Source organism: Trachemys scripta, chromosome 3 (assembly GCF_013100865.1).
Source record: "Trachemys scripta elegans isolate TJP31775 chromosome 3, CAS_Tse_1.0, whole genome shotgun sequence".
Taxonomy (NCBI): Eukaryota; Metazoa; Chordata; order Testudines; family Emydidae; genus Trachemys; species Trachemys scripta.
The window spans coordinates 9,630,995-9,703,083 of NC_048300.1; the positions used below are offsets into that span (position 1 = coordinate 9,630,995).

At 44.1% G+C, this 72,089-nt stretch overlaps 2 protein-coding genes across 3 annotated transcripts in view; both read right to left on the reverse strand.

Annotated features, from left to right (window-relative positions):
- Nucleotides 1-1,529: 1,529 nt before the first annotated feature.
- On the reverse strand, nucleotides 1,530-55,680 carry HAO1 (hydroxyacid oxidase 1). The gene is made up of 8 exons (XM_034764103.1): nucleotides 55,463-55,680; nucleotides 39,502-39,653; nucleotides 21,658-21,913; nucleotides 16,374-16,549; nucleotides 12,688-12,779; nucleotides 7,407-7,565; nucleotides 7,119-7,188; nucleotides 1,530-3,223 (listed from the first exon to the last, which is right to left on the reverse strand). The coding sequence occupies exons 1-8, from the start codon at nucleotides 55,597-55,599 to the stop codon at nucleotides 3,153-3,155; spliced, it is 1,113 nt and encodes a 370-aa protein (XP_034619994.1). The 5' UTR covers nucleotides 55,600-55,680; the 3' UTR covers nucleotides 1,530-3,152.
- Nucleotides 55,681-67,759: 12,079 nt separating this feature from the next.
- TMX4 (thioredoxin related transmembrane protein 4) overlaps nucleotides 67,760-72,089 on the reverse strand; it is a 57,260-nt gene continuing 52,930 nt past the window's right edge. For both annotated transcript variants that reach the window (XM_034764105.1, XM_034764104.1), the window contains exon 8: nucleotides 67,760-72,089. This exon is cut by the window's right edge. The gene's annotated coding sequence lies outside the window, so the exon portion shown is untranslated.

Genomic DNA, 72,089 nt, shown 5'->3' on the forward strand with positions numbered 1-72,089 from the left:
AGTAAGAATTTTACAACTGAAGGGTAGCGTGTGGCCTTTTGTTTCCTCCCTTCCCCCACCCTTTGAGTTCAAGTCCCAACTTATGTTCATGCTGTAATATTCCATCATTTTATTCTAAAACTTTTTGCAAACTCAAGCTTTCGGCAAAAAATGACCCAATGAGTGAAGCTCAATCCAGGGTATTTCAAATAGTGCATAAGGGAAGTTGGGGAAGGAGGATCAGGGGGATGAAGATGCATCATTCCTATGTGATTGATGGGAGATAAATGGCTATGGGTCTGAGCCTACACCCATTTATATCAATGGCAAAATGCCCCAGGACTTCAATGAATGCAGAACAATGGGATAGAGCCCTACCTCCTGTTTAAAAAAAAAAAAAAAGTATCACTAGATTTCTAGGGCAGGCTTTTCCAAAGCATTCTGCACTGATTTACCTTCGCTCCAACTGACGGTACCATTGACTTCAAAGGGAGTGGAGTTAGGTCAACAGCGATCACTTTACAAAACTCTAGTCCTGGTATTTCGTGTTCACTTGAGAGGTGAGATATCAAGAGCCGACTTGGTTTTAGGCTGAAAGAGACTACTAGATTCTTAACTTGACTGCCTGTATGGATTGGGGGAGATCACTTAACACTGCTGTGCCAATTCCCATATTTTGTACCCAGGCAAGATTTCCATTCCCGTCTCCTGAGAAGTCTAGTTTGCTCAAGGCATACAGGACCAAGTTCCTTGTCTTAGTTTCCTCATACCAAATAGTGTCAATAATACTTATGGCCCTGCCTCAGACCGTGTTAGATCTAAGGGCTATCAATCCTTCAAGTACACAAGTAGTTCTTATTTGATTGAAATACACACGTAAGTAAAGCTTTGGAAGGTCAAGCCATAGAATCATAGAATATCAGGGTTGGAAGGGACCTCAGGAGGTCATCTAGTCCAACTCCCTACTCAAAGCAGGACCAATCCCCAACTAAATCATCCCAGCGAGGGCTTTGTCAAGCCTGACCTTAAAAACCTCTAAGGAAGGAGATTCCACCACCTCCCTAGGTAACCCATTCCAGTGCTTCACCACCCTCCTAGTGAAAAAGTTTTTCCTAATATCCAGCCTAAACCTCCCCAACTGCAACTAGAGACCATTACTCCTTGTTCTGTTATCTGCTACCACTGAGAACAATCTAGATCCATCCTCTTTGGAATCCCCTTTCAGGTAGTTGAAAGCAGCTATCAAATCCCCCCCTCATTCTTCTCTTCTGCAGACTAAATAATCCCAGTGCCCTCAGCCTCTCCTCATAAGTCATTTGCTCCAGCCCCCTAATCATTTTTGTTGCTCTCTGCTGGACTCTTTCCAATTTTTCCACATCCTTCTTGTAGTGTGGGGCCCAAAACTGAACACACTAGTCCAGATGAGGCCTCACCAATACTGAATAGAGGGGAATGATCACATCCCTCGATCTGCTGGCAATGCTCCTATTTATACAGCCCAAAATGCTGTTAGGCTTCTTGGCAACAAGGGCATACTGTTGACTTATATCCAGCTTCTCGTCCACTGTAACCCCTAGGTCCTTTTCTGCAGAACTGCTGCCTACCCACTTGGTCCCTAGTCTGTGGCGGTGCATGGGAATCTTCCGTCCTAAGTACAGGACTCTGCACTTGTCCATAAATAGCTATGGCCCTCACGTGAACAATGGGACTAGTCATTTGAAAAAGGACTACTTATGTAAGCAAGGGTTGGAAGAATTAGCCTCTTGGGGACCCAATCCAAAGGCCATTAAAGTCAACAGGAGTATTTTCATTTACTTCAATAAAGTCCTTGATAAGTCAAATCCTGCTCTCCTTACTTGCGCAAGGAGCCACATTGAGCTTAATGGGACTTGGGTCAATGGAACGTGATTTGTTGAGTGCCATTTATATGCCTATATGAAATATCAGCCAATTTATGACTGCTAGGCTGGAGCACTGGCATATTATCTAAGCACTCTCCTCCTGCTTTCTCTGAGGTGTAAAAATTCCCAGTACACAACCTTGAGGACCTCCAGCAAAATGAATACTTGTCAGCGCTAATATTCCTAAATTAAATATCAAGCCAAAAAAACAGAAACGCATGTCCAGGCCTTCTTTATACATCATCAATGGAAATAAGAGACACACATTCAATTTTACTTACTTTCTTAGCAGTTTACATATTACCTTTCTGCATGTCAGTTTCCCCATCTGTAGAATAATGGATAGATACCCTCCTCGTGTGAAATGCTTTAAGATGTGTGGCTGACATCATACTCAGCACTTACTGCATCATTACTATTATTTCGTATTTATACTTCAGGGAAGTGAAATTTGTCCAAGAAATCATCTAAACCAATGTTAATTTTTTTAAAGTAAAAATATAGCAGAACTCCAGCTGGTGTTCAAGTCACTCGGACTACATGGATTTCTACCAGCTGAGGATCTGGCTTATGGTCGGTATTCTTATATTATTATAATTTAAGTGCAAAGAGATTTGTGTCAGTTAAGACTGTGAACCTCCAAACTCCGGATTGGCTGTACAATCCCTTGCATCTCAAAAGCCGCCAAGATACTTACACAGCTCCCAGCCTACGCTGTTTACACAGTCATGTAGTTGCTAGGGGAAACAATGCCATGTTGATACGAAAGGAATATTTAATCTGGACAATCTGAAGTGTAGCTTCTATAAACAGTGAACAAGAGGTATCCTTTAAACTTTGATATTTTGGTAGTTGTTTGCTATCAAAACATTTCTGTTTATAGCTTCGTTTTAACAGCTAAGCTACTTCCAGACATGCATGTTAACATCTGAGAAAAGTTCTTCGCATCTGTACACATATTGAAAAATCAGCAGTTTCTGGTTAGCTGGACAACAACTACAATTGCGTGCACCGGGAGAGAATTAGGGCCCACTCTTGCCATCCTTATTCGCACCAGGGGCCAGATTTTCACAAGTGCTCTGCTCCTTTTAAGGGGCTAGTGTGGGCTACTGAGCACTCAGGAAAACCTGGCCCATGTACTTCTTTCAGAAGTAGCCCCCTATAAACCAATCGGGCTACTCTCCTAAGTAAGGGTTTCATGACGGGGCCCAAACAGAACAATCTGGCCACAGTGAATAGGGTGGCTTTGTCCAGAGCCACACCTTTTTTGTGCTAAATCTTGGACACAGCAGAGGAAGTTCTTCGTACCAATGTCGTGTCAATCTCTTTCACACTCCGGCATCCTGGGAGAGAAATTACATACGTATAATGTGAATATACTTCGAAGAATAATCAGCATTATTCAGGAACTGGTCTTCCAGCGAAAGATGACCCTTGACCCCCACTTCCCCCGGGCGGCCCTGGCAAGTAGTGAGCTTGCTTTCACAGTCCACGTGAAGGAGGAATTTGGGAGAACAAAGCTGTCGGCCACCCCTGAAGATGTAGAGTGGGAAAAGGGTCCAACCTTCTTCCCGCTGATCATGCTCGAGTTGGAGGAGCCTCCAGGCCAGAAGGAGCCCCCAAAGAAAGCATCTACAAAGGAACAGAGCAGGGGCCTACTGGGAGGAGAGCGTGTTCTGAAGAAGGGGGGGCCCTGCATATGGTTTCAAGCAGAAAATTTGGGAGATGTAGCATTTTCTGCCAAGTTCCCCTTTGAACCTGAAACTCGGGGTGAAAATGCATCAGCCCAAACCAAAGCCCTGGAACTAACCACCACAGAACTGGGAGCCAGCTCTGAGTTTCATCAGGGCCCCCTATCTCGATACTGGGCCAAACTGGTCCCCCACACTAACCCCCTCTGCACTAGGGGGAGGGAGGGATTTCAAAATGTAGATCAGGATCCAAATGTTGCAGCTCAAGCCCATCACTGGGGGGGGGGGGGGGGAAGAGACCCACATTTGCTGATGGCTCCTGCAAACTGAACTTGGCGACTGTCAGATGGCTCTACTCCTCACTAGCACTAGAAGCATTAGAGATCACTTGGTGCTTTTTGCAAGTACAGAGGCATGAACCCCAATATTCTGGCCAAATTCCCATTTCCACTTCCAATATTCATTCTACTTCAGTCTCCCTTTGCTGTTCCAATAGGATATGGGATGCTGCTTCCTATCCTATCCCCAACTGTTGTGTAGTGTTAAACATTGTATCTTCCATCTTAGAAGGAGCTGGGTGGAGGGGAGGCGTGTAAGTAATACCATAGAACGTAATTGTCCCCATTCCTCTTATAAAAATGTCTTAGAGAAATTAAACATTCTCTATGGTTTTTTAACCATTTTATATCAATTAATAGAAAATGTATCTGTGTTATAGAATCATAGAAGTGTAGGACTGGAAGGGACCTCAATAGGTCAGCTTGTCCAGTCCCCTGCACTCAAGGCAGGACTACATAATAACTAGACCATTCTTGACAGGTGTTTGTCTAACCTCCTCTTAAAAACCTCCAATGATGGAGATTCCACAACTGCCGTAGGCAATTTATTCCAGTGCTTAACCACCCTGACAGTTAGGAAGTTTTTCCGAATGTCCAACCTAAACCGTCCTTCCTTCAATTTAAGCCCATTGCTTCTCGTGCTAGACTCAAAGGTTAACAAGAACAATTTTTCTCCCTCCTCCTTGTACCAACCTTTCAACCTACTTGAAAATTGTTATCATGTCCCCACTCAGTCTTCACTTTCCAGACTAAACAAACCCATTTTTTTCAATTTTCCCTCAGAGGTCACGTTTTCTAGACCTTTAGTCATTTTTGTTGCTCATCTCTGGACTTTTTCCAATTTGTCCTCATCTTTCCTGAAATGTGGTGCCCAGAACTGGACATAATACTCCAGCTGAAGCCTACTCAACATGGAGTAGAGTGGAAGAATTACTTCTCATGTCTTGCTTGCAACACTCCTGCTAGTACATCCCAGAATGATGTTTGCTTTTTTTGCAACAGTGTTACACTGTTCACTCATATGTAGTTTGTGATCCACTATGATCCCCAGATCCCTTTCCACAGTGCTCCTTCCTAGGCAGTCATTTCCCATTTTGTATGTGTCCCAATTGATTGTTCCTTCCAAAGTGGCATACTTCGCATTTGTCCTCATTGAATTTCCCCCTGTTTACTTCAGACCATTTCTCTAGTTTGTCCAGATCATTTTGAATGTTATGCCTATCCTCAAAAGCACTTGCAACCCCTCCCAGCTTGGTATCGTCCGCAATCTTTATAAGTGTGTACTCTATGCCATTATCTAAATCAATTATGAAGATATTGAACAGAACTGGTCCTAGGATTGATACCTGTGGGACCCCACTCGATATGCCCTTCTAGCTTGACTGTGAACCGGTGATGACTACTCTCTGGGAACAGTTTTCCAACCAGTTATGCACCCACCTTATGGTACTTCCACCTCGGCTGTATTTCCCTAGTTTGTTTATGAGAAGGTCATGCGAGACAGTATCAAAAAAGCCTTACTAAAGTCAAGATATATCACAATTACTGCTTACCCCCTATCCACAAGGTTTGTTACCCTTTCAAAGGGTACGTCTTCACTACCCGCCGGATCGGGTAGAAAGCTATTAGGCTGGTTTAATGGGATTTGTTCTTGACAAATCCATGCTGATTGTTACTTATCACCTTATTATCTTCTAGGTGTTTGCAAATTCATTGCTTGATTATTTGCTCCATTATCTTACCGGATGCTGAAGTTAAGCTGACTGGTCTGTAATTCCCTGGGTTGTACTTATTCCCCTTTTTATAGATGGGCACTATATTAGCCCTCTTCCAGTCCTCTGGAATCTCTCCCGTCTTCCACAAGTTTTCGAAAATAATTGCTAATGGCTCAGATATCTCTTGAGTCAGCTCCTTGAGTATTCTAGGATATATTTCATCAGGCCCTGCCGAGTTGAAGACATCTAACTAAGTTGTTCTTTCCCTATTTCAGCTTCAGATCCTACTTCATGTTCACTGATATTCCCTGTGTTAGATGCCCAATCACTACTAACCTTTTCGGTGAAAACTGAAACAAAGAAGTCACTTACCACTTCTGCCATTTCCAAATTTTCTGTTATTGTCTTCCCCTGTTGTCTAGATTCTAATGTATTTGTAGAATGTTTTCTTGTTACCCCTTATGTCTCTAGCTAATTTCATCTTGGTTTGTGCGTTGGCCTTTATAATTTTGTCCCTACACGCTTGTGTTGTTTGTTTATATTCAGCCTTTATAATTCGACCTAGTTTCCACTTTTTCTAGGACTCTTTTTTTGAGTTTTGGATCATTGAAGATCTTCAGGTTAAGCCAGAGTGATCTCTTGCCAAACTTCCTACCTTTCCTTTCTTATGGAGGATGGCTTGAGGAACCTTTAGAAAGATCATTCTCAATCGAAGAGCCATTTCTGAAGAACCCTGTTCAGTTTCTATAACCTTGGGTTTTTTTTCAATCTTATAAGACTTTTCCATAAGGGCAATCTCAGCACAGCCATGCATATGGGTGGCGAAGGAGGCAGAAAGAGTACCGACTGTCCCAGAGCAATTCTGCTTGCTGAGACCAGATGACTTAGGGCAGCCAGAGGGGCTTTAAAAAGAGGTACTCTGAATCTTTAACTGCTGCACATGCAGAGAATAGCCATGGGTCTGACCATGCCCCCAAACCAGCAGGTGCTGTCCACTTCCTGGGGCCCATGATGCCCGAACTGGGCCAGGTATGGAATACCTGCCATGTTACAGCACTGAGAACAACAGAGTCTGCGTATCGTTTCCCTCCACTGTCTCTCACATGGAAACAAAGGGACGGATTTCGTCCACAGCTGGGGATCCTTTGAGATGAAAGGTGTTATACCAATGTGAGACAGCGGCTGGGTCTATGCTGCAGTCAGCAAGGTGAGCGCAGCATATCCATGCTAGCTTTAATCTAGCTAGTGCCGCTAAAAACAGCCGTGAAGACAGGGTGCCACGGATCCCCAGCACAGGTTACCTCCCTGACTGGGTACCCAAGCAGGCTTGTACAGCCTGCACTGAAGACTGCGCTGCTACATCTTCAGAGCTATTTTAGCCTCACTCGCTAGATTAAATCTAGCGCAGGTTGGTCTAGCTGGGCTGCCAATAATACTTTCAATTGCAGCATACAGGGAAGGATTGTGACTATGGAAAGGAAGCTGGTGTCTCACCAGAAAGTGCCATTGCTATCTGGAATTCTTCCTTCAGCATCTGGAGAACTTCTTTTGCCCCTTCTTCACCCTAATAGATTGGAAGACAATATAGTGTACTACAACGTATATATGCACCCGGGGGCTGAATTAAGGTTTTATGGACAATCTTAATTGTGGCATTTCATAAATTTCACAGGCTTGAGTTTGCACCCATAACAGTCCCTGGTCATATTTTCTGAATGTTAGTGTATGTCTAAAAGGCTAGTCTAATAGTCAAAATTTGGACTGCAGCCTTTGATGAATTACCTGATAAGCCAACCCCCAGACGATAGGTCTTCCAATGAACACTGCTCTGGCACCAAGAGCTAATGCCTTGAGAACATCCGTGCCTTTTCTCACTCCGCCATCCAGGAACACCTCTACCTTCCCTTCCACAGCCTCAACAATTTCCGGCAAGACATCAATCTAGGAAAGCAAGAACAGGACAGTAGCAATTCAGTCACTTGTGACACTACTGAATTTTTAAGCCAACTGCCACGTGTAGGAACCAGTCTTTAACTAAGATAAGCATGAATTGTGTGCCTAATGAATGTGCACAAATAATGCAGTTGTGTGTACAAATATGGATGTGACTAATCATACTAGTAAGCAGAGGTTAGTATTGATCCAGTGCAATGCTAGGGGACACTTTGTTGGAGATGCTGTCTTTCTCGTGACATATAAAAGCAAGGTCCTTGTTAGGGCTGTATATGCACCTTTCATGAAACCTAGAACCAAATTAAACTCGTTTTTCTCTTAGCACAGTGCAGTATGGGATGTACCAAGTCCAGTGACCAGTCACAATGAACCTGATACACCAGACCTGAAGAAGAGCTCTGTGCAAGTTTGAAAGCTTGTCTTTCTCACCAACAGAAGATGGTCCAATAAAAGATATTATCTCCCCCACCTTGTCTCTCTAATTGTGGTAGTAGACATGCATAAAGATCCTGTTTTACATGCACAATCACAATGGCTACATACACAAGTTTCCTGTGCATGATATCATTTGTGTGTGTTATGGCCCATCAGAGATTGGGAGCCCATTGTGCCAGGCTCTGTACATACACATAGCAAGAGACAGCCCTTGCCCTGAAGAATTTACTATTAAAGTTGGTAGAAAATTTTCCATCAAAGCATTTTTTCCAGTGAAAATGGCTTTTTCAGTGAGCATATTTTTGTGATTGATTTTCAATTTTGGAAGGAAAATGTCGGCATTCACTGACAACCAAAACATTTTCAGTATTTCAACTAAAACCTGAAATAATACAATTTTTTAAAATGGTTTTGTCTAATTTTTTTTTTTGCGGGGGTGGTGGAGAGAGAGAGAGAGAATCATTCACTTTCCAGCCAACTCAACCTACTATCGAACTAGCCACGGGAAAGGATGGAAAAAAGAAAGGGGGATTATTCCTATTTTACAAACAGGGAACCGAGGCAGAGCCCGATTAAGTATTTTGCCCATGATCACACAAGATGCCTCGAGTCCCAGACTACTACCGTAACTACAGGACCACTCTTCCTGTCATGCCTAACTTTTTACTATGTCAGCAGAGCAGGAGAGACATTAGATTAGAAGCAAAATGCTAAAGAGGCTGACAACATCATGCTCTAGGAAGGCAAGCTGGGCTCCAAATTCATCCCTTTTCAAACAGGGATGTAATTAATTTCCCTTTTAAAGAATCAAAATAACACCCTCTTTCTACATCCAAGCAAACTGCACCACCATACAAGGGCTGTAATTACTAAAGTAAAATGTTTTAATTATGGTTTGCATCAATTTCCCCAATGTGTAATTAGGCATTAGAAAATATTAACCAGTTTGGGTTCAACTCAGATTTCAAAAACCCATCAAATTAAAACATGTGATTATGATGCAGAAATAGAAACATTTTATGATCTGGTACAAATATATATTATGAAAAATGTATTATAAAATATACCCCACTGTTGCAATATGAAATCCAGTGAACAGACCAGAATATTCAAACTACATAACTTAACGGTTTCTTCTCCTTCAAGCTAACATTACAAGCAAATAATTTGTAACAAGTACATTTTTCAGTTCAATTTTTCCTCTATTTCAGTTGGCAAAATGTGAGTAGACGTCAACATTCTTGAATTTCCTTATTATTCAAAATCATTTGTTAATTTCTTCATGAATGGTTCATTTCAGAATAGCTCTCACATACAGTGTAAAATTTTCAGAAATGCCCAAGTGACTTAGGAGTCCTATTTTCAGAAGTGAGCAAGCAGATTTTCAGATGTGCCTCATTTTGTGGGTGCTCAGCTTCAGCCACCTAAAAAAAGACCTCATTTTCAGAAACAGCTGAGCACTTATCCTCTGAAAATCAGGCCTTTTTTTGGTGTCTTAAATTGGGTACCTGAAAATTGAGGCTACAAAAAATCACTGGACATGTTTAAAATCTTGATCTAGGTCACTTTTGAAAATGGAACTTTGACTTAAAAGTCTATGAGGCACTCTTGAAGATTTTAATGATAGTTCACTGCAAATCCTCTTTTACGTTTAAACTTCAGAATCCGTGCAGCATTGGTTAGTAAACACAAGTCACATGGTCTTGGTTAGTTCCCCAGTTGAGGGTCTTAAGTGCTGCCTGACGCCATGTAGATTTGGAATTTTACAATCACGTATAGCATCTGACATTTGCTTTCTGCAACCATTCAAGTTGGTAAAGCCAGACCGAGTGAATGTTTGCAGAAAGCAAATATTAAAAAGTCATGATCACAGTTAAATTTCATTTTGAATGCAAACAAACGTTCGTACAAACACTTTCCTGTTGTTGACTCTGATCTAATTACAGAAGTTAGCTGGAAGGAACAAGTACTAAATTCTGTTCATGTGACTTATTGCAATGCATGTTCTTGTCTCCCTATAGGAGTAAGTCTCCTAGTGACGTAATGGGAGAACCATACTAGTATTCAGAGAACATCTGAGAACTGAAAGACCCAAGAGTAGAATTTTGACCCCTACCTTACATGTCAAAACTGAGCCAAGTTGCTAGCTGACATATCCACATTCTCCCAGGATGAGTATCACTGCACAGCTGCCTTCCCCCATCCTCCTCCTCCCACCCCGCAATCATCTGTAGTCCTTGGTCTGCCTGAGACACATGGCAAGCTAGGGCCAATCAGAGGCTGGCTCCTTGCTTTGTGTAACATTTAGGAAATACGTGTGATCATAGCTAGAATAGAAAGCTACGATAAGGTTTCTTCTGAAAAACTAGAAAAAGGTCATTTGTGTAACACCAGCAGGATCTGGGGAGGAGGGTTAATGGTGGGAATTGGCAGGTCCCCCAGAGAGGAAGGAAGAAAGAGATCAAAGGGTTCTAAGGGAAGGAAGGGATGTTCTAACACAAATCCTGGACATTTTTCATTCATAATGTTTTTCAGTGAAAAACAGCGTGTGCTTCAGAACTGAGAGCTACTGTGAAAACATTTTTATCAAGCTTTCCAGTTTTTCAGCAAAAGCAACAATTTCCCCAATTACTCTTCTCTGCCACTGAATGCAAAAGCATGGCTGAATACTGGTTGTATGGTTATTCACCCCAGGTAAATGTCTTTTCTTTTCTACTCTACTCACTATCTTTTCAAAGTTACAAAGTTACAGAGCAGCAAAAGGAAAAATGAAACACGAAGGGCTAGTCTACACTAGAAGCGCTACATCAGCGCAGCTAATGCAGCTGCACCGTTGTAGCGTGTCTGGTGAAGACGCTCTATGCCGACAGGAGAGAGCTCTCCCATTGGCACAATAAATACACCTCCGCGAGAGGCGGGAGGAGCAGGAGAAGCTCTCTCACTGACATAGCACTGTCCATACCAGTGCTTAGGTAGGCATAACTACGTCACTCAAAGGGGTGGCTTATTCACACTCCTGAGCAACGCAAGTTACACCGAAGTAAGTGGTAGGGTAGACCCAGCCTCAACAACTCTGCAAGGTTTCCAAAGTTGGAGAAGTAGTGAAAAGTCAAAGTGTCAGACTTTGGCATTTTCATTTCTCCTTTTGCTGCCTCGTAGTTTTTCGGTAGGTTTTGAAAAGTTTTAGCACATCAAAAGGAAAAGCGGGGGGACAAGTCTGGACATGATTCAGTTTATTGCACTAGGTGGTAAAAAAGAGGCGTAGGGAGGAAAATGGAAACAAATACTAAGAATTTCTAAATTTTTAAAATGCAGAAAACTTTGAAAGAATATTCCGTACATTTTGGGGAGGAGGGGGAGGAGAGCTGGAGCAAGTGTTGTTTTATTGATCCAATCCTGTACAACAACTTTGAATTTTTTTTGCAAATTCTTTTTCATGTTTTCATCCAGTTCTATTAAAACTCCTGGTTTCCTGTAAGACTTTTGATTTTGGGCAACCTCTCCCACCCACCTGAGCTTCCATCTGAATCTCCTGCTTGTCACGCAGTCTCTCAGGAGTTCAGGAATCTCAAGCAGCAAGGAGCCAGAGACAGGGTGAATGGGGGAAACTAGAAAGGAAGGGGGAAATGGTAGAGAAACTCCAGGGAGAGGAAAGCTAGGTGTGGTGAGCAGGAGACCTTTGATAGATTTTATAGTAGGAAGGTTTATTCAAATGAGGAAATGCATATTCAAATCTGCACGTTAGAATATTGTCTAATTAGCCTAAAATCCCCAGAATTCCAGGTATGCTTAACTGGTATGGTTAGGAGAAGGTAACAGTACAGAAGTTGCTGGGCCCTATCATTCTTAGTGGAAGTGGAAGATCACCAAAGCCTGGGGGCTCATGGACATCAGAGGGAACAGACAGATGGGCGTGGGAAGGAGTTCACTAAGGCTCAACCCCCAAACAAATGCAGACTTTCTGCTTACAGTAAAATGGAGATATCGGAGTTAATTCAGCTATAGTTGGCTTCTCACCCTGGCTAATCCAGTCAACCAATTCTTTAGATGTGACCTCTGGCCTCCTGCTACATTATTTATTCCACATTGCATTGGGTTGTATTGCCACCAGGTAGCATGAGGTAAGACATTGTTTCAACGTGTCAGAAGACACGTACCCACTTGCGCCTCCTAGTGCAGTTAAAGTTTTGAATGATCCACGGCATGCCAAGCATCAAGGACTACTTTTCTCCTTTTATTGGGCTCTTAAATGAGCTAACCTGAAACCACTCCTTTGGCTTGCTTTCCTGAGCCCTGCAGCCAGGGCAGGCTGCCCAGGTTCCCAGCGGCAACAGCCCACATGTTAATCCTTCTGTGGCTTTTGGTTTGATTTCTTAGAAGAAAGAAATCCACAGGCTGCCCTCAGACACACCAGTAAGAGGCTACGAGTGCCTACATGCACGTTGTGAAATTCTAAGGGGCCTTGAAAGAAACAGCCCATTGGAGCTTAAAAAATATAACACACGTTTACATGGTTCCTCTCCAGTAACCACATGTGCAACTTAAAAGGGGCAGGGCAGGAGCGGGGTGGGGGGACAGAGGGAGAAAGAACAAGTTAGCAAGCAGCTGTAGATGCAATTAAAGTTACTAAATAGATTCTCAAGTGCCATTCCTAAGTGGTTTCACCAATACTCACAGTTGCTGGCACACCATCCAGTTGGCGTGCACCATGGTTGGACACCAGGATTCCATTTAGACCGTGCTTCACAGCTTCTCTAGCATCATCAGCTGCAAGAAACAAAAGTCGGCCCTTCAGACATTGCACTTAATTAGGGCTGTCCATGTAGCAATGACAGCGTCATTCTGTTAATGAGAATCTACCCAGGGCTCTGGCTTCTAATAGCTGGGCCTGGCACCAGCCTGCGGACAGTTGTGTCCATAAATTGTGGCCTGACCAGAATTAAAGTTAGCTTTTTTATCACCCGGAACATTGGAGGAGATAAGTAGCTCTGAGTAGGCAGTTCTACATCTCTTCTGGTGGCTGGCATGTACTTTCATCACACTGATCTGCAGTTCATCATCCTTAAGACAATCCTGCTGCTGTGTGTTTTACTGTAGTCTGAAATTATTAACATCATTACAGTGTGTAATCACTTCACTATGTTCAGTTGGCTTTTGATTGATTACAGAAGCTTCGGAAAGAAACAAAAAAAGTCCCATTCTCACTTCTACACATGCAGCGTGTAACTCAGAGCTGTACGTGCCATGGGTAGAATACATCCATTTGTTCCCGTTTCCTGTCATAGCAGATTTCAGATTCACCCTAAATTAATGCCAACATATGAATGCTTATACGATTAGGGAAAATGGATTTTATTGATTTGGGAATATCAGTTAAAATGGAAAATGAGGGTCTTCTAGAACTTAGACAGAGGGAGGATGGTGTAATGGTTAGGGCCCTAGTCTAAGACTTAGAATTCCAGTCTTTGTTCTGGCTCAGACTGAGTGACCTTGGTCAAGTCATTCTGGCGTTTTTGAAAATATGACCCTAAATGACTAAGCCTTCTAAGTGCCTAAGTCATTTTTGAAAATGGGATTTAGGAGCCTAAGTCTCATCAGAAGTCAATAGGACTTAGTACCTAAGTGACACAGGCACTTAGGTGTCTAAGTTACATAAATACTTCCGACCATTTTACCCAACGCTTCTTTGTGCCTCGCTCCCCCTATCTGTACAATGGGGATAATAGCACTTCCCTACCCCAGAGGGCTGTTGTGAGCATAAATATAGTAAAGACTCAGCTCCTATGGCACTGAGGGCCATTATAAGTACTATAGATAGACTCATACTGAGTTTGACGTATTAAAGTAGGTAAACATGTAAAACTATTTATAGTACTTACATGGTGCCCACTACCATAGTATCTAAGCATTCACGCACATACACAAACTAAAAAACCTTTTAATGGGATCTCAAAGTCCTTTCCACATGCTAATTATGTCCCGCAGCATCCTCGTGACGTACAAAACATTACTGTTCACATTTTATAGATGGGTTGACCGCATGAGCGGTCAAACAACTTACCCATACACCAAGACAGGGGCTGAGTCAGGAACTGAAGCCAACTATCCTGACTCCAAGTGCACGGGACAATGACCCTTCCCTTATGCATGTAAATGAGCTGTGAGAATCTCTGACATTAGGCAGAACTGTGTTGCAATAATACATGGTGTACTGTACAGGATATGCACAAAGCAATACAAACTTGATTTCCACAGAAAACAACCTTCAGGGTGGGTGTGCAGCACCTACCACAACGGGATTCTGCCCCATGAATGGCGTTCCTAAGTGCCACTGCAATAGTTAATAACTCAAAGCTGTGACAGACCCAGACCAGTGGGGTACAGGAGTCGGGTAGAGGACAAATATACTGGTCACTGGATGAGTAGTTTTCTGCTCCTTGAGTGACCAGAGCAGGGGCTGCACTAGAGTAATCAGGAACCTGCTAGAACCTGTTAAGGCAGGCAGGCTAATTAGGACACCTGGAGCCAATTAAGAAGAAGCTGCTAGAATCAATTAAGGCAGGCTAATCAGGGCACCTGGGTTTTAAAAAGGAGCTCACTTCAGTTTGTGGTGCGAGTGTGAGGAGCTGGGAGCAAGAGGCGCAAGGAGCTGAGAGTGAGAGGGTGAGGGTGTGCTGCTGGAGGACTGAGGAGCACAAGCATTATTAGACACCAGGAGGAAGGTCCTGTGGTGAGAATAAGGAAGGTGTTTGGAGGAAGCCATGGGGAAGTAGCCCAGGGAGTTGTAGCTGTCATGCAGCTGTTACAGGAAGCACTATAGACAGCTGCAGTCCACAGGGCCCTGGGCTGGAACCCGGAGTAGAGGGCGGGCCTGGGTTCCCCCCAAACCTCCCAATTGACCTGGATTGTGGGTTCTTCCAGAGGGGAAGGTCTCTGGGCTGCTCCCCAACCCACATGGTGAATCTCTGAGGCAAGAAAATCCGCCAATAAGCGCAGGACCCACCAAGATAGAGGAGGAACTTTGTCACAAAGCCCACTTTTGGCTGTCCAGTCTGCAGAGCAGTATGTGAAGAGAGCTGAGATGAAGGGTCCCATATACATCACTGATTTGTTTGCAGGTGGTGGAGATCTCTCGGGAAGGCAGTGTGATTTAGAGCACCCGGGACAGCACTCGGAATAGGGAAGTACTGAATGCTAATTCCTGGTTCTGTGACTGGCTTGCCATGAGACCTTGGGCTAGCCACAATATCTCCATGCTTGATTCAATTACTTACTTAATCAGGAGTTACTACAATGATGTCAGCAGAGTTACGGTGATCGGAAACCTGAGCGAGCAAAAACACACCCAGCCCTCTTCATCTCATTGCAAGAGTAATGTGAGGAGTAGCTACCTAAGGTCCTGGTTCTGACGTCACTGACATTGGTCTAATTCCATTGGTTTCCAGGGAGCTACACCCATTTTACACCAGCATAGGTGAGATCAGAATTAGGTCCATAAAATTCTATACCATGTAAATGCTTAATAATAGTGGTGAGATGGTCTGTAACTATGCAAGGCAGCCAGGCCTGGTGCGAATTCTCTGCCATTACCCAGGTTACACCTCTGTAACTGCAATTAATATCAGAAGCCCATAAAAACCATGCATCACTGCTTTGTGTGATGGAGAAGCAGGATATAATTTTTGTTAGCTCACACTCTCCTAGGGCCCAATCATTGAAGGCGATGAGCGTTTCCTGGCCAGGATGACCACAGATCTCCAATAATGCCTACTACAAAACCCACATCTTTGCCCTAGCCTTCCCACAACCGGAAAAATAATGATGTCCAGCCCCTGCTGACCAGGAGGAAGAGATACATCTACGCATATGCTTCATAACATTGGAAGAGACTCCCATAGCACAATGAGGCACGCCGTAGAAGAGTTTACATGAGAAAGAAAGGCAGAGAGAATGCCCTTCAACTCCCATTGAACTCGGTTGGCACGGAAAGACAGTTAGCACTTCCCAAGCCAGCCCCCAGTTAGGAAGAAGAAACCGTTTGTTTCAGCTGGTTTAGGCTCCAGTTGGGCAACTCCTCCTTATTCAGCACATCATTGAAGCATTCATGTAATCCCCATTAGAATCCATGAGAGTTCAGCATTTGCTTAAAGTTATGGTGGCCTATGTTAGAAGAAGATTTTTTAAAAGATAAAGGAGAATCATGCGCTCCCTATGTCTATTCTATGAACAAATTTTTGCCTTTAATCCTACAGAAAAATCTGTGCCAATAAAGCAACGTAAAAGTGTTTATTACGATCAGTAGCTGATTTAAATAAAGGTAGCCTTATGAAAGCCTGTTGCTGAACCTTCACTGCTACAAACCTCGGAGAATTCCTTTAGCGACGATCGGCAGAGATGTTAGTCCTCTGAGCCATTTAATATCCTCCCACTTGATGGACGGATCAATCGCTTGGGCTACATAAACAGCCAGTCCACTATTTTCACCGTAGCCTTTCTCGGAGGAAAATGCCAAAGTGTCGGTGTTGAAATTTTTCATTCTAACGTTACACAGAGACAAAAGAAAATTACACTGAAAAAAGAAATATTTAAAAACCCGCATTCACCCTGCAATGAGTTCCATGCCAGCGGATCCCTTCGCTGGTACACATCTTATGGCAAGATCGGGGGCTCATATTGCACAGTGCGATGGGGCCGGTCACCTCCCGTGAGCGCCTCCTATCGGGCGGGTGTGTGCCTGCACTCTCTCTCTCTAGCTGCGTCACTTGTGGTGACCCCTTTAGGCTGTTAACTTCTCAAGCAGGTTTTCAGCGACTCAGCCCTCCGGCCGAGTCACACACCGTCTGTGGGTGTGTAACACAAGCCAACCCCTTCTGGGGTACACAGTCCAACAGGGCCTCTCACGGTGCCATTAGCTATGTCTCTATCGCTAGCCCTGTCCCTGGGCTCAGTCCTTAATCAGTCCAACAGGGCCTATCCCAGTACCCTCAACTGGTCTCTTTAGCCCTACCTCCGGGCTCGGTTCTCAACTGTCTCTCAGCCGCTTCTGGGCTAGCTTTCAATACTCCCTGCTCTGTTATAGAGCAGTGCCCCCAGGACTCCCTCCCTAGAGACACTTCACTCAGTAGCAAGGCTCACTGGCCCCAGCTCTTCAGCTAAAGCACTAGTTCAGTCCCCTTCTGGGGGGTTATCAAAGTCCACAAATGCTGACCCTCTTTGGGGTCTTCAGCCCGCTCCCTGGGGCCTGTGTAAATTCCCCTTCTTTGGGGCTTTGGCCACTCTGCCTGTGGCTGGCGGAGGGGTACCTGCTGGGCTCACGCACTACTCTGAGTCGCAACCCAGGGACCCTATAAATAGTAGCCACCTGCTGCATCCCTTTTAACTCTGTGGCAAATGTTCCCTGGGCCACTTCCCCATGGTCCCTTCACCTGTACCTTCACCCTTAGCTCAGGAATGAAGTCTTGCTGAGTCACTGCAGTCAGCAGGAGCACCTTCCTTGCTCCCCAGGTCCCTGCTGGCTGTGCTCTGTCCAGTCCTGGAACTGCTGCAACCAGCCAGGAGCACTTTCTTTGCTCCTCAGGATCCAGCCAGTAATTGGTCTGATCTGTCCAGCAGCTCCTTTTTATAGTAGCCTGATGGGCTGTGATTGGCTACCCCTGCAGCCTCTAATTGGCTGCTTCCATGCTGCTGCTCTAGGAAGCCTAAAGGAGTCACCTCTGCTGCTCCTTTTCTAGGATGGGGCATGGTAGGACTGAGAGGCCTCCAGCAGGGGGCCTCAGGGACTGATACACCCCATCACACACAGTTAGCAAAGGCACATATCCTCGCATTTAGGGTAGTATTCAATATCAACAACAAAAAAAGTCGGCCAGTCATGTGTCTCATGCTACTATCATTGCAGTCAATAGCAACACTCCCCTTGCTTTTAAGGGAAGTAAGATCAGGCCCCAGTCCAACAGCAAGTCGGTGTTAGGGTCAGGAATGGAACCTATGAAGAGGAAGGATGGCCCAGTGGTTAGGACAGTGGATTCAAGTCCCTTCTCTGCCTCAGGCTTCTTGTGTGACCTTGGACAAGTCACCAAGTCTCTCTGTGCCTCAGTTCCCCATCTGTACAATGGGGATGACACCACAGCCCTGCCTCCCACAGGAATGTTGTGAGGATAAATACAGTAAAGGTTGTGATGAGTTCAGATACTATGGTAACGGGGCCCATATAAGTACCTAAAATACATAGATGCTCCATTCTGCTGGACAAGAGCTGCTCCTTTAGGGCCTAATCCAAAACCCATTAATCACAATGAGTGATATCCTGATCTCATTGAAGTCAATGGCATAACACCTGTTGACTTCAATGCAACCAGGATTTCACCCAGTGGATCTGGCCCACAGGTATCTCTAAGAGTATGTCCATGCTACAAGCACTACAGCAGCACAGCTGTAGCTACATCACTGTAGTGTAGACAATGAGGCCATGTCTACACTGCCCCTGTGCCGCTGTAGCACTGTAGTGTAAACGCTTCCTACCTCAACGGAAAGGTTTTTTTCCATCAGTGTAGGCAATCCACTTCTCCGAGGCGATAGCTAAGTCAATGGAAGACTTCTCCCCTCAACCTACTCCTTATACAGTGGGGGTTCGGTCATCCTAAGTATGTTGCCCAGGGCATTAAATCTCACAGCTCTGAGGGACACAGCTAGGCCGGCCTAAGGCTTTGTCTACATTAGCACTTATGTCGGTCAGGGGCGTGAAAAAAACACCCCCTGACCAACATAAGTTTCGCCAACAAAACCCGCTGTGTGGACAGTGCTATGTCGGCGGGAGGCGCTGTCCTGCCGACATAGCTACCACCGCTCATTGGGGGTGGTTTAATTATGCTGGGGGACAGCTCTCTCCCATAGGCATAGAGGGAGACCTTACAGCGGTACAGCTGTGCCACTGTAAGGTCTGAAGTGTAGACATAGCCTAAGTTTTAGGTGTAGACCAGTCTTTAGTTAACCCACTTACATTTCAAGAGTTAGTTTGAAGCAAGAGAGATATCAAGGGGATTTTCCCCAGTGCAATCTTCATAGTCTGGCTCATCAGATGAGCTCACAAAGGCCTCATTAGGATTATAGTGGGAGTGGGAGTGGCAGCAATTGCTAACAATCAAGGTTGCTTAACAGTTTCCATTCAAACACCCCTTCTTACAGTTGTACGTAACTTTCTGAAATGTTTACCTTTGGGACTGAGGTAAATTTTTTTTATTGGACTAACTCCTCCCCTCTCCAGAAGTAGGTCCAATAAAAGATAACGCCTCACCCAACTCGTCTCTGTAGTATCCTGGGACCAGCATGGCTACAACAACACTGCAGATCTTTTGGACTGAAATTTTCCTTGCACGGTCACTGCCTGAAGGTGAATATTTTTGGAAAGTTTGAGCAAATGAAGGTTCCACTGTTTTTGGAGTAAGATGAAAAGAAGCGTGTCATGTACTTCTTGTACACAGTAGGTTGCAGGGCTATGAACAGCAGGTCAGATTCTTATACCAGATATGGGCCGGCTACAGAGCTTCTTTCACTGAGAGATACACCAGAGGTGTGTCTTTCATAACCATCCTTTAAAGCACTCCTGCCTATAGCACAGGGTGCCACCTAGTGGCTGAACACTATTGTACAGTTTAGCATTCCAAAACAGGCTGGGAGGATCACACTGGGCTTTGTTAAGCTCTATGCCTTGCATATGGGTATAGGAGGGTTCGCAGTCCTTAAGCCTTGCAAAGGGTTGTGACGATTCATCATTTCATTTGTCCAACAAGCATGACATCAAATCAGTTGATTCTAGTTTCCTTCCGAAACACAAAAAAGAAATCCATGACACTCCATACCAGAAAGTATACTGTTGTTATCTGTATTGTGGTAACACCCAGAGATGCTAAGTGGTGCTAGGTGCTGTACATACACCTAGTAAGAGACAGGCGCTGCTCCAAAGAGCTCATTGTCTTAATAGACAAGAGACTTACCCAAGTCACCCAGTGACAAAGCCAGGAATAGTACCAAGCTCTTCTGTGGCCCACTCCAATGCCCTCTCTACCAAACAACTCTGCCTTTTCAGAAACTGGGCCCATTCTCTGATGGCAGGAAGTTTCATTTTGAATTTCAGTGAACAGCTCTAGGAACCAAGCAATTTTCACAAGAAACCGGCTGGTTTCACTTCTCTGTTCGTACCTGAAACTAGCTGAATTTCACCTGGTTTTAGGCTTTCATTGTGCTGCTCTAATCGTAGCATTAGAAGAAAACGAGAAGGGAACAGTCTGCGTCCTCCCTCCCCTCTCCAAGTAAGATCCAGCTTTTTAGCACTTGGTTTGTGGGGTGGATAGGAAAAAACAGAACCACGGAGCCGATTATAGCAATAACTGTTGTTTTTCTTGGACTCTGAAATGCAGATCAACGCTTGAATGAATGTTGTCTTACATACATTTCTGTGCACAATGGCACCTTGTTGTTACTCAGAAACTTTGTTGAAAGTCTGAAGCCAAGAAAAAGTTATCAGATCACTTGACAAAAGCATCATACTGGAGAATTTCACCTATGGCTCTGAAACAAAAAGCTACATGGATGTCTTTTTGTGTTTTTCATTTGAATTACACTATTTCAGTGTTTAAAATAATTCCCTGGTGTTAGAAGGTTTTACAGGGTTAATTCAGTGAAAAAGCAAATTGTCAACAAGGTAATTCCACAACTTGGGCAAAACTGTTTCAGAAACGTTCTACCCAGTCTGCCCGCGCAGAGGCTCACAGGTAAGACTTGCTTCATTAGCAGTAAGTGACGCAGCAGACAGGAAGAGTTGTAGGAAACAGATCTTGGGTATGAGCGCTGAGTGACTCGTGTTATGTGCTGAGAGCCAGCAATCCTGACTCAGCGTGGATTCCTCAAATCCCCTGGTGGCACGCTGAACAAGGTGCCTCCTGCAACTGGATCCTTTCTCCAGTCCAACTCATTACACTAAAGATCCAGATTTCATAGAATCATAGGACTGGAAGGGACCTCAAGAGGTCATCTAGTCCAGGCCCCGGCACTCATGGCAGGACTAAGGATTATCTAGACCATCCCCGACAGGTGTTTGTCCACCCTGCTCTTAAAAATCCCCAATGATGGAGATTCCACAACCTCCCTAGGCAATTTATTCCAGTGCTTAACTACCCTGACAGTTAGGAAGTGTTTCCTAATGTCCAACCTAAACCGCCCTTGCTGCAATTTAAGCCCATTGCTTCTTGTCCGATCCTCAGAGGTTAAGAAGAACAATTTTTCTCCCTCCTCCTCGTAACAACCTTTTATGTACTTGTATTTGTTTGTTTTTAATCAGGAGGTGTTCCCCTTCCCCCTTCCCCACTGCTTTTAATGCTCCCACTGACACTCAAGACTGTTTATCTCAGTGTTGGTCTCAAGTACACTCCTAGAGGTGGCAGGGGTGAGAGCATGACAAAGGAAGTTTGCTCAGCTCCTGAGTCATAAAGGAAAATGTGAGGCACTTAACCTGGAAGAACCTCCTCCTCCCCTCCCCGCCCCCGAAGGGAACAACCCAAAACCACACATAACATTGCAGGAGCAGCAGCAACAGGTGTGTATGTCCTAACGGAACATGGACTTTCCGGAGCAGCAGGCTGGTAAGTACCTGAGGTGCGGGGGGAGCTGGAATTTGTTGCGTACGTCATCAAAGCGCTTGCCAAGGAGCGGCGTGTCCACCGTCACAAAGATTCCTTTGTAGCCTGCTCTCTCAGCATGCTGCACGAGTGACCTGGTGACCTCCCGGTCCTTGTAGATATAAAGCTGAAGCCAGTGAAGGCCATCAGGAGCCGCCTGGGCAACTTCTTCGATGGTGGAGGTGGCCCAGGAGCTGAGCATCATCCCTGTCCCCAGCGACCTGCAAGCTGAGAAGCAGAAGTTAGATTTGTGCCCGTTCTTCATAAGTGGGACCCCTTTAGAGCTGGCTACGTGGCAGGAGTCACCGGGTTAAAACAGCAGTGAAGACACGGCAGCTTTGCTTCCAATTCAGGTTAGCAGCTCAAGTTAAAGCCGGTAGGGAAGTCTGGCATTGGACTCAAAGCGGCTAACCCAAGTTAAAAGCAGAGTTGCCGTGTCTTCACTGCGGTTGTCCCCCAAATTAGCTCACTTGGGCTAAGAACACGTCTTTTTTTCCCCGCAGTGAAAATATACCCTGAATAGTGGGCACACAAAGGGTGGGAGGTAAAAGAGAGGTGACTTGCCCAAGGTCAAACAGCAGGTCAGTGGCAGAGCTGGGAATACAACCTAGGTCTCCTGCCTCCCAATCTAGTTCCCTGTCTATTGGACTGCAGTGCCTCTTGAGATTTTTCCTCCTAGAACTTAAATATCTTGTGGGTGAAAAATCCCGCCTGTGCAGAAAGTTAGCGATAGAGTTATGCATCATTTAAAAGCTCCACATAGGGGTCAGTGGTGCCCAGGCTGTGTGCTAGCTCTCTGCACAGAGGGGAATTCCACCCCAGGGTGCCTGACAAACTAACTAACCTCGCACAATCATATTTTGAGACTCTAACAGGGCAATCTATCACAATGTAAAACAGAGGGAAACACACAGTAAAGCTCTAAAATATCAGAGAAAGCCTGCTTTTTTCTGGGTGCACCACAGCATGCATATTTTTCATGTAAATGGGCCTCTGTCTACAAACCTCATCTCCATACTTTCCAGGCCCTAAACAGTGGTCTTTATGACGACGTTTGATTAAATAAGGATTACAAATCTCTCAAAGTGGAATCTTATGAACAGTTTATTCAAACAAATTGGTTACACCCTCCCACAACCACTGGGCAGCCTTCAATCAGTGAAACAAGCACGCTTTGGGCTTCTATCTTGCAAGTTTTGCTACTCCATGAAGCACAGACAGAGGGACGCGTAAATTACAGAATCCATGAAGCAGGATAAATATAGCTATCAGACAGGCGTTTATGATGCATCAGACTCTTCTAAGCGTTTGTTTTTATTTATATTCTCCTTTTGCTTAACTCAGTAGAAGGACAACTGTATAAAGTGAACAACAACAGATGGATCTCTTGCATTTACACCAGGGGTTCTCAAACTGGGGGTTAGGACCCTTCAGGGGGTCACGAGGTTATTCCATGGGGGGTCGCGAGTTGTGCACCTCCACCCCAAACTCCACTTTGCCTCCAGCATTTATAATGGTGTTAAAAACAACTTCTTTGCATATTTAATTTAAAAGGGAGGTCGCACACAGAGCCTTGCTACGTGAAAGGGGTCTCCATACAAATGTTTGAGAACCACTGGTTTACACTGTACTAGTGAGAGAAACGATAGAGAACATTTTCACTCCCTGGCCTACCCAGAAAATTGTAAATTGCAAATCATTTATTTGAAAAACTTTGCCTCTTATTTGTTTCACAAATTAGCAGCAACCGTAGAATGACTTCTGCCAATGGATCCATTGCCCAAAATTACGTGCTGAATAATTCCCGGTCTAAATGACAGGTGGTTCACAAAGCAGTTCTTTGAAAATATTTAGAAATCAAGTTGATTTGGTTGAACATGTAAGTAACCTGGTACCTTTCTACAAAAACAACAAGGAGTCTGGTGGCACCTTAAAGACTAACAGATTTATTTGGGCATAAGCTTTCGTGGGTAAAAACCTCAGAAGTGGGGATGAAGTTTTTACCCACGAAAGCTTATGCCCAAATAAATCTGTTAGTCTTTAAGGTGCCACCAGACTCATTGTTTTTGTAGATACAGACTAACACGGCTACCCCCCGATACCTGGTACATTTCTGTCACATGATTAGATGAGAATCATTTTAACAGTTAGGTATCTGGCTTGATTCCTCTCATATTTGAAATTGACCAAATCATCATCATTCTTCCCATGCCATCAGGTGCATAACGCAGAAGCCAGATGGTGCAAACCATCCCTATTCCTGGGCTTGTTTCTCCAGCTCTTTTCTATTCAGATGTAGTAAGGCTGCGCCACCCATCACTGTGCTACCGAATGTGCCTCTAGATCCTCCTCTCCATCCCTTGCACTGGGGGTCACCAAAGACATGCTTGTTTAGGTTGCCTGTTATTATGGGCCAAATCCAAAATCAAAACTATAGGCATCCATTTTGGATCTGTAGTGTCAAACCACACACACACACAAATTCAAAGTTGTTCGGATTCTAAGTTCCCATTTTAGCTGATCTACACTTTAAATATCTTGGACCTTTTAAAACATTTGAAAACAATATTTTTTAGCCTTCCAAAAAAACTATGATGCTTGTGGCTGTTCTAAAATAACTTCAGATACTTAAACCATTTTTGTTAACAATAGTGAAATGATCCAGTAATGGAAGAATCAGCTCCTTAAAAGTTATGTGGCCTCATAAGCACTATTAACTTTCCTGGGAGTTACTGTCTGGATAATGGAGAACAGACTGTTAGATGAATTCCAGGCTAATGCGATCTGAATGGCCATGAGAATAACTCCACTGATCTTAATCTTAATGATGATGTAGCATGCTGTTGAGGGAGGGGCTTGGTGTCCGCACCAGGCAGTACCTCCATGATTGAAAGGCCTGGATCTCAGCCTCCACTGTGACCAGGCCGAGAAGGGGTGCTTAGGCAGGGCTTTCTGGGCCCAGAGCTGCTCCTTAACCCTTTCCACCCTGGTGTGGAGCTTATATCACACAGCATCCCCTTCAAGCTAGGACCCAGTGGTGGATCTTTCTCCTGCTCTTCTCCCCCATCCAGAGAGAAAAAAATCAATGTTTGCTTGTGCCTTTCCGAGGCAGTGGAGCACCTTGGAGTTTGTCCCTTGGAAGAATAGTTTCATACTCAAATATAATGCCAGGTGTTCTTCGCTGTCTGCTTCTTGGGACAACATGGCCCCAAGGCCCACCACTGATGCATCTGTCTGTAGGATAAATGACTTGGAAAAATCAAGGTAAAAGAGAACCGGCCCCTGGATTAGCTGGTCCTTCAAAGTCTAGAAGTCTCTGTCACATGGCTCCGTCCATTGCACCTTCCTGGGTGGGGTCCTCTTTATGAGGTTCATAAGAGGGGCGGTTATTGTGGCAAACCTAGGCACAAAACGTCTATAATAGCCAATCAGGCTGATGAAACACTGAATCTGCTTTTTGTTTGCAAGGGCTGGGCAATCAGTCAGTGCCTGGACTTTATCCAAAAGGAGGTGTAGTCAGCCCCGCCTCACTGTGTACCCAAGGTATGTCACTTCTCTCTGCCCCAAGCAGCACTTGTCCAAGTTTGTGGTAAGCCCTGCATTCTCGAGAGCTTGGACGACCGCGGTGATGTGATGCAGGTGGTCCTCCCATCTGCTACTATAAATGACTATGTCATCAAAACAGGCAGCCACGTACTGGTTGTGGGGTCACAGCACCTAGTCCATTAGTCGCTGAAAGATTGTAGCCTCTCCGTGCAGGCCGAAGGGCATCGTCATGAATTGATAGAGGCCAAAAGGTGTTAGGAAGGTTATCTTCTCCCAGGATGCCCTCATCAGCAGCGTTTGCCAATAACCTTTTGTTAAGTCCAGCATGGAGATGTACTTGGTGCTCCCTTGTCTCTTTAATAGCTCATCCACCCGGGGCATTGGGTAGGCATCAAAGCATGATATCGTATTGGCCTTTCTGAAGTCTATACAGAACCAGGTTGTGCCACTGTTTCTCGTCATCATCAAAGGCCTGGGGCACCTTGGCAGTGAGGCCTGGGCCCAGCCGTGTGGGGCCTTTATGGCTTCTCAGTAGAATCCTGCACCACACAATGGCTCCCCTGCTCCATCTGCCCTGACTGAGCTGAGCTGCCTCCACTGTGAGCATGGCCAGCAGGGGTGGCTGGGAGGGGCTTTCTGGACCCAAAGCTGCTCTTTAACCTTCACCTCCCCAATGTGGGGCTTGTACACCCCATCGCACATGCATATTGGCCTGTGTCAACTGGTCAGACCAGATGGTTGCAATGGTCCCGTCAGGTTTGATAATCTAGCTGTTGCTGGAAATATGCACCCCATTCTAGTATTTTATTTTAGCAATAGTGTTATGAGAGAAGAAATTAGCTACTACAGCAACCATATTTTATCCTTAAATTTCAGAATGTGCTTTTATTTGCTTAGTTACGCAAACTACTCCTGGATCCACACCCACTTTGGACACTCTTGTATTAGCAAGAGACATTTGGACAGAGCTTACACATCAGATTAATTTTGCTAGCCTGCCCACCCACTCTTGTTTTTCATTTACCTTTTACCTCTTGTCTTTTAGGCCTCAATCCTACTGTGGTTGACACATGTCCTTAACTAGATACATGTTGATTTCTCCCATTAAAGGCAAAATGGCTACTCAAATTGCCTAAAGTTAGGCATGCATCAAGGTCATTTCAAGTTCAGACTGTAAATTTCAGACTGTAAATTCTGTAGGGCAGAGCCCTGTATGTTTGTGCCTAGCACAAAGGGGCTCTGATCCAGTTGAAGGCCATGAGAGGCCTCGGGACACTACCATAACATAAATGATAAATAATAATCAACTGTGATTCTGCTGGGGAATTCAATTTTAAAAATGGGATAAAGGGACAGATTAAAGCTTAATGAGTCCAGATCAACCAAGAAGGGGGCCAAAACCCCACCAAGGAGTGTGGCGAGAGGTAACACAGTGTTTCTTAACTCTTTCCATACTAGCAGCCCACCTCCACAGTTTCCTCCTCTCACCTAGACAGGATCTAGCTGGGATCCCAATCCCATTTAACCGTAGAGGCAAGAAAGGTAGGTCAGGACTTCTACGTTCAGACCCCTTGGGGAAGCATGTTTAAGGTTCTCTGGGGTTTGGCTTACATATTGTGACTCAGGTTGTTCATTGCCTTGTATGTTTCTTGGGAGGTTGACTAAATTTTCTTTGTTTCTCACAGGGAGATTCTCCCATCATTTCTGGGCTTGGGGGACCCTTTGGAAATGACAACCTGAATTGCCAGTCTGACCCAAATCCATCACTAAATATATCATCTCTAGCTCACGGGATAATGCATTATGTTGGTTCAACATGATGCCCTTAAAACTTGGCAGTAATTTTTGGAGAGAAACAACCATGTTTTCCAAGTTGTATTTTCTAAGAAATAAAATTGTTTGAAGTGCCTAAAGTTATTTGCTTGATGAAACACAGTTGGCCAAGAAGGTCCCTGCAATGACTTGCTCAACAAAACACTCTGTGCCAGCTGTGCCTAAAATAATTTTGTTGACTAAATGAATTTTGTCATCTGTGCAGGAAGTCATTATGGAGTGGGGAAAATATGCAATGACGAAGTACAAAATGATTTCTGTTGATCTAAAAAATTCAGAGTTGTCATTCCGGAGCATTTCCACAAATGTGCACCGTGAAGGCCACGGACTGCGTCAGCCTCTCCCATGGTTCTGTTTGCTGCCGGAGCTCTGATTAGCTCAGACCAGCCATTTTTGCCAGCGTTGACATTGTTTGTTAAACAAATGAAATGACTCCATTGAGATTTTCCAGAAGTACAGCTGAGAAGCCAGTGACCTAAAGGGGAATGCGGCACCCAGATCTGCCAGTTGCAGTAGACTGGAAGTACGTAGGAGAAGTCACACACAAAAACAGTATAAGATCTGTTCTCTCTACAGATGCTGAAGGAATACACCTCCCCTCCTTCCCTACGAAATAGGAGAGTGCAGGGGGAAAACTTTGACCTTGATTTCTAGCTGGTTTGTTTAAGTGCCAGATTATGGCCTGGCCATAAGTGACCTTCCAAGGAGCCTAAGTAAGTATAAGCAACTTGCCGCCTGTGCACAGCATTCCCATATTCCTGCTGCAGATGCAGGGGGAGAAAAAGAAATGCTGCATGACTGGCTCAACGACACCTCATGCAGGTGGGCAGAAAGAGATAACATGGATGGAACCTTGGCTCGCCCCCTCCTCACATGCCTGTCCAGCTGAGCCAATGGGGTGAGGAAAGGTTCATTAGCTAGCAGTAATCAGAATCACTGGGAGATGACTTATTCCCCATCTCAGGCTGATGCTCTGTATAGTGGAACTCACTGAGCAAATCAGACGCAGTAAACATGCTTTTGAAAAATAAAGAGGTGGGGAAAGACTGCTCATTCTACAAACCATACAACCTGTTGTGTTGGAAAAGTCAGCATCGTACTGTCTCTTGGGGTCCAATCCTTGATGACGGTGTGCCTGCTGAATGGTGGCCAGCTATCCAAAGTAGATACGAGATCGAGAGTTGCTACGTCTCGAAGCTGGACTTACTGTGCCTGCAACCTGACCACCACCCCTCCCCCATTCCTCACTGAGATCAAATCAGGGCATCCTTAGTCCCCAGGCAACAGCTTCTCCAAGGAACTAAAGGGCATCCTTCTTCCAGCCAAGAGCCCCATGCAGGTGAGTGGTTCCTGAGACCCCTCACAACAGCCATTCTCCTGCTGGAAAAGTACGTTCTCACAATAGGAGAGGAATATGAAATCTATTTTTTCTGTATATCTTACAGGGAATGCAAGGTTACAGAGTGTTGTATTTTCCAAGAGACCAGCCCAGGTCCTCACCTGGTGTAAAAATCACTGTAGCTCCATCGAAGCCATGTTGATTTACACCAACTGGCGATCTCTTTTGGAGGGGATACCGCTCAGGCTTCCACGGGGATAGAGGCTTTTTTGAGCATACAATCCGCTAATAACTAGCTTTTATATGGCACTTTTCATCACTGGATCTCAAAGCACTTAATGCAGCAAGTATCATGCTTTTTCCTTTTCTGATTTAAAACTCAAGACAGTTAAATGTCAGATCATCTGTTAAGCTCGAAATTTTAGGTACACCAAAGCCAGGACATTCCAAAATGAAGGTATATCAGACTGCCACAACCACAACTCAACCCTTGCAGACAGTAGTTTGTATCACTGTACTGTATATGCCAGTTAATATATGCCTTAAAAGCGCGTAGGTCCTGGTTTCTGTGGTAATCAGTTATGGAATGTCCTGAATTTTGTGCATTTTAAATTTCAGCCATAACACGGAGTTACCGTGGTTGCATTTAAAAGCATTATGGGTCTCAGTTTTCTCAGCAATGTCCTATCATTGTAACAAAGGCCAAAAAGATCAGCTGACCAGCCATTTCTAAGAGCACGACTATCTATTAAAGGTATTAGAGCTCCATCATGTGGAACATATCTGTATAACTATAGAGAGATCTCAAAAACCATTAACTAGCTAATAAATCTCCCAGGATGGAAGCAATGCATCTTTAAACATGGTATAAATCTTCATCAAAGCAACTTGCTCTTACAGAGTTTCTGATTCAGGCTGAAGGCTAACGAGCGATGAAGGCTAGTCTTAATCGAAGGGCTACGATCGATCGAGTCCTTGGACACTGTGGTGAGCTGTGTTGCAATTCACCCCAGCAGACCCTGCGTGCAGTGCCTCGAACCACTTTTTTCATGTAGAACTCAATCCTCCAATAGGAATAGAGCCAGACTCAAAGTTGCCCCTTAATAAGGAACAGACACTGGCATTGGTCTGCTTCTAGCATGGGAGATGTAGCTAAATGTATAGTTTACGCATGCACCTTTCCCACACAGTGCTGGTCTTTTACCTCGTTATCCCAGATTTTATAGCCCCGTTCATTATTTCACATGACGACAATTTAAAGGTACTGGCTGGTCCTCTTTCATGTACAATTATTGCCTGGTCTCTGAGATACAGAGAGCACTCGGTGTGTAATTCCATAGGGTTAGGCTGAGCTAGAGACACACAGCCCAGAGTAAGGAGTAAGAAGAAGCTCCAAGCTAGACACTGAATAATGGTTAATGCCCCTGGACCTTAGCTCTATATTACAGCCTTGTAGACTGTAAGCTCTTTGGGGCAGAGATCATCATTTACTATATGTTTGTACAATGAGGCCCCAGCTTGGCCGACTCCTTGGCAGGACCGCAATATAAATGTGAAACGTTAATATGTACTCAAAGGGTTCAATTCCTTGAGCAGGTGGCACTGTTATGCTGAAGCAAAGGCTCCTGACTCCTACAGACGAAGGCATGGATTCTCGTAGCTGTACGTAAACAGACCCACGACTGCCAGTAGAGGTGGAGTAATACCGGGGAGACAATCCATTAATTTGTGTTGGCATTTTTATGGACTTATTTGTACTGAATTGTTGTACTGACTGCTTTCACACACCCTTCTGCGTGCAAGTATTCTAGCAAAGGACTTTACCAGGAGGAATGATCCCAGAAGCAGCTAATTGCCAGTGGCTATTGCAGAACATGTGAGCCAAGTAAACATTGAATTCACAAACAAACACTAGAAACCTGATTCTGAGGATTATGCTCCTCCAGTCAGGGAACAGAAACAATACCACATGACTGGCATGTAAATGAAAACAACTGAAATGCTGAATATCAAATACTCCCCTCATAAGCTGCTTGCAAGCAAGCTATCAGCCAAAAAAATATTCATAGAATGTGTTGGGAGGATAATTTTGAATAACAAATCTGAGGAAATTGCCTGGGGACGTTGTGAAGACCAAAACTATAACAGGGTTCAAAAAAAGAACTAGATACATTGATGGAGGACAGGTCCATCAATGGCTATTAGCCAAGATGGTCAGGGATGTAACCTCATGCTCTGAGTGTCCTTAGCCTCCGTTTGCCAGAAGCTGGGAGTGAATGATCGGGGATGGATCACACTCAATGGTTGCCGGTCCTGTTCATTCCCTCTGAAGCATCTGCTATTGGCCACTATCGGAAGACAGAATACTGGGCTAGATGGACCATTGGTCTGATGCACTATGCCCTTCTTATGAAATTGTGACCGGTTTACAGCCAGTTGCCAACAAACAAAAAAGAGGCAAAATGCCTTGAATTAATTATTTGTTATGAATCATTAACCTAGCTCAAGGTATCATGAGTGATAACTAGAATGACTAGAGTCCTGGAAAACATACCTTATATTGAGAGACTAAATTAGCTCAATCCATATAATTTATTGAAGAGCAGGGTAAGAGGTGATTTGCTCCAGCTCTGTAAGTGACTTCTGGCAGTGGAGGGTTTTTTAGTCTTGCAAACAAAGGCATAGCAAGATTGAATGGTTGGATCCTGAAGCGAGAGACATTCAGACTAGAAATCGGGCACACGAGGGACGTGCTGGATTCCCCATCACTCAGAGTCCAAGTCAAGACCGGGTGTCTTTCTAAAAGACATGCTATGGCCCAAGCAGAAGTTACAGGTTTGGGGCAGATCTTAATGGGTGAGGTTCTTTGGCTTGTTTTATACAGGGGGTCAGACCAGATGATCAGAATGTTCCCATCTGGCCTTAAAATCGCTGAATCTATAAAGTATTATTTATATTACAAGTTGATTCCAAAAAGCATGTGATGATCTGCAGACACCTCAAAAGTCATAGTCTTTGTCCCAGTAAGTTTACAAAAGAAAAACTGACAAAGGGTTAGAGAAAAGGGTGCAACATAGAAGCAAAATTGATACACAGATGACTGACACCCAGTGAGATTCTGCCAGAATCTCAAGGAGTTCTGCGGGGATTCTATACAACCATCTGCACTTCATAGTACCGACAATGCAAACACCTGTCATTTGCTCCTGTTTCCTTGCCATGTATTTAAGCTGATGGCACTTTTCCATGTTTATCTCTCCTGCAAACCATTGTTACACTGAAGCGCCATCAGGCTGCAAGTGCCCCCACAGATGTTCTTTTAAAGAAGAATGTTTCTAAATCAAATTTTTCACACCTCCGTGCCTAAAGAGAAGCAACTAAATCAAAGTGACCTGCTTTTCAAAGGTGCTGGGTGTACACAGTTCTCATCTGAAGCCAGATGGAGATGCACATGCTCAGTAGCTTTGAAGGCCACTTCGATTTAAGTCCCTAAACATTAAATTAGTGCCTGACATTAGATCCCCAAAGTTTGCAGACGTTGGCCCATGTTGCTGTTGAAATGGGACTCATTTGGTACAAAAGAATATAATCACTTCATGATTTGTCCCTTCTCTTTTTTACAGAGAAATAAAGACAGCAGTTAACATGCCACAGTTTATGGTGTGTCTCAGCGCTTGCCTATTTCCGGAAGGAAGAGAAGAAGTAAAAATGGTAGGCCACTAAATTGGTTCAGCGCCATGGACTTCAGCAGAGCTATGCTGATTTATACCCCCTGAAGAACTGACTCATATGGCAATTCCCTTCCCACCAATGCTCATCTTATCTGGCTGACGTTTTCAGGAACTGGAGTCAGAAAAGGAATTGTTGCTAATATGTAGTGCTAAGAACAATGGGATAGATCTTAGACTGCTCCTCCAGTGGAGCTACAGTGATATGCACCAGCTGAAGATCTGGCCCCTAATTCTAAAATAATTCTGTTGTAGCTGAGCACGTTGTTCTGAGCAGAAGGGACTGTGTTACTGTATGGAATGCAGGGAAGAAACAACAGGTACATCTCCAGAGTTATGCATGTTTTAATTCCCTTTGACTGTAATGGGAAGTACATGACTAAATGCTAAAGTGCTCCGAAGGGCAATACAAGTAAAAAAAAATTAAAATGAGATCTTGGCCACACTGAGCTGATAAGTTCACCCCCCTCATCCTTGAAATGTACTAGAGAATATTTTAGCCTTGTTCCCATAAATGTAACAGTCTAGCCACAAACTATTGCTGAAGCTTCTAGTTGAGCCTGAAAACCAGGCCCAAATTCTGCTCCCAATTACATCAGTGTAAACCCACCAGGAATTGAGTTTTCTGTGCTGGTGTGGAGTTCTCCTCTCCACATATCAACAGTGGGAAGGGCCAGCCGTTTGTGCTCAAACCCCTAGTTGGCTAGGCAGGTGACTGAAAATCCCATGTGAGGTGTCTGTATGAAGGAAAGCTCACCATTGTGACCAAAGAATTGGAAAGATATAAGACAGAAATATATGGAATCTCAGAGCTGCATTGGAAGGGTAGGGGTCATTTCATGACAATGGATGGATACAAGTGTACTATTCAGGATCTGAGAAAACGGGGTTGCATTTTATGTCATCGGAAGAAACATCCAAGTGTATGCTTGGATAAAATCCAATCAGCAACAGAATCATTACAATTCACCTTTGAGAGTAGCCTGCTAATAAGTTGAGTATACAGATTGATGCCTGTTTACTCAACAGCAGCGGATGACAATATGATTGATGAGTTCTATGAACAACTTGAAGAGCTACTCACTAAAACACAACCTAAAGATATCATTGCAGTAATTAGGGACTTGAATACTAAAGTTGGAGCTGTAAGCTTTCATAAAATAGTCATGGGGGGAAAATGGTCTGGGTTCACAAAATGAAAGATGGAAGTGTTTAGCTGAATTTTGTTCCTCTGCTCACTTGGTCATTACAAACACCATCTTCACCCAACAACCTAGATATTTACACATGGGAGTGTATGCCAAAGAACCAAATCAACTATGTAATGATGTAGCAATACCGAAGATCGAGTGCCCATTGGACAAAGACTGTCCTGAGTGCAGACTGTGGGTCAGGCCATCAGCTGTTAGCTTCAAAAATATAATTAAAACTTAAAAAGATATGACATTCAACGGGTCCACTGCACTTGGACTTGTCCAGAATCAACAAAAATTATATAGCTTCTGTCCAAAATGGGTTTGAGGCATTGTCACCAGGGGAAAGAGGAGAACAACCCAAATGACCTTTGAAACAAAATGAAAATTATTATGCTTGAAACCGTCAGAGCACACATTCTGAAAAGTTAGTGTCAGACCACACCATAGATAACTAAGAAGGTGTTTGAGTTAGTGCAAAAATGACACAAGGGTGAAAAAGAATGGCTTGGAGATGGAAGAACATGAGCGAGAATATAAGCAACCGAGCAGACAGATTCAAAGGCTGACTAGACAAGACAAGAGGGAATATGTAAAGGCAGAATTATGGAACTTGAGAAATATAAAGAGAGTAATGCGTTCGCAGTGGTCAGACTTCTTATGCAAAGGTTTTCCCTGTGATCAAATATAATAAAAGATCATGATGGCAGGTAATATTAAATGCAATTGGAGAGATGACTGCGCCACTCTGTATCCCTCACCAGAACCACTCATAATAAAGGATGACAGAAGAGAGAGTATGGAGCCAGAACCATCAATGATTCAAGCTGAAGTGGTGCGTGCTATTATGAAGTCTAAATACTAGGATAGGTGAACTACAGTCCCTGGCATGAGGATATTAATATAACAGGCATCCCAGAAGCTTGGTGGAATGAGAATAATCAATGGGACATGATAATACCAGGGTACAAGATATAGAGGAATGATAGAGCAGGTGGAGTGGCACTATGTGTGAAAGAAAGCGTAGAATCAAATCAAATAACATTCTTAAAGGAATCAAACTGTACTGTAGATAGAAATGGATAGAAATTCCTTGCTTGAATAATAAGAGTCTAGCAGTAGGAATATACTACAGACCACCTGACCAGGGTGATGATGGTTATTGTGAAATACCCAGGGAGATTAGTGAGGCTACAAATAAAGAAAAGGCAATAATAATGGAGGATTTCAACTGTCCTCCTAGTGACTGGGTACAAGTCACCTCAAGAAGGGATGAAAAAGATAAAATCTCTAGACACATTCAACGACTTCTTCTTGGAGCAGCTTGTCCTGGGACCCAAATGGGGAAAGGCAATTCCTGATTTAGTCCTAAGTGGAGCACAGGATTTGGTCCAAGAGATAAATATAGCTGAACCGCTTGGTAACAGAAACCATCATGTAATTAAATGTAACACGCTTATGGGGCGGGGGGGGGGGGGGGGAATACCAAAGAAGCCCACCACAATAGCATTGAAGTTCAAAGGGGAGAACAGCACAAACACGAGGAAGCTAATGAAATGGAAATTCAAAGGAATAGTCACAAGGGTGACGTGCCTACAAATTGCAAATGTATACTCCAAATACTTAAAGCCAAAAAATGCCAACATGGCTAAATAGCAGAGTAAAAGAGGTGATTAGAGGCAAAAAAGCATCCGCTAAAAGTTGGAAGTCAAAACCTACGGAGGAAAATAGAAAGGAGCATAAACGCTTGCAAGTCAAGTGTTGAGGTATAATAAGGCAGGCTAAGAAAGAATTTCAAGAGCAACTAGTTAAAGACTCAAAAACTAACCTACAGAAAAGCAGTCAGCCTGCCATACAATCAGTGGGACCACTGGATGACCAAGGTGCTATAGGAGCACTCAGGGACGATAAGGCCGTTGCAGAGAAGCTAAATGAATTCTTCACTGCAGAGGGTGGAGGGAGATCCCCACATCCAAGCCAATCTTTTTAGGCGACAAATCTGAAGCACGCTCCTAGATTGAGGAGTCAGGAGAGGTGATTTTGGAACAGTAATAAGTCACCAGGACCAGATGGGATCCACCCAAGAGTTCTGAAGGAACTCAAATGTGAAATTGCAAAACTACTAACCGTGGCATGTAACTTAAATCAGCTTCTGTACCAGATGACTGGAGAATAGCTAATGCGACCCTGATTTTTTTTTTAAATAAGGCTCCTGAGGCAATCCTGGTGATTGCAGGCCAGGCAAACTGATTGAAAGTATAATAAAGAACAGCATTATCAGACACACAGACGAAGATGATTTGTTGGGGAAGAGTCAATACAGCTTTTGTAAGGGAAATCAGGTCTCATCAGTCTATTAGAATTCTCTGAGGGTATCAAGTATGGGGACGGGGTGATTCAGTGGATATAGTGTACTTGGACTTTCAGAAAGCCTTTGATAAGATCCTTCACCAAAGGCTCATAAGCAGTCATATGCAATAAGAGGGAAGGTCCTCTCCTGGATCAGTAACTGGGTAAAAGACAGGAAACAAAGGGTAGGGATAAACGGTTAGTTTTCACAATGGGGAGAGGTAAACAGCAGGGTCCCTGGAAGATCTGTACTGGGATCTGTGCCAGTCAACATATTCATAAATGATCTGGGCAAGGGGATGAACAAAATTTGCAGATGATACAAAATTACGTAAGAGAGTTAAGTCCAAAGCTGATGGCGAAAAATTACAAAGGTATCTCATTAAAGTTGGAGACTGGGCACAACATGGTAGATGAAATTTAATGTTGATAAGTGCAAAGTAATGCACATTGGAAAAAATAATCCCAACTATACATATAAAATGATGGGATCTAAATTAGATGTTACCACTCAAACCAGAGATCTTGGAATCATTATGGAAAGTTCTCTGAAAACATCCACTCAATGTTCAGCAGCAGTGAAAAAAGCTAACAATGTTAGGAACCATTAGGAAAAGGATAGATGATAAAACAGAAAATACCTTAATGCCACTATATAAATCCATGGTATATAAATCCATGGTACACACACACACCTTCAATACCGCGTGCAGTTCCAGTTGCCCCATCTCAAAAGAGAGATATTAGAATTGGAAAGGCTACAGAGAAGTGCAACTTAAATGATTAAGGGTATGGAGACTGTTCATCTTAGAAAAGAGATGGCTAAGGAGGGATATATTAGAGGTCTGTAAAATCATTAATGGTGTGGAGAAAGTGAATAAGGAATTGTTATTTACCCTTTCATATAACACAGGAACTAGAGGTTACCAGATGAAATTAATAGGTAGCAAGTTTAAAACAAACACCTTTTCACACAATGCACAGGCAACCTGGGGAACTTGTTGTAATGGGAAGTTGTGAAGGTCAATAGTATAACTGGGTTCAAAAAAGAATCAGATAAGTTCATAGCAAATTGGTCCATCAATGGCTACTACCCACGATGGTCAAGGGTGCAACCCCATGCTCTGGGTTTCCCTAAACCTCCAACTGCCAGATGCTGGGACTGGATGACAGGGGACGGATCACTCAAAATTGCCCTGTTCTGTTCATTCCCTCTGAAGCATCTGGCATTGGCCACTGTCAGAGACAGGATGCTGAGCTAGATGGACTATTGCTACGATCCAGTACGGACGTTCTTATGTTCTTCTGAAAATGAAGGCTGGGAACGCACCAGGGTAGATAATGTGCCTGCAGAATTGTTGAAAGAGATTAGCAAACAGGGTACTGAACTGATCTAATGTTGAAAATTTAGAATGATGTACGGATGACAAAAATTGGCAAGAGGACCAGACAAAAGGAGTTTTTCTGCTCTTACTAAACCAGGAGACATAGGGAGTATAGTAACTATCATACCATCTCCCTGATATCACACGTGAGCAAAGCTCTGGTTTATATTCTCCAGGATCACATGAAACGGATAAAAGCAGAAGTTCCACCACAACAAACTGGTTTCAGAGAGAGTCAAGGCACATGCAACTGAATGGCGAATATCTGTCACATCATTGAAAAATGCAATGGGTACAATCATCCCTTGATCATGTGCTTCATGTGCTGACCGCACTGATGGAGTGATTATGGGTGAATTCCTGCCTCCCCAAAGACTGATGTAGGGGTCTCCATCCCAAGAGAAGAGGTGGGAGTTTCTAACTCCCCAGAAAGGGAACCCCCCACCACCACACGGGCACAACTGTCGTGACTCCCTTAGGAATAGACCAACACGTGTTGGTGACGCCATCCAACATGACCGCCTTTGGAGAGTACTGGCAGACCTATGGATTTCAAAGCATACCAATGAACTCACTGCAAGTCTCTACTATGAACAACATTCCACAGAGCAAACAGCAATCGGTGACAATGAGTGGATTTCCACTGGTAGGGATGTGAGACAAGGGTGTATATTGTACCCAAGCCTCTAACAAATAAACAGAATTTATTATGAGACAAGCCTTGGAAGGTTTTGACAAAGTAGAAGGACCTGGGATCTTCCTCTTCACCAACTTCAGATATGCTGATGGATTCTCTTTGATACAACACGGCTGCAATGCAACAAGGCTGCAAAAACAGTTCGTGAGGAATACAGACTGTTCCTGAATGCAATGAAAACAAAATTCATGTACATTGACATGACTAACAAAACAGGATGCAAATGGACACCACAATTAACTGACAAGCTGGAGAAGCAGTAGATGAATTCAGTTATCTGGGATCATGCACACCAACCAAGGAGGCTGTTCCGAAGAAATCAGAAGGCTAGGGATAGCTTGTTCAGCTATAGCCTCCTTTAAGAAAGTGTGGGGAAACTGTGGTATCTCGGAATGTAATAAGGTGCAACTGGTGAAAAGCCTAATTTTTTCTCTAGCGATTTATGGATGTGACTCATGGGAAGTTAATGCTGCTGACAAGAAGAAAATTAAAGTTTTTTGAAATGTGGTGCGGGCAAAGACTCTTGCATATCTCCTGGATAGAAAAAAAGACAAATGCCTGCGTTAGAGATACTGTTGGAGAGAAACAGGCCCTGATGTTGGAAATCAACAGATGCAAATGGATGTCGTTTGGTCTCATTAGAAGATGGAAATAACCTTGAGAAAGTTACTATGGAAGGAATGGTGGAGGGTCATTGCAGATGGACACCTGCTGTTGTTGAAGGGACACAGCAACAGAGTGTCTGAGCTTGGGATGGGGACAGGCCCAGGGAGCAGCTGGTCTGTCTGTCCATGGTGAGATTGTACTGCGCTGCACAGAGAATCAGCCTTAGCCCAAAGGAAAGGGGTGCCCCGATTGGTGACTGGGGGCGTGATGCTAGAGCGGCACTTGGGCAGTTTGCTGATGATAGGTTGTTACTGACCGCAGTGATGGAGTGATTATGGGTGAATTCCTGCCTCCCCAAAGACTGATGTAGGGGTCTCCATCCCAAGAGAAGAGGTGGGAGTTTCTAACTCCCCAGAAAGGGGACCCCCACCACCACACGGGCACAACTGTGGTGACTCCCTTAGGAATAGCAGACCAAGCCCAGAACTTACTTGGCTGAAAGAGAATATGGTGGAAGATATGCTGATCACCCAAAGTGTCCCAGTTCGACCCATCCACGATAGAATTAATATGTAGGCATCTGTATTCTTTGAAAAATGTCATTCTCTGGGGACAGAGAAACGTTTGCTGTCCTTACCCCCTCTCTGACCCAAAACAAGTTCCTGTGCACCAAAATGTATTCCAATTGGTGTTGGGTCAGTTTTATACTCCACAGAAGCCAGATCTTCAGCTGGTGTGAACTGGTGTAGTTCCATTGTGGAGTTACCCCACTCAGACTAGCAGAGGATTAGGCTTGCATATGACTCAAACGAGCGGAGGCTATTATCTGCTTGTTCATGGGCTTAACGATCAGTGGTTTCAAAACACTCTTACAGCTTTTCTGTGTCAATTATGTGTAGCTGTTTTGAAACCGGGATTATGAAATGGTTATTAACTTGGGCCCTCTGCCTCAGCTGCTGAAACCTTCCCCATTGTAGGGTGGATTTCTCATCACTGTTGCACACTGAGAGAGAACAAAAAACAAAAAAACTTGACAGCAACAACTAAAAGCTATCTGTAGAAAAGAATCACTAGCAAGCAACAAAGCAAAGATTCATCTCTTTGATTTGCTAGAGGGGTTTCTCTGCTGTGGTGGTTTACCTCTGGCGGTAGCTGTTTCTCCATCCACGTGAGCCATGCACTGCATGGCAGTTGCTCCGACACATATTGGCATGCTGATTTTCTGCCCGAAGACAGAGGTGGACAGGTCCATAACAGACACATCCCTGAGCATCCGTGGGTACAGCCTCAATCTGACAGAAAGGAAACGGGGGAGAAAAAATGAACTCTATTATTCACAGCTCACAAGGAATGAGATCAGGTTTCCTTTCATCGGGCCAATCGTCAGGACAGGTTGAGAAGAGAAGGAAGCCCTGAGAGCTATTTGAAAGGTAGGCAGGGGTTAGTTAAAAGCTAGGGAGGGACACAGCTTTAACTGTGTATATATATACACACCTTTCTACTGTATCTTTCACTCCATGCATCTGATGAAGTGGGTTTTAGCCCACGAAAGCTTATGCTCAAATAAATTTGTTAGTCTCTAAGGTGCCACAAGGACTCCTTGTTCTTTTAGCTTTAATTTACTATCCCAAGCTTCTGTGACGCTGATGAAATGCACAAAGCAAGGGGGGAAGGAATCAATAAAGGAGGAAAGAGGTGAAGAGCATTAGAACAGTGGCTCTCAACCTTTCCAGACGACTGTCCCCCTTTCAGGAGTCGGATTTGTCTTGTGTACCCCCAAATTTTGCCTCACTTAAAAACTACTTGCTTACAAAATCGGACATAAAAATACAAAAGTGTCCCAGCCACCCTATTACTGAAAAATTGCTGTTTCTCATTTTTACCATAATAATTATAAAATAAATCAATTGGAATATAAATATTGTACTCACATTTCAGTGTATAGTGTATCAGAGCAGCATGAACATGTCATTGTCTGTATGAAATTTTAGTTTGTGCTGACTTCACTAGTGCTTTTTATGTAGCCTATTGTAAAACTAGGCAAATATCTAGATGAGCTGATGTACCCCCTGGAGGACCTCTGTGGACCTCAACCCCTGGTTGAGAACCCACTGCCTAAGAACATTATCAGTTGATACAGTATTAAAAAAACCAGCCAGAAGATGCAAAACAGTTACACGAGTCTCCATCCCAGAGCAGAAATGGGTGTCTGTCAATGTCAGATAGAAAGAAAAGTTATTATTGGTCACCTCGACGTCCCTCGATTATTTCTCCCTGTGGAACTGCGAGCCTCTGGAAACAAGCATTTCATGGAAAATGGTACAGCATGGTCAGTGATCTCATGCACTTTTGTCCCTATGTGGCTGACACCCTATGCATTGGCTGTCTATAATATGTTGTTATTTCCTTATGGCTATGCTATCTTACTCCCTTCGCACCCAGTCGGGGGAGTTAGGGAGTCCCAGGTAAGTCTTTCATTCCATGGCATGGGCTAACTGCATCATCGTTGGTGACCTTGTGGGGAAAACACTCTCCACCGGGCTTACTCTAGATGCAAATCACAAGATTACTCTGTTGGATTAGCTGAATTAGTTTGACAGTTTAATTTTTGTCAACTCAATGGCTGCATTAAGTGACAAATGAGTAGACAGGTGATCAGTGAATATCCTAGCAGGTGAGTGATTATGTGACAATTAACTGGGTACGCCCCGTGCACATTTTGAGAGGAGTGGCATGTAAATGCATTGGATTGTAAAATGCTTCTTTGATTTTTCAGGCAATGGGGAGAAGTTTGAGTAGCAGGGGGGTGGGAAGGAAATGGGCAGAGCCTTGGTTTCCCTCACCCTCTCCCACTTAAAAGCAATGGCCCAGTGCAGAGGGGAAAGTCACCTGCTACTGATCTGTACCAGCAACAAGATTACTTCCTTCCTGGAGCAAGTGGGGTGGGATGGAATGAATTGAAATGCTCCGTTTGTTGCATGGACTGCTTACGCACAGCCACACACTCCCTCTTAGGCAGGGCTGATGGGTAAATTACACTCTACTCCTTGAATGAGTCTGACAGAATCCGTCTTACCATCCCAGCCCCTGTATTGGGCCCCATCCATTCCAACGCCTGGAAATAACATCGTTGCAGAGCACACCATTCTGGTTCTTTATAAGGGCCAGATTCCCAAAATGGATGCCATGAAACGGTATTCCAAAATAAGTACCAGAAGAATCATGTATTGCCTCGCAATAAAGCCGAATATCATGTGCTTAGACAGTAAGCAACTCAGGACAGGGAGTCTTTGTACAGCACCTAGCACCGTGGGGTCCTGGTCCCTCCTTGCCTCGCCCCCTCCTTCCCCGTGATATCACAATATAAGTAACAAATAGGCATGTGGTGACATTAACGCTGGGCTGTCTGTCAAGTCACACTTACTGCGAGCAACAGGCTGAGTTCCCAAAGACAACAGTAAAGATCGAGCCATTGTTACGACCAGCCACAAGAGGGCGTGCGTTAGTAGGTATTGGTGCATTGTGAGACACAAGGAGGGAGGGCTGGGTGCTTTTGGCATGCAGTGACAAGACACACATCAGTATTTTGCTAATGCACACACAGGGATGGCTGCCTGCTATTAGATTGTGGAGCCTGAATTTTAACTAAAGAAAACTAAGTAAAAGCTGCCCGGCTCCCACTGCTGAGTCCAGCCACCCAGGCTGCACTAGACTCATGGATTCCCTTTGAAGCACCACGTCTATTATTCATATGAGGGTACCTTCTAAATGCTCCAGTGTGCTAGGCCAATGGTTCTCAAACTTTTGTACTGGTGACCCCTTTCAAATAGCAAGCCTCTGAGTGCGACCCCCCCCCTTATACATTAAAAACACCCTTATAATGCTGGAGGCAAATCGGGGTTGGGGTGGAGGCTGACTCCTTGCGACCCCCCCATGTAATAACCTCATGACCCCCTGAGGGGTCCCAACCCCCAGTTTGAGAAGCCCTGTGCTAGGCATTATAAAACCATAATAAGAGAGGGTCCCTATCCTGAAAACTTACAATCACAACAAGTTTTATAGAGGGGAAATTGAGACACAGAAAGATGAAGTGACTTTTCCAAGTCACGCAGGCAGAGTCTGCAGCGGAGCCAGGAATTAAACCCAGATTCCCTGCATGTCCATGCAGTATCTTACCCATGAGACCATCCTCCTTCTCCAGGAAAGCGCTCCCCTGGGAAGAGAAATATGTTACCTTCTCTTTTCTTCAAGAGATTGTGCTCAGGAATAGGTAAATAAGTAGCAGTGTGATTTAACTATGCGAGCATTATTTGTGTTCTTGAACCGTGTGGGAGCCTTAGTCATGGACCATGACCCCAGGGTGCGAGGGGCTGTACAAACACAGAACAAAAAAATGGCTCCTGCCCCATAGAGTTTACAATCTATCCTTTTTCTCATCCATTACATTCACATAAGACATGGCCCTCAGCCTTTGTGCCTAGCAACCCACTAAATAAGGAATTACCACTCCCATCAAGAACTCCCCCTGTCCTATCTGATTGTTGTGTTTTGGTGAAGGATAGGTTGAGGGTTGCAAGGAAGGGAACATTGCTTCCCCCCTCCCTCCCGCATCATCCTCTCCATTCCGGCACTTACAACCTAGAATTCACGGAGACTTCCTATATGAAGCCATAGGTCCAGTTTCTGTTCTGGCCTGAGCAGACACTAGAAGATTGGTGTGAACTGTGTGTTCTACTGCCACCAAACAACACTTACTCCTTGCCTTACTGCAACTGGTCTCCTCTGACGCTCCGAGTGCTTTTTTCCCAGTGCTTATAAAACAGGGCAGAAAATGTAAATCCCTCTAAAACCTTTGCTCACTTTTCCAGGCAAACTTAAAATAAAACCTTACGGTTCTGGCAGTTTTAATGGTGAAATCTCTGTAACTTGAAGTCTTTAACCCATGATTTGAGGTAACTCAGCCAGAGGTTAGGGGTCTATTACAGGAGTGGGTGGGTGAGGTTCTGTGGCCGGCAACGTGCAGGAGGTCAGACTAGATGATCACAATGGTCCCTTCTGACCTTAAAGTCTATGAAAGGTTTTCCACCCCCCCGACCTTCTACTTTCAGGTTTTGGCCGTGCTTTATTCTGTCAGGCTCAGATCTATAGGTGCTGGAAGTAGGGGTGCTGGGGGGGCTGCAGCATCCCCTGGCCTGAAGTGGTTTCCATTATCTACAGGGCTTACAGTTTGAGTCAATGGCTCTCAGCCCCACTTCTATTCACATTGTTCCAGCACCCCTGCTCAGATTCCCCAGCTGGTGTAAACCAATGTAGCTCTGTTGAAGGACACCACTGAGGATCAAGCTGTAGGTGCCAAAATACCACAACTCTCACCAGGAACAGACGCAGATGTACCAAAATCCCTTTTTTTAAAAAAGACAGTTTTCATGAGATTTCCAGCCTAAATTTGCAGAATCAGGAGGCTTGGTTGTTGTTTATAAACATCCACAGATTAGGAGACTAACCAATAAAACAACCTCAGTTCCCAGCCCCTTGGACCTCTACTATCACTAATATATGGCTCCTAAAATATTCTTTTTTGTTTCCTTTTTTTGATACTTCTCCCCTTCAAACGTTTTCACGGAGCAAGTTCTAGACAGATGTTGGACCAATGCTCATGTTTCAGCAGTGGTTTTACAAGGTCACCCATTCTTATGAAATAAAGAAAAGGACACATTTGGTTCCTCCAGTCCTGGACCAATAGCATTTCCTGGACATATATTCAAGATCGTGTACATTTTTTTTAATAATCATCTATTGAGCATCCACTTTTTTTTCAAGCTAACGTAGCCGGCGTAACCATGTGCTGTGATCAGCTGTTATAAATGGTCAGTCGTTGGGATGGAAAACCACCAGGGTGCATGTAAGTGATGCAGGAAGTAACTTTTGTGATTTCAGTGGCTGTGATGGTCACTTGTAATCACTTAACATCTATCGTTCTGTAGTTAATAAACGTATCTTATTGTTTTATCTTCACCAGTGTGTTTGGATTAGAATGTGGGGGAAAACTCCATTGGGAATAGCAAGGCTGGCGCATACATGATTTCCTTTGATGAAATGATGGACTGTCTGAGTGTGCATTGTTCTGTAGTGCGCTGGACAGTACAAGACGCACGTTGCTGGGGGAAGATCCGGGGCTGGGAATTAACGAGTGTGGGCCTGTATGTAATTCATGAGTGACTGGTCAGAGGGCTCACGTATTTAGCTGGGAGTGAATTTGCATGCTGAAGTCAGTGTGAGCAGGCCAAGAGGCATTCCAGGGTAGAGATTTTAGGGGACACAGTTGTTCAAACAGTCCAGATTGTACCCTGGGGACTGTCACAGTGGCTTTCTTCCTTTAAGAAAAGATGGAGATGGGGGAGAGAAAAAAATTCCTTAAATTCCTCCTCCCTCCTTTTTTTTAATTTTGACATTTGAATTCCATTGAAATTTCAAAACTTGAAAAATTTCAATCAGTTCTAAATTTGATTTATAACAAGGGGGAGGCATAAATCACTGGCATTTCCCCCTATTTGATTTCAAATTTCAAGTATTTGAAATCTCATTGAAATATTTAAATATAATACGTTTTAACCAGCTCTCCTTTGTTCCCTCTGAGGCCTTGTCTACACTACGAGAGTAGTTCGATTTTACTTAAATCGAATATTTGGAATCGATATTGCAAAGTCGAACGTGTGTGTCCACACTAAGGACAGTAATTCGACTTTGTGAGTCCACACTAACGGGGAAAGCGTCGACATTGGAAGCGGTGCACTGAGGGCAGCTATCCCACAGTTCCCGGAGTCCCCGCCGCCCATTGGAATTCTGGGTGGAGCCGCAAATGCCTTCTGGGTAAAAAAAAAAGGGGCCAGGGTGCTTTTGGGTAACTGTCGTCATCCGTCCATCACTCCCGCCCTCCCTCCCTCCCTGAAAGCGCCGGCGGGAAATCATTTCGCGCACTTTTCAAGTCATTGACAGCGCGGACGCCACAGCACTGTGAGCATGGAGCCCGCTGCAACCATCGCTGCAGTTGTGGCCGCTCTCAACGCCTCGCAGCTTATCATACAGGTTGCCCTGAGGCAGATGCAGAAAAGTCAGGCGAGGAGGCTACGTCAACGCGGTGATGGCCTGAAGTCTGAGAGTAGCACAGACCTCTCAGAAAGCAGGGGACCCAGCGCCGAGGACATCACGGTGGCAATGGGTCATGTTGATGCTGTGAAACGGCGATTCTGGGCACGGGAAACAAGCACTGAGTGGTGGGACCGCATAGTGCTGCAGGTCTGGGATGAATCACAGTGGCTGCGAAACTTCCGCATGCGGAAGGGAACTTTCCTTGAACTTTGTGAGTTGCTGTCCCCTGCCCTGAAGCGCAATGACACCCGGATGCGACCAGCCCTGACTGTCCAGAAGCGAGTGGCCATAGCCCTCTGGAAGCTTGCAACGCCTGACAGCTACCGGTCAGTCGCGAGCCAGTTTGGGGTGGGCAAATCTACCGTGGGGGTTGTTGTGATGCAAGTAGCCAAGGCAATCGTTGATGTACTGCTGCCAAAGGTAGTGACCCTGGGAAACTTGGAGGCGATCATAGATGGCTTCGCAGCGATGGGATTCCCAAACTGCGGTGGGGCCATAGATGGAACTCACATCCCTATCCTGGCACCGGACCACCAGGCCAGCCAGTACATTAACAGAAAGGGCTACTTTTCCATGGTGCTGCAAGCACTGGTGGACCACAGGGGACGTTTTACCAACATCAATGTCGGATGGCCGGGCAAGGTTCATGACGCTCGTGTTTTCAGGAACTCTGGTCTGTTTAGACGGCTGCAGCAAGGTATTTACTTCCCGGACCACAAAATAACTGTTGGGGATGTGGAGATGCCTATAGTCATCCTCGGGGACCCAGCCTACCCGCTAATGCCCTGGCTCATGAAGCCCTATACAGGTGCCCTGGACACTGAAAAAGAACTCTTCAACTACCGGCTGAGCAAGTGCAGAATGGTGGTGGAGTGTGCTTTTGGACGTCTCAAGGGGAGATGGAGAAGCTTGCTGACTCGCTGTGATCTCAGCGAAACCAATATCCCCATTGTTATAGCAGCTTGCTGTGTGCTCCACAATCTCTGTGAGAGCAAGGGGGAGACCTTTATGGCGGGGTGGGAGGTTGAGGAAATTAGCCTGGCTGCTGATTACTCACAGCCAGACAGCCGGGCGATTAGAAGAGACCAGCGGGAAGCGCTGTGCATCCGGGAGGCTTTGAAAGCAAAGTTCCTGAGTGAGCAGGGTAACCTGTGACTTTCTAATTTTGTGTACAGAGAAGCCTTCACCCCACTTCCAACACACGTTTCAAAATAAAAATAGTTCTACTTTGTTAAAGCACACCGTTTTCTTTAATACTGTTTTCGCGGGAATTTTTTAAAACTGGGACGCAGACTGTGGTGCGGAGCGGGTGTAGTGTAGTCGCGCGAATGCAGCTTCTAAACTCAAGGACTGACAGGCTCCGCTGCGGTGGGATGGTTCTTTCAACGGAGCCTGTCACCCCTCCTGATACGGACTGTGTGTATGGGGGGTATATGTGAGTTTGTGGCAGGGGTGGGACGGTTACAGATCCCCTGCTGTGTGGCTCTGTGATCCTGCCTAAGGACCGCCGCTTAAGATCTCTAACTGCCCTCCCCTGACACAAAGTCACAGAGCAACCCACCCCCCACCACATAACATGAAAAGAACCTCCCAGACTAACCAGGGTAAGTAGTCACTGCATCACTGCACTATGTATGTGCCCTGCTGCTGTGCCTGCCCCCTACTATGTACCCTGCCAAAGGTGACTGTCCTGTCCAATTACCAACCCCCTTTCCCCCCCCTCCTCCAAAAGAACATGATGGAAACAGTAGTTAACAGAAACATATTTTTTATTATCAACTACACATGGGACTGGGAAGTGAAACTTGGACGGGGGCTTGTGTCAGGCGGGAAGGAAAGAACTTGTCAAACTTTGGGGAATGAGAGCCTTCTGCTGCTCGAGCTCTCTGCAGGGGTGGAGTGAGAGTTAGCAGGGACTCTGCCGCCTCTCCTTCTGTGCACTTTGGGTGAAGGGAGTATGGGACTTGGTGGCGGGGGAGGGCGGTTAGAGATGGACTGCAGCGGGGCTCTGTCCTCCTGCCTCCGTTCCTGCAGAACATCCACAAGGCGCCGGAGCGTGTCCGTTTGCTCCCTCAGTAGTCCAAGCAGAGTTTGAGTCGCCTGCTGGTCTTCCTGACGCCACCTCTCCTCCCGATCCATGTTGGCTTGGTGCATTTGGGACAAGTTCTCCCGCCACTGGGTCTGCTGTGCTGCCTGGGCTCGGGAGCAGGCTATAAGCTCTGAGAACATGTCCTCCCGTGTCCTCTTCTTCTTATGCCTAATCCTCCCTAGCCTCTGGGAGTGTGATGACAGGCTAGGTTGTGAGACAGTCGCAGATGGGGCTGTGGGAATGGGAAAAAGGGAGTGAATTCCTCAGAAAGATAAATGTAGTTGTGAACAAAGAACATAGTCTTTCTCTGTGAACAGGACCATGCACAGCACCTATCACATGCGCACTCAGCACAAGGTCGAATTCTCGGCCTTCGCATTCAGTGTCTGGGGTTTTGCAGAGCACTTTTGAGAACCCTGTCAGGACAACGGAATTGCTCTTGCACGCAGACATGGTAAGCCGTAGATTCGTGGCAGCTTAAAACTTTAATATTAGCAATGGCCTCATTTCACATTGAAATCAATGTCGGTCCCTGCTGCCAGCAATCCGGCAAGCAGGAAGTCTGCTCCTGTCCCACACCCTCGCGGCTGTCCCCGGGAACGATCCCTTTCGGCTGACCCTCTCCCGCCTCCACCGCGTGGCTGCAAACCAGCGGTTACAGTTCTGTAAAGGAACGGTAAAGCAGTCCCAACACTAACATTCCCCTACCTCATTCAAAGCAGGTCATCATGAGCGACATCACCCTCATGAGGATCTCTGAGAGCGACAGACAGAGAATGCTCCGGGAAAGCCTTCAAAGACCAGGGCCGTATGCCGCCATGCTGTGCCAAGCAATGATTCCAGAGTACTTGCTAGTCTCGTGGCGCGGCAACGTGTCCTACTACGGAGGACCCAATAAGGCCGCTCTCCCCAAGAACCTAATGCAGCGGATTTCAAATTACCTGCAGGAGAGCTTCCTTGAGATGTCCCAGGAGGATTTCTGCTCCATCCCCGGACATATAGACCGCATCTTACTGTAGCTGCAGTAGCAGGGACTAAACAGTAGAGCGGCTTGGGCAGGACAATCATGCAAAACCGGACATTGCTAGATTTTTTTCAAATAGTTGCACTGCCCATGACTGAACCGTTAAGTTAATCAAACTAATCATGAGAAACCCATTTTTTAAATTGTTAATAATCATGTTCTGTTACAAATAAATGTTTAGATGTTTACAACACTTACTGGATGATCCTTCACCAGATTCTGTGTCCGGGGTAACGGCTGGGGAGGGTTGGTAGGGGATCTCTGTAAGGGTGATGAAGAGATCCTGGCTGTCGGGGAAATCAGCGTTGTGAGCGCTGTCGACTGCCTCGTCCTCCTCATCTCCTTCCTCATCTTCCCCGTCCGCTAACATGTCCGAGGATCCGGCCGTGGACACTATCCCATCCTCAGAGTCCACAGTCAGTGGTGGGGTAGTGGTGGCGGCCGCACCGAGGATGGAATGCAGTGCCTCGTAGAAACGGGATGTCTGGGGATGGGATCCGGAGCGTCCGTTTGCCTCTTTGGTCTTCTGGTAGCCTTGCCTCAGCTCCTTGATTTTCACGCGGCACTGCGTTACATCCCGGCTGTATCCTCTCTCTGCCATGTCTTTAGAGATCTTCTCATAGATCTTTGCATTCCGTCTTTTGGATCGCAGCTCGGAAAGCACGGACTCATCGCCCCACACAGCGATGAGATCCAAGACTTCCCGATCAGTCCATGCTGGGGCCCTCTTTCTATTCTGAGATTGCACTGCCATCAGTGCTGGAGAGCTCTGCATCGTTGCCAGTGCTGCTGAGCTCGCCACGATGTCCAGACAGGAAATGAGATTCAAACTGGCCAGACAGGAAAAGGAATTCAAATTCAAATTTTCCCGGGGCTTTTCCTGTGTGGCAGTTCAGAACATCCGAGCTCTTACTGCTGTCCAGAGCGTCAACAGAGTGGTGCACTGTGGGATAGCTCCTGGAGCTATTAGCGTCGATTTCCATCCACACCTAGCCTAATTCGACATGGCCATGTCGAATTTAGCGCTACTCCCCTCGTCGGGGAGGAGTACAGAAGTCGAATTAAAGAGACCTCTATGTCGAACTAAATACCTTCGCGGTGTGGACGGGTGCAGGGTTAATTCGATGTAACGGCGCTAACTTCGACATAAACGCCTAGTGTAGACCAGGCCTGAGTCAGTGCTAGTTAGTGTCCCAGCTCTGTGCTGCTAGATAAACATACTGTGAAATCAAGCTTCTTATCCCAGGCACATTCTAACTCATTCTGCTACCTTACTTCCCTCTACAGCTCTGCACTTCCTGTCCTAAACTGTCGCGGCTGGTGCTGTGCACGGTTCAGCAGTTACCCAGAGGAAACGTATTAGATCTCAAAGGCTGTTTTGAATTGAACCCGTTAATTTTTTTGTAAAGCACTTGTAGATCCTTAGATGACAGACATCACAGAAATGCAGCCAGCGTATCCTCATTAAAAACCTATAAACCTCTTGGGGAAAGACCGGTGGAAATTTCCATAGATTTATTCAAACAAGCCATGTAATAGTGGGTACATCCACCCGCTTCTCTGGAGATCCCTCTGGAGTAGAAACAAGAAAATATTTCATTCACCCTTTGCTATCGATGCGGTGATAGCATGATGCACGTGTTCATAGTAGATTCTTTAGTCTCCCAGTGCAGTGTGATGGAATTCCTACATGTGCTCTACACAGTATGGGATTATCCTCCATCAGCAGGCACTCGGTGCTGAGAATTTACACATGACAGGCTTAAGGAAGATGCTGACCAGAGTACGTGAGCGCAAGCCATAAATCACCCCCAGTTCAAACACACCTCTTGGAGAGGAAGATGCCAAATGAGGTGACTTGTTGCTACTCAGTGAAGTACTTTGGCTTTCCAGAGGCAATGTTCCTCTTTGTTCCTTTGAACTTCTGTATAAAATACTAAACATTCCCAGCTTTTTTCTTTAACTGAATATAAATACATGCTTGAACCTGACTGCATTCTCAATCTTCCCCAATATATATGTCCAGTCATTTGAATGACCTTAATACCTAGCCACAAGGCAATGATCATTTGCTGTCTCTTTGGTAAACAAGCGGTCATTGTTCCATGTACGTGTCCCTGAGGATAACGTCTCTTGTTCCAAATGCCTTTGGAAAGTCCATAGCAGAGTGTGTCACAACAGGTTATCAGAGATTTGATTCCCCTCCCCCTCCGCTCTTCATTTAAAATGCTGAAAGAAGAGATTTCAGATTGATTTCTTGAGTGCCATCAAGCCAAAGACACCCTGACCTTGTCCTAAAATCCATTCTCTGTTCACCCCGATTGGTAATTAGAAAACTTTAGGAGTGAATTTAATCACCAGGCAGCACAACCTTGGAAGGACATGAGATAAAAACAAATGCAAGGTGAGCAAGGTCATATTCTGTAGGGATGACGTGCTCTGACATCCCAAAATCTTCTCGGACCTTAAAAATCTCATCTTTACAACAATCACCACCATGTTATCCCACGGCTCTACTATTAGCAATAAAGTCCTGACATTAGAATGTGAACCTTGGCTCTTATTGCAATACGGACTCGTGTTCTTGATCGGTGTTAACAATCACTGAAAAATCAACGAATACAAGAAAGTTACTATGACTAGCATAAAAACTGGTCTCTCGTGGACATTTATACGCCAGTGAACTGATTATATGTTAAGCGCATTTGAAGTTACTCAAACTTCTCATTGCCTAAAAGCTAAAACTAGCATTTTATAATCCATTATACGTGCTTGCCACTCCTCCAGAAGCATACATGGTACATACCAAATTAGCGGTGTCACATCCCAAAGTAATTGCTCTCTTGCTAGGACATTCACTGATAACCATTCTAATCATTTGTCACTTAATGCAGCCATGGAGTTGACCAAAAAACAAAAACAAAAACAAAAAAAAACCTAATCCAACAAAGTAATTCACATTTAAAGGCACTGAAACTATTTCCTGCATGTACCTAAATAATTGCATCATGTACTAAAACAGCAACCTGTGCATTTCCCATGCACTTTCCAAGGGCTGATTCAGTCTCAATTTTGTGCTGTTACTTTGCAGTTTAAAAAACCTGAATTTTAAAGCCAGTCAGTCCAGACTCCTTTGTCTTCAAGGTATAAGTGACATCTGGATTTTTAGGGTAGGGTTTTCAGAAGTATTGGCCTAATTCTGCCTCTGTTGAAGGCGATGGGAGGTTTAGGGGTTTCATAAGTAAAGTTCAACGTTAATGAATCTTTGCAACACTGACTTTGTGAGCTAAAGAAGTAGGATTCCCTTTTTTCCCCCCGACCGGAATGGGTGGTTTACTGAAGCACAACCCATAATTTGCTCCCATGACATCTGTGGCAGAATCAGGAGCAGAACCCAATACTACCATCCGTCCTTATTCAGCCTTGTGGCAGAAACATGAAGGATATTGACTGGAGATAGTACTCACCCAACCACACATGACAACCCAAAGTACAGTGAAAGCTTTAAACATGTACAATACAATTGGGCTATTTGCACATCCCTTCTCAACATGTCACCATGGGCCTCTGGCCTGATAAATACTGAGTCACAACGTGAGAGCATTTGCTTGGAAAATTAAAATCTATTATCATATTTGGCTAGGGTGACCAGACAGCAAGTGTGAAAAATCGGGACAGGGGCTGGGGGATAATCGGTGCCTATATAAGAAAAAGACCCAAAAATCGGGACTGTCCCTATAAAATCAGGACATCTGGTCACCCTATATTTGGCAGCCTTCTCCATAGGCTTCAAAACACAACAGGGCAGAACCTTAGCTGAGGTGAATTGTCAACGCTGTGTAACAGGCGCTCTTCAGAATCATTCCAGAATCCCGCAGAAAAACATCATTGCGGTGAAGCTCAGGTTACAGACACTCATCCGTGTTTCGAGTGCACGTTACCTTTCAGAAACATTAGCGTTTAAAAATACTTACACGCACTAGAAATCCAGGAATGCAGTTAAGGTTACACTTCTCAAACAAAGCACCCAAACTACATTAACTTTGTACCCGTAGAAATGCCAACCTACTACCTTTCCTGATACCTATGCATAGATAAGGGCAGTGGTTCTCAAACTTTTGTACTGGTGACCCCTTTCACACAGCAAGCCTCTGAGTGCGACCCCCGCCCCCTTATAAATTAAAAACACTTTTAATATATTTAACACCATTATAAATGCTGGAGGCAAAGTGGGGTTTGGGGTGGAGGCTGACAGCTCACAACCCCCTCATGTAAGAACCTTCTGACCCCCTCAGGGGTCCCGACTCCCAGTTTGAGAACCCCTGGATAAGGGAATGGGAGTATCGCATATTCTCAAGGTGCCTCTATAAGTTCTAACAATTACATATATATTAGCACCCAACCAGTGAAAAACCCTTTGATTTTACAGTGTCACAGGAGTAGGTAAGCACCTGACAGTCACCTAAATGGAGAATGAGCATTCAAATAGAAAGGACGTTGTTAGCTGCACATATTAAATATAATATGGTAGGATGGCCTAGTGGCTAGAGCACTGGACTATGACTCAGAAGATGTGAGTGCTATTCCCAGCTCTGCCACTGATCTGCTAGGTGACCTTGGGCAAGTCATTTCACCTTGCTGTGGGTCTCAGTTTCCCCAGGTGGACAAGGATTACTACCTTTCTTTGTAAAGTGCTTTGAGGTCTAGTGTCGAATAGCACCATAACAAAGCCAGTTTTTCTTAGTCTTAAACCACAACTGCTGTTTTGGATTTTTCCAATAATAATTCCCAACAGTAAAGACTCCTCCCTATAAAAAGTAACACTGAAAAAATATACTGGGCCTGCTTCCACTCCCAGAGAAGTCAATGGCAGAAGTCCCATTGACCTCAGTGGGAATGAGCATTGTTAATGGGTGTTTGCATTTCATCCTTTCTAAAAGTTGATATAATGGTATTTACTCATCCAAGGTAATTAATCCCATATAATGCAGAATATTTGTCACATATGAATAGGCCAATAAACACTTGCTAAGGAAAAAACTGAGCAGTTAATTGAGTGAGCCTTTTGGCTGAACATCCAAAGGGGACTTACAATTAAAAATAATTAGTTTTCAAGTAATAGAGATAAGCTATCTGCATTGTCCTATGTTGTAACAGGCAGGGTCACACCTGTTATGTCTTCCATAGGCATCAGTTATACTCTATATGTCGTAGTGATAACCCATCAAGGGACAAGATGTTAATGAAACCCTTGTTTCCTGTTATATTAAATGGCTAAGTGTGGTCCAAAAATTTCACGTCAAGTTATGGCTGGCTTTCTCCGGTTATAACCACCACCATTAACATCTTTTTAATCTTTCATTAAAGATACAGAAAAAGAAGGAAAAAACTGTTTCAGCATTAGAAATACAAAATATTAAGAGTAAGGTTTTCATTTTAGCCATATCCCTTATTCTCTTCCCTTTAGCTGCACAGAGTTATTTATTGGGAATGTCCCTCTGTCTTTTAGACAGTATAAAAGATGGTAGTACCTGGCCTTTTTTGGAGAAATGTTAGTTTAGATGGTCTGGTGCCGTCGTTGAAGTCTGATCCTGTTTTCTTTAAGACAAAATATGACACACACACGCTCAAAAAGAGAAAAGAAAAGAAAACAGCACAGATAGAAAAGCAGTTCAGTGGTATAGCTCAGTGGTTTGAGCATTGGCCTGCTAAACCCAGGCTTGTGAGCTCAATCCTTGAGGGGGCTACTTAGGGATCTAGAGCAAAATTAGTACTTGGTCCTGCTAGTGAAGGCAGGGGGCTGGACTCGATGACCTTTCAAGGTCCCTTCCAGTTCTAGGAGATAGGATATCTCCATTAATTTATTTATTTTTTTAGCTTTTGTCTCTGGTGCTGGTGCGTTTTCCAGACCGCTGAATTTTCTAGCGTAGACCAGGCCTGAGAAAGGCCTCCATCCAACAGAACTAGTCTGGTCCTCTGACTGCCCACCAGTAATGGCTGGCCTTAGTAGAGATGTCTAGCATGCAACCTAGCCACTCAGACTGTGCACTAGGTATTATGGTTTGTCCCTGGGTGGACCAATAGGACACAGCTTTGATTCAGCAGCCCTGCAAGAATGCACGGCATTGGCAGTCTGAATAACAGAGTGGAGGAGCAGTGATTCACTATTTTGAGATATGATATAAATCCCCTTGAATTTCATCCTCGCAAAGAGAATCTGACAAAGGTTGAAACTGGTCTAAAGATTGTTACCTGCTGCTGCTAGTACATTTGTCTGAGTCAATAAACATGAGTGTCAGTTACCTTGGGTTGCAAATTTGCTGGAGTGCAATCCAGTTTTGAGGTTTTCCCACATCTCTAATTTGCCCCCCGGAAAAAATGGGGAGGCTGAAACATATCGCAGATGTGTGAAGACGAGTGTAAAAATTAAAATCTCAATTGGCAGATTAAATATTGCTTATAACAGGTCTTCTCCAAAGCACACTGAAGTCAATAGGAGTCTTTCTACAGACTTCAGTGGAAAATCGATCTGGCTCCCAGTAAGAGCTGGTCAAAAAAAAAAAACAACAACTCTGCCAAAAATACTTTCCATCTTTGGATGGAAAATATTTTTGTTTTTTGTTATTAAATGAAATTTTCAAGAAATTCCATGTTCACAAAAAAATGTTACTGAAAAACTAATTCATTTTCTCTTTTCAAAGAAAAATGTCGATGAAAGTGAACAATTTTTCATTTCCTTTTTTTTTTTTTTTTTTGGCAGGGAAAAAAATTATTCCCCAACTGGTTCTACTCCTACTAAAGACTTTCAACATATTAAAGAGTGACTGTCTTTTTCCTACCTTGAAAATGCTGCTACATTATCTGCTAATGTTTGTTGATTGTCTGCTCCTGATCGGTAATAGTCGTACACTGCTTTTGGAAGAACTCTCTTGGCGTATTGTTCAAAATCACCAACACAGACTGGTTTTCCAGACATTTTGAAGACCCCGCAGGATAAGTCTCTTCTCACATCCCACTCTTTTTAAGCTCTATTTTTCAGCCTGTAAATAATTAATGTGGGACTTTTCCAAAGTTCAAGTATCTGAATCAATTGAATTGACTTTTAAAGATGTGCAAACAATCCTGGCATGAATCTGGACGTTCTCTTTGGACTTTGCCATTCTATTCTGATTCACAGTTTGAGGTATGTGCTCAGTGGGTTCAGGGCAGATCCTGGATGTAAAGCTGTACAATGTAGGGAAAAGGAGAAACAAGAAATACAAATGAATAAATAAGCAAACATATTGGCACTATAGGGATGTATGAATTAAAGCTTAACCTAGGCTAGTACCTCAGGTCAGGGACTGTGTCTGTGTGTGTCTTGTTCAGACCTCTAGATCTTGTCAGTGCTAAAGACTAAAAAATTCTGATCTAACACCCACAAAGGTAGAGGATGTCTCGGATGTCTACAGTTAAGGCCCCCTACTCAGGAGATCTGGCTTCAATTCCCAGTTCTACCACAGATTCCTTGGCCTTGGGTAAGTGACTTTCTCCCTGTGGCTCAGTTCCCCCTCTGTAAAATGGGATAATAATCCTTCCTCTCTCCCACCCTGTCTTGTCCACTCAGCCAGTAAGAGACAATACCTGCCCCAAAGTACTTACTGTGTGTTTGTACGGCACCAAGCACAGCAGAGTCCACTTCTGTAATGTAAATAAATCCCACCTCTACTGACCACCCGTAACATGAAAAACTGGCCTCTCACTGCTTCATTGATCAACACCTAGATCAATGGTGCTGTGCTTCCTCTTTTCCCCTGCAGGAGGGGCTGTGGGCAGCGGAAGCCTCTGCCCATTCCTCCACTGCAGACACAAGCTCAGCGGGTGGGGGCCAGTCCTGTAAGAACCCCAGTGGGAAGAAGGCTGAATGCCCCAGCAAAAGGAGAGGTTGTTGAGCGGATCAGAACAGTGAGTGGAAGGTTGTTGGAGTTTTTTTTTGGGGGGGGGGGGGGGGGGGAGGGGGTAGGGGGGGGTGGGGAGGGGGGGGGGGGGAGGGGGGAGAGATAGAGGGTGATCTTGGTTCTCTCACTAGCTCCCCTCCCCCACCCCATCAATTCCTGGTTGTGTCTTCCCTCCCCCCATACCCAAACTCCATGTTCACCCATATTTATTAAGACCTCACCAACCCCAGTTCATTTGCCTGTCCGGCCCTTAGCCTTAAATCTCTCTCCATACTGGGAGGAGCAGTGCATGATGGGATTAGTGGTTTCTATATGGTTGCAGTCCCAAAATAAAGATGCATAGGTTAGGCAGGATTCTACTTTTCGCTTTTATGCATTTTAACAGATAACATTTGAATTTATTTTAGAACTAAACCTAAAGACATTGTCTACAAGTAATGATTTGCAAAGTCTTTTTGAAACTGTGTAATCAACTGAGATTTATGCCTTAGCTGGAAATAAAATGAACTCACCTAATAGCTATTATTTATCTAAAATGTAATAACTGTAAAACAAGTCAAGATTTAGAAATTAAATCATAGTACTTTGACTATATAACATTAATTTCTTCTTACCAGCTTGCCAGAGAGAATTGTAACTTACAAGCACAATGTATCTTACGTTTTCAAATTTCTTGCTCTGTAGGTGTCAATTATTATTGATGCAGATGTTTTCCATTGCTGTTTGGGGTAGAGCAGGGGTTCTCAAACTGGGGGTCGGGACCCCTCAGGGGGTCATGAGGTTATTACATGGTGGGGGTCACGAGCTGTCAGCCTCTACCCCAAACCCTGCTTTGCCTCCATCATTTAGAATAGTATTAAATATATTTAAAAGTGTTTTTAATGTATAAGGGGGGGTTGCACTCAGAGGCTTGCTATGTGAAAGGGCTCACCAGTACAAAAGTTTGAGAACCACTAGGGTAGAGGGAGAAATCTAGAATTTAATTAAAATCTAATCCTTCCAACCCCTAGGATGAGGTTCAGTAGAACTTTGAAGGTTACCTACAAGCTCTGTAGGTCACATTTGGGTCACCACAGGTCAACACAGAGCCTGATTTCTCACCACATGACTCCACTATTGAAGTTACACCCGCTTCAAACTGGAGTAACGCGCTGATGAATCAGGCTCCACTAGCTACTTGTGATGTGCTATCCAATCAGGAATTGCATGTAATCAAAAAACAAAGCCATCCACCAGTCCCCCGACCATTTGCATTTTAGAGTGGCTTATATTTCTTTAATGAGGCTGCAGAGTAAATAAACAAACAAAAACTGAATCACAATACATCCTAGTGCCCTGTAACACGATACAGATTCTATTTTTTAAAACAGTGCCTGTGTCTTATTTTAAAGGTACATCGCTGTTTTATGGATACACTGTCCAGAGTATAAGGTCCAATGATGAGTGAGAAAAACACTTACAATTCAGTGGGGATTTTCTAACATCTTTTGAGAAACACCTTAGGGATTCGAACAGGACGGGTAGTGCTGGCCATATGGTCAGCCTTGGGAAACATTTAAAGAAAACTACAGCACTTAGAGAGAAAGCTGTATGTCTCTAATTGCTTTTCCCATATGAAGGGAAGATTAGTCTAAGAGGCTTGCAAGAGAGAGGTTTATGCTTCTTATGGGTATTCATCTGCTGAGAACTTTCATGAGAGGAATTACTGGAGATGAATATTAACGTAGGTGTAATTATACCAGCCACCGGCAGCCTCGCCGATCAGCACCTCCCTCTCCCTCCCCACATCTCCCGATCAGCTGTTTCGTGGTGTGCAGGAGGGCTCTGGGGGAGAGGGGGAGGAGCGAGGGCACAGCAGGCTCGGGGAGGGGGCGGGAAGGGATGGAGTGGGGGCAGGGCATGTGGCAGAGCCAGTGGTTGAGCAGTGAGCATCTCCCGGCACATTGGAAAGTTGGCGCCTGTAGCTCCAGCCCCAGAGTCGGTGCCTCTATAAGGAGCCGCATATTAACTTCTGAAGAGACGTGTGTGGCTCCGGAGCCACAGGTTGGCCACCCCTGGCTTAGCTGCTTCGCTCTTCCCAAGCTGTTCATGCCACCTCCCTCATCCACTACTTCAGTTCATTAGTCACAGTCACATAAATGAGACGGGCTTTATGCCACTAAGTAGTTATTTGGTGCACAAGCCAATGCTTCCTCTCCCATACTACGGCGTGTACACACACACACACACACACACACACACACACCCTACCTACCTCAGTCCAGACTGGCTAAGAAGGTAAACCCAGGACCAAATTCTGGCTGCTCTGTGCACAGCGCCATATGCCACAAAATCCTCAAGGAACAGGAGAGACCTTCCACCTCAGTTTCAACCCCCTCTCAAAGCGATGGGAAAGCTGCTCCACAGCTGTCCCATGACAGGCAACCAGGGACGGACACTCCTGGTTGGAGTCTAAGAAAACGTGGTCCACCCATTCGTATGCATAGGCCACCCTGAACCAGCAATGGTGACTATGAACCCACCTCAAACAGACGATTCATGTTCCTAGCAGAGATAAGGTGGGTAAGGAAGGCCAGTGGGTAGGGCTGGGTCACTACTGGTCACAATCCAGTAGCACGTTGCTATTTCAAAGGTTGCATTTGCAATATCCACGCATTTCCATTATGGAGCTACTTCCCTGATAGGCCGGAATTTGTCCCATGTTTTTGATGTAGATGTAATTTATATATCTTTGGCCTGGTCTACACTGGGGCGGGGGGATCGATCTAAGATACGCAACTTCAGCTACGAGAATAGCGTAGCTGAAGTCGACATATCTTAGATCAACTTACCTGGGATCCACACGGTGCGGGATCGACGGCCGCAGCTCCCCCGTCGACTCTGCTTCCACCTCTCGTTCTGGTGGAGTTCCAGAGTCGACGGGGAGCGCGTTCGGGGATCGATTTATCGCGTCTAGATGAGACGCGATAAATCAATCCCCGATAGATCGATCGCTACCTGCCGATCCAGCGGGTAGTGTGGACGTATCCTTTGTGTACATCTTTTGATTATAGATGAACATTCAGCAAGCAGAAAAGAATGGCTACATTTTTTCCACATTCATTTTCATAGCAAATAATTCGCTCTGCTGTACTGCGAAAAGATATGCCATAATCCAAGCAAATTGCCTTGAAGGTGGAATGAAATGCTTTTTTAAAATGTACTAACTGTATAATTGCCCTTGGTGCTCCTTCTCTCTCCCCAGCAGCACTGCTTTCACTGATTTAGATGTTAGAGATGTCACTCACACCACCTACAGAGCACGCCACAAGGCACCACTGTTTAAACATGCCCTTCCCCAAACAGCAATGCTGTAATGATGTCAGGCCCAGAAGGCATCAAGTACCTGTGCCCTATGGCTATAAGGAACTGGCTTAGAAGAAGGGGTCCAACTAATTTCAGAAGGAGTTTGATATATTGTGAATGTTGGACAGCACACTCAAGACTACCACACGTGAATGCCATAGACATGCTTCTGAATAGCATTGTTGGGCACTACCAGGCCGGGATGGAGCTAGGATGAGATGAGCAGCTTTTTCAGTGACATCACCTCCTAGCTTAGGGTGGCAATTGCCCTCTACACATAGGGGCTCATTTTATGTCTTGCGTTGGGAAAGCAGCAGGCGAGATCATACATCGGTGTCCCAGGTGCCATGGGCAGCTCAGTACTGATCCGTATCGGATTGTCATGTACCCCATCAAGATGGGTCTGCTTCACCTACTGGGACCAACCCAAGACCATCAAGTAGAGAGTGGGGCAGCTCAAGCCAGCGAGGCAGGATACATTTATGTTGCCCAGCAAAGGTGCATTGCAGTGAGATTTCTGTATTGGCTGTGAACACGTTATCCCATCCCGCTTCTCAGAGCATGAGAACAGGGGGGTTATGAGTCTGCCCATCCACATTCCTTATTCTTAAGCAGCACAGCTGTCCTCTTAGGCTACCGATGAGATGCATAAAGTGTGTGGTTACTGTTGCCTGATCATTTCTGACCCGGGGAAACCTCCAAATTTATTACAAAGCACATCAAAAACGGGTCTGCTCATTTGGCCTCTTGCAGGTACAGCCAGTACACTGAACACCCTCCTCGCTGCATCTGACAAAGATATATATGCTAGTTCTGACACGGCTTCCTTACAAGTAATTGGCTCCTTTATTTTAATGAACCTATGCAATTGCTGTCCTGCAGGATGAACCTCTCCTTCTGTCTGCTTAATGAGACCCTCCGCGGTCTGAGCTGTCACCTTGGGGAAAGACAATGGCATTTTGAAGCACGGCAAAGAGCGCGCTGGAATGACTAGGGCAAAGATAGCTGATCAAAGTCAAAGCGCAATCCAATTGAAACATTCAAATGTAATTGGAAGGGGGTGAAGGGATAGACATCAAGGCAATGTTAACATCCTATTCTGTAGCTACCACTGCTTCTCATTTGCTCCCCTGGCAGACACTGGAGAGTTACCATGGTAGTGACACCGCAGTGAAAGATTAGCCAGGCTGTCCACAGAACCCTGCCCTTTCCCAGGATTAGAGAGACAATGAAGACAGAAATCATACGCTCTTTTAAAAAAATCTTTATCTGTGTTACAAGCACCTTCAGTGATTAAAATGGAGAGGATGTTCTAGTCAGGTTCCTACAGAGGGCTCTTGATCACTGAATCAGAGTGATATTAACCCTAGTTTTCTGCATTTATGCTCTTTGTTTACTTTTCACTCACCTTGGCTATGAAGTCAGACAGGCCTGGTTCCTTTAGCGCATATAATGCTTTTACAACAGTATAGTAGCTGAGTTATACCCTACGTTCTAGCACTTTTCGGCAGAAGCTGAACTTTTCTTTTTCAAGGCTGATGAAGTATCGCGCCAGGTCCCCTGCGAAGCTGGCTTCCCAAAGCCAGGTCTGATCCACACAGCCAAGCCACTGAGTCTGGCAGTAGCTCTCAACCTTGGAGGTGGCCAAATTAGGTTAGAGCATGGTTTAGTTCAGCCTGCGTGGATGGGGTGAAGCACCAAATTGGGCACAGTAGTGATAGCACCTGCTGGAAGCGGGGGGAGGGAGACAGGGTCAGGAAATTTTGTGAGGTTCACATCAGAGTCCTCGTCTAAGCAGCCACTTGGGGATGCAGGCTCTGCAGGGGATGCAGCTGTCACTCCACAGGTCTTGGGGCTCAGGGAACCCACAGTCCTGCAGAGAGTTAACACCTCTGTGCTGCTCCCCAGACTCTTCCTGAATAGCAGGGCTCCCTGAGGAGCCCTTGTGTCAGAAGGCAGCTATCCTGTGATTAAACAATCCCCACCCACCAACTCTCACACCCTTCCTCTGATCAGCCTTTAGTGTAGGGGCAGATGTATGCTAGGAGGGGGCCAACCATAGAAAGGTTCCTACTGCTTCCACCCTTGTCAGAGTGTCAGGCAAGTCCATTTTTAAATAAGAAGTCTAGCAAAGGGAGAGGCGGTGTTCTGTATACCACTTCTGGAAAGATAGGACCAATTAGCTCTTTGTTTAATGAAGCAAATCAAAGAGGACAAGTTCTACAGACAATCCTGTGATTAAGAGTTAGAATCAGATGGGGTGTTCTTTGATGGTTCACTTGCTTGTTCTCAGATGAACTACCATCCAAGTGTAATTGTACTCTGATACTTTGGTAAAATGCCTCAGTGCTTCCTTAAAAGCATTGCAGCAAGTTGTTTAGCCAAATTACTTATTTATGTAAAAGCTTTTCTAGGGCCCCATCAGAATGCCTTGCAAACATTAATGAATCTATGCTCAGAAGCACGGAGAGGCAGACAGGTGTGATTATCCCCATATCACAACTGGGCAACTGATACATGGCAGTTAAGTGACTTGCCCAGGTCACACAGTCAGACCACACAGCCAGAGCTGAAAATTGAACCCAGCACTCCCATGTCTTACCCACAAAACATCCTTCCTCCGCTGTAAGATAGTCAGTATGCCATGTGAAGATATTAAAAAAAAAAAAAAAAAAAAGTAATGTTCAATTTCATAAGATGGCCTCTCCCTACCCCAGCCAAGCAATGCATTCCATATTATTCACCTCTACCCCGATGTAACGTGACCCGATATAACACAAATTCGGATATAACGCGGTAAAGCAATGCTCCGGGGGGGGGGCGGGGCTGCGCACTCTGGTAGATCAAAGCAAGTTCAATATAACGCGGTTTCACCTATAACGCGGTAAGATTTTTTGGCTCCCGAGGACAGAGTTATATCAGGGGTAGAGGTGTAGTTGTCTTTGGAAACTGTCCCTTCCTGGTGAGGGCAAAGAATTATTAAGTCTAGTGTTTTACATGCTCCAGTGTCCAGATATTGATCCATTGTTGCATTTGGATATGCATTATTTGCACCAGTGCATCAGTCAGGAAGGGGGACTTCTCTACATTTCAATCAGAAAGACATATCTCCTTTTATTTATATAGCTACATGCCTCTCAAGTCTGGCCTGGCCTAGCCAGGCCCTTAATAACATTGGCTACCATGTATATCCTCCCTTCCATGCCTATCTAAACAAATCACTTTCCTATATGGATCTTTTTTCTGCCAGACTGTAACAGTGATAAGGCCTGGGTCTGAAAATTCTTCCCCAGCAGCGGCCAGAGTTGCAAACTGAAATTTAAGATAATGACTGAGAGGTGAGGGACTGATGCACAAATTTTACCTTCCCCAGTGGCAACCTATGAGTTGAGGGCAGGTGCGCAGTGCTGGGTTGACAGTGATAGGGGGAAAGGGAGGCTTCCTGGCCAGGCACAGTGAACGGTGGATGATAGCAGGGTGGAGTTGATGGGCTTTGAAGAGAGAACATTCAGCCACACACGGTGAGCTCTACCTGGAGACCAGAGGGTGGAAGTGACAAGTGCAGAAAAGGGACTTCTGGCAGAATCTGCAGGACTCTGTCATGAAGACGGGGTATTAAAAAAAATGAATGTAGCATTTTCTCCTACTTCTTAACTAGGGTGATTTAGAAAGAAGCTGCATCCATCCCAGGTGTAAGTTTTGCACTCCCGTTACAACGGAGAGATTTGGTCCTGGGAAGCTCTTGTGAAGGGGCAGGGCACAAACTTTGTCAACTGAAACGCGTAGTCAGAGCACAGGTTCCCCGGGCCACTCCATTTCACACGCTGGTTTGCAAGAGGAACAGCCTTTTGGGATTCTCAGCCAGCGCCTGCCTCAGTCTGTGCATTCTCCACCTCCCTCCTTCCTCCCAAACCCCAAGACTCTGTGGTCCTCTGGAGATCAAGTCTGTGCACCATCATTTGAGAACCTCTGGCCTAGAGCATTAGCATTCTTCTAGACACCAAACAAAAGAATGCGAGAACAGGCTTCATTCTCCATGAAAACAGCCCAGTTTCTTTGCCCACCTTGAACGGCTTACGCCACTCCCCCGCTCCAGCTATATTCACTGCACAAACTCTGAGGAGATACTTCACATTGGGGGTTAGGTTCCGCAGTTCAACAGAGTTGCTCGCTATTTGGAAGAGCTGATAGCCAAGTGGTTAGGGCGTTCGTCTGGCATGTGGGAGACCCGGGTCAGGTCCCTGTTCCATCCGATTCAGAGCAGGGACTTGAAGCTGGTTCTCCCACATCCCAGGCATGTGCCCCTGCAGCCCAACTACTTATGCTGGGAACCAGGAGCCCCTTGCTTACTTCTCGGGACAGTGCCTATAGTGAGCGTGAAGAACTGGAAAGCCAAGTTAAACACTCAAGATGGGGAAGGAAAGGGAATGAGGCCCTCTTGGAGTTGAAACTTTTGCTGGAGCGAGTCGCAATTTTAATTTCCTCTCCTACTGCCCAGTTCACTAGCTGGGCAGGTGGTTTTGCTGTAGCTCTGTGCTGGAGATCTAGAAAATCCAGGCAGAGAGAAACTGCAATAGTTCACTCACTCCCCATGCCAATGGATTCTGGGTGTGTCATGGAGGAATATACTGGCCCAAGACAAGGAGGTGGGGAGGGAGTGGGATGGCTACTTTCTCTACGAGTGCCACCTGGCAAGCCATCCTACAAAGTAGCCACTTTCAGGGACCAACACAGCTAAGGAAAACCATGTTCAACTTCCAGGGAAGTACACTCCTCAGACATGGATAAATTGATTACTGACGGATCCATTATAACTCGTTGATTATAACTCAGAAATCAGGATGTTTGCTTTTAATGCGAGATGCATCCTTGTACCATGGCAAAGGTCACCCTGTTATTAAAGTAAACCAGTCTGAGCTGCTTCCAGTAACACTCTACTGAAATGAGCCAGACATTTGTCCATTGACCTTCAGATGATCTCACCTCCTGCCATATTTAAAAGAGCTGGTTAAATAGAGACCCAACTTCAATGATAGCCAATGTCTGATGCTTACCTGGAAGGCAAAAATACACCTAATTGTGCTATATAGTAGGCAAGAGAAAAACCTCCTTACTGACCCTCTGCAGCAGTCAGCCTAGGCCCTGAAGTTTGATCTCCCCTATTATCAGTAGCATAGATTCTAAGCTGGCCAGGAATTTTCTGGCCTAATATTTTTCACAAGAAGGTCTGGTTTCCACAGACACTAAGTCTTCCTTGGGAAAATGTCGGTTTGAATGAAATTTGTTTAGATTTTCCAGCCAAAAAAATCCCCTCACCTCTACCTGAGCCCCATGAAGAGACTCACACCTCATTCTAAACTATGCACTAGGCTGCCTGGCATGACTGTACCTCCCATGATGGACTGGCCTCTCTGAGTTGCTAGGATGCATCGTGGGAGGTGTAACATGGCAGAACAGTCCAGCCCTTAGAGGAGAATGGGGGCACGAGGCACCATGGTTCAGGTGGATCCAGATTGAAGTTGAATGGATCCAAAATTAAATGTTTCAAGTTGGGTCGAAAAAACAAAAATGTGATGTTTCAATTTGGGAATCTCATCATGTCTCATTTTGATTGAAATGTTTTGGTGTTTCTGAATCCCGAGTTTCTGAATTTTCTAGAACTTTTTGTTCCACACAAAGTTTTGATATTTTAAGTTTTTGGCCCTATTCAGAACAAATAAATATTGGAATATGAGAATTTCTTCTGGGATGGAAGTTCCATCTTTTGACGTGTTCCAGTAGCTAATAGTCAGAAAATTATCCAGACCATCATAAAAATCCAGCCAGCGTTTGCATGATCTCTCGAGACAGCAAATTCTACAGACTGTGCCTCAGGTAATTGAGAGAAGGGAGAACAACAAAGCTGACATCATTTACAGTGTGCTCGCAAATGACTACTGGGAACTAAGCTTTTATGGCAGGTTTATTTCCAACAGACACTCTCCAAACAGAATAATTCTTGGTTTAAATCCTTATCCACTAAAACCCCCACATAATTCCCAAAGAGGAAAATTTAGGATTTGATAGGAATTTGTAATCTGCTATTCCAATTGTCCAAGAGATCCTGTGATATATATATATATTAAAGCCACATAATCATATACCAGTCAAGGAACCAGCTACTAAAAATGTTATTTAAAAAAAAATACTGCCTTCTCCATTCCACAAAGCAGGCCTGTCTAATGAAACACTGAGGGAATACTGAATTAATATTTCATAAGTGTTGATAAAGAGTTGAGAGTGCTTCAGTTACTCAATAAGTATTCTCTCTCGGGCCCCGGATAGTTTAATGAGTGCCTGAGAAGCTGTGGTGAGCAACGATGAAGCGTGAGGAAATCCCCACTTTCCTGCACTACTGAGCCACTTACCAAACTGAAAAGATCTTTGTCCTCAATATTTCACTTAGGCTCAGAGTTTAGACTCTGAATAAATGGTAATGGCTCCCTATTAATGTCTAGGATGGTAGTGCTTTCAGGCTGACTCCACACTGGCCTTTGGCATTGCAGCTAGCTACATTTTTATTATAGTGGAGAACAAGATTCTAACATTTGATGTTGAGATTCAAACGGTGGAGCTGTACAAAATATTCACACTGAACCACAAATGCAGACACCTTTAGCCTGGATACCTGGATTTGAAAGTCTCTCTGGAAGTCAATTAAGTCAAAGAGGGAGGGAGCATGGATTGGTGGGGGAAAATGAAGGAGAGGCGTTTGATGTCAGATTTATAACCAAACACACACACTGGTCATTTGACTTTGAGACCCTTCAAACTAGGGTGACCAGACAGCAAATGTGAAAAATCGGGACAGGGGGATGGAGGGTAATAGGAGCCTATATAAGAAAAAGACCCAAAAATCGGGATTGTCCCTATAACATCGGGACATCTGGTCACCCTACTTCAAACCAAACTTAGTTAATATAGCAAACCCCTTCACAAAGGCCACATGGGTCAATTTGAGAAACATGCAGACAAGATATAAAGAGAAAGATCACTCATCTACGGCAAGTGACAAGGTGACAGCTAAGCAAAAAACTCAGCTGCTTCACCCAAAGGGCATATGAAAATATTTTGATATGCATGAGTGTGCATCTCATGTTTCACTGTGTTTTGGATTAGAAAAATGCAAAACCTTAAAGAGAAATTTAGTTGCAACCTGGTTTCGTATTAAGATTAGAACACAAACCCATCAGCTGTCTTACTTTCACTTGAAATTTCAGCCCATATTAGCAACTCTTTGGATGAACAAAGAGTGACCTTTAACTCTGTACCAAAACACGAACCTACAAATTTCAACCACAGTGAATAAATACAGTCAGCATTTCAGAGAATTGCAAGAATTCTGTTTCCTTACTGAATATAAAAACAAATTTTACGTCTCCATATACTGAGCCATTTGGGATTACAAAGTCTGCTGCTTTAAAAATAATTACCAAAACAACTAGTTCTTAGGCTCTCTTATTTCCATACCTGAATTTGGTTAAGGAAAATTCTTCTATTAACTTCATAATTGGGTTTGCAGAGACAATTGTAAGTAGAATGTAGTATTAAATTGGTCTGATTTCATATCTATGGTACACCTAAAGGGTTAAGAATGATGTATAAATGTTACAAGCATGTTATAACCACCACTATGTGTTATAGATGGCTTTAAACATCAGCAGGTGTTGTAAAACTAACAACTGATTAAACATTTATTAAAACATCTTAATTTATTAATCCTTTATAAACTACTTACAAATCAACCTTGAGACACAGTGTGATTCTTCAATCAAATGTAATTGTGCTGAAAAATAAAAACTAGCCACAACCAGATCATAAATAAAAAAATTTATATGGAATTCCAGTACAAATACCCATGGCTTAAATTCGCAGAATTTTTAGTATAAAAAGTAATTTTGCATAACATTTCCATGAAAAAGCCATGTAACAAAAATTGTTGTCCAACAGAGTAATTATAGTCGAAGATTTACACAGGTTAGTATTTCACTTGAAACGTTATCGGAAGCATAAGTAGAAAAGGCAAAGCTTCATTTGTTCCCTCTTTAGAAATGTAGCCTTAACATTTCAAGACTGACTTGTTGGTTTGTGGATGCCTCACTTTTTGGATATTCATGTTGTGACACTTTCAGGGGGTCTGATTTCCAGAACATGCTGGGCACCAGTCTCTGAAAAGTAAGTCTCATAACTGGGAATCCAAAATCACTAGTCACCCTTTGAAAGTCTGCCTTCCCCATCAGCAGATCTTACCAGCGTTAACGGTGCTACATTTACTCAAACCATTTCAGCCAACTGTGTGAACAACAGCTTCTTTTCAAAAGACATTTTGTTTATATTCCAAATGCAAGGACAAATTCTACTTCTGTGACATGATTCAGAACAGAGGACGGAGGTGATGAGATGACAAACGGTCTTCTCAGTTGGCACAAATGAGAGGTATTAATCCTTTAAATAATCCAGAAACACAGACGATGCTAAAATTGCAAGTCTAATACTGACGTAAACATTTCAGTACTATACTAACATGACTTAAGGTTAAGAAGACATTTTTCAGTGAGAAGGTATAAGCCCTCCATATATTATTCAGGACTGACACTGCTATTATTGCACGGTTACCACATCAATCATTAAGGAGAAATCTGCCCTTTATAATGCCCTTTAATACCACCTGTTACTTAAGCCAAACAGTAGATTTCCTCCATGAGCCAAGAGTCACTACTGTTTTGTTGCAAGTCTATTTGACAAAGAAAAATGACATTCTTAAAGCTGAGGAGGTGTTATTAATGTCTGTACAGCACTTTGAGAATTGAAGTGTTCTATAAATACAATATTCAGACCCACTGTACTTCAACTCCATTTGCAATACAAGAGATCAACTGTCAAACCAAAGTTAGCACTAATCTTCCTTATTAGTGGGAGTGTGGAAATAAAGGGGCCAACATATATGGGGCCTGATGTTTGAAACACCTTAAAATGAATGTATCATCACTCAAACAGAATGTCAGATTCACACAAAACGTAACTAGGGGGGAGATGAACAGCTGCCATTTGCTACGTGCCTAAAGATCTGCTGTTCAGGCACAAGTCTCACTTGCTTTATGTCCCTTCATCTACAACAGAATTGAGATTTCATGTCTTCTTTAGACTTCAGTTTTCACTGAACGCTTTCTACAGCCCAAAGCTGAAACAACATGTGACACGCTCCTTGACTTCAACGGGAGTTACTTGAACAGAAGGGACTCCAGAAATTAGCTTATGTAATTAACGTTTTGCTGTTTCTCAGGACATCTTGTAATCCCTGCATCTTGTATGGCAATAAGCTTGTTATATAATTTGTTAAGATCTCTTAGTTAACGCAAACAGAGGTGTAACTTTTCGCAAGATTAACAGATTTTTCAACACCGGGATGTCAAGCTTTTCAAAAACAGGTGCCTATAAAGTTACTCCTCACTTAATTCTTAGGCAGCTAAGCTAGAGGAAGATTTTTTAAAGGCTATACACCTAGCATCCTGCACTGAAGTCACTAGGAGGTGCTAGATGCTCTGTACTTTTGAAAATTAGGCCTCTAATTTAGATGCCTCAAGAAGACTTTATGAGGCCAACTTTAAGCTCTTAATTTTTTTTAAATCTTTGCCATCACTTTTTGACATTTTTAATATGGACATTTCTCTCCCTCCAAATCTTTTTTGGGAACAACTCAGGACTCTACTCTGTAGGAAATGCCCTTTTCTTTTTATACAACACAAGTCAATGTTTTCAATGAATTCCTGATGGACACAATCCCCTATATTTTCAGGGTCAAGCAGAGTTTTAAATCCATGACTCACTGAAGATGTCATCAACTTGAATCCTAGTCAGGTCACTGAAGATATGACAGTTGGTCTGCTTGTCCTAGCCAGTTTTGGTGATTTTAATATTTTCCTATTCTTAAAATATTTTCCCATCTGGCTGTCTGAATTACCGACGCACACAAGGAAAACTGACTACATAGAGGAAATCGTGAAATAGAGTATACAGTTCTGTTAAATGCACGACCATGGTTTTTCTCCCCCCAATCTTTTCCATTTACAGTAATCTTGCAACCGATGTAGGCAAAAAGTAATTTTTTACATTGACTGTATCGCTTTAAAGACAATGGACCTCGGCTGCACAGCTTAGCACCACTTCTGAAAGTTTAGGGGACTGTGTCCAGGCAAGCCAAGCCATCTGTTCTCATTTTAGTGCATTGCAACAATTTAATTTCCATCATATCTAAGAACTTTCGCTGCATCTATCTATAATCCTAAGTGCTGGAGAAAAGAGTCTAATCTTCATGGCCGTATGAACAGTCTAAATATCTGAGTATATGCAGAAGGAAGCACTGCCCCAATTCTGATCTCCTTTATGCTCAAGAGTTCAGTGAAGTTACACCTGCTTTACACTTGTACAACAGACCAGAATCAGGCCCTATGACAGTCGGATTTATACTAGATTAACAAATGTTGTACATTTGGAAACATTTAAAAAACAGCGAGACACTGTAAGTTAGATTGCTTTCTGCTAAATAAAATCTTCGCATTAACAGTAAAACTCCCCCCAAGACAGATATAAACTGGCCCTGTCAAGACTGATTGTCTCCAAGAAATCACCTTTATGCACTGGTAATATCCCTTTTCTAACACCAGGAGGCAACCATATTAATCTCACAGAATACTCCTTTTTCCTCACAAAAGGAAATGAAGAGACTAATGTTAGATGGCCGGGTTTATGCAATATGGTAATTAAATATGCAGTACGAAAGATGGAAACAACCTTTCTGCTTCTTATCGTGCAATCTGGATCAGCATGCTGCCAAAGTGGGAATGTACAGGATTATCCTTCAGATATTCATTCACTTAATGGGATGTGGTTATTTAAAAAAATTCTTAATATAAATCATGCCAATTAAAATGAATAAAATGCGGATTTCTTGAATAAACTCGACAGCAGGAGGTGTTGTCAGCAGATTAGCTAATGAGCCATTTCCACTTTGTGCAATTTGACAGATGCATGTCTATGTAGACAAAAGATAGCCGTGTAACCAAAAACTATTTCTTTCATTTCCTGATGTGTTTTTCCCACTACTTCCATCATTAAAGCCAGCACACTAGAGGTGAAACTAGAAGTGATTTTTCAGTTAATATTACTAAAGCAGTTCTGACTGCCAACTACTCTGGGTTGGAAACAGCAAAAAAATAATACTGAAGTTCTTTGTATATGACTAGCTTGTACTGGTGAGAAATATGGCATTTACTGTCTTAGACACAATTACTTCTCACTGCAACATCTTAAAGGAAAAAGGCTACACTTTGGCAAAAATTCCTTGCTCTCACTAAATCATTTCCCTTTCAACCACCAAGGTTCAAAAATGTCATTTTAAGCATCTACTTGTTTATGTTCCATAGCCGAAGGTTTTTGATGATCTAAACCCCTTAAATGATTAAAATCACCAGCTGATATAAGACTGACTTGTGCACTATGCCTTTGAATAATCAACAGTTGAGAAGCTTTGGTGCTCTTCAAGCATAGAATAAAACTAGTCACTGTTATAATATTATGGCATAGTTTCAAAATAACTATTCAGCAGAAAAAAAACGAGAAAAAAAGCAACATAATGAAGGTGCTTCAGTTGAGTTGATGAACGCAAAATCACCAAACACAAAGTTGTTTTAATGGAAGACAATTAAGATGCCTCTGTCTGCTGTTTTATGATGTGCCTGATGGTCTTATGGCATTTAAGGAACATATTCAGACAGAAAGAAAAGGAAATCAAGACTCCTGCTAAGTTACTTCTTGAGGTTTGTGAATTCAAATTCTCTTGCCTCATCCTGCTTAGAGCAGTGTCTATAAAGGAACACAAGCATGAACAACAAGCATCTCATTACCAAGTCTTTCATCCCCGTGGTCATGTCCCCGACTCCTTAAGTCTCTAAGCAGATCAAATCATACTTATGATTTTGATTGTCATGGCTAACATAATATATAAAGGCGTGCTTATAAAAATGAAAGTCTATGAGCAAACATTGGCTTAGAAAAAAGAAAGAAGAAAGAAGCCAACTGATGGAGAGCAGAGGTTTTGTTTTACGTAAACACAAATTACAAATCAAGTGTTTGGCTTCAGCTGCAG

What these genes read in the sequence shown, in the direction of transcription:
- HAO1 (XM_034764103.1), bottom strand. Translation starts at nt 55,599, where the DNA reads ATGTCTGGAAAACCAGTCTGTGTTGGTGATTTTGAACAATACGCCAAG. An exon ending in AGAAACAGCTACCGCCAGAG is followed by an intron (nt 21,914 to 39,501) that starts GTAAACCACCAC and finishes TCTGCTTCTCAG; the next exon opens with CTTGCAGGTCGCTGGGGACA. An exon ending in GATAGCAATGGCACTTTCTG is followed by an intron (nt 3,224 to 7,118) that starts GTGAGACACCAG and finishes TTTCTCTCCCAG; the next exon opens with GATGCCGGAGTGTGAAAGAG.